Raw genomic sequence first — 72,089 nt, forward strand, 5'->3', positions numbered from 1 at the left:
ATGTGGACTAAGAGTTTTTCATGTATAGCCTTTATTATCATTCTGTATAACACTCCTATAACTTCAGAATTTTATAAAGAAGGTTTGTAGAATTTAGGAAATGTTTTTGCATCTATTGAGATGATCGTATGATTATAATCCTTTATTCTGTTGATACAATGAAGTATGCTCATGGATTGGCATATGTTGAACTATCCTTGCATCTCCATAGAATTAAGTTCCTAAAAGGTGGTCCATTCCTGTAGTAGTTCTCTGTGGTTGCTATTAAAAATTATCATAAATTCAGTAACTGTTAGTCTTTTAAATTACAAATTCAACAAAGGTGTCACTGGGCTAAAATTAAGATGCAAGTAGGCCAAGACCTAGTTTTATAGCAGCTGAAGGAAGGACTCTAGTTATTTGTCTTCCGGTTTTCAGAAGAAATTCACATGCCTTGTGCTGTGGTTCTGCCCTGTTCAGAGCCAGGGACATTGTACAGCTTTGACTCATTTTCTGTAGTTACATTTCACTCTGATTTCAGAAAAACAAACCAAAAAAACATATATATATATATATATAGATAGATAGATAGATAGATAGATAGATAGATAGATAGATATATTCCCTGTACTAAGGACTGCTATAATTAGATTGCATGTATTTAAGTAATCCATAGTAATTTGGTAATTTGTCTATCTCAAGGTCATTAATTCCAATCACATTTTCAATGTCCATTTTTCTACCAAAGATAACATATTTACATGGTCTGGGTGTTAGGGAATGAAGATATTTGGGGATCTTTTCTTGGGTACATCACAATCTCCATGAAAGAGGTTAAGGCTTATGGTTTTTCAGCTCTTCTTATTTCACAATGATGAGATCATGAAAGACAATAAACCCTAACCACTATTGACGTGAATAGATGTCATTGAAGAAAATTTTGTCCATGATAAAAAATATGATATCTATTGAATAATTTTCTAATCTCACACACATTTCTTAAGTTCCCAAGACTTTTCTTTCTTATCTAGAACTATATAGTATCATTCCATTACTATAGAGTAGGCTTTTTCAAAGAATATAAGTGTTGATATTTGTTGTAATATTCAAATATGGTATTAAGGTATATTTTGTACGGTACATTTATCAGTGGACCTATTAATAGCAATCATCAAATAGCAGTAGTTTTATTTTTCTCTATTTGTTGATTCTTAACTTGCTTTGAGAACTGCAAGTGTAACCTGGAAGCAATAAAGAATTAATAAACAGTATTTTTTCTTTTGTTATTTTTAAGACTATAGTTGTACCATCATAAGACCTGAAAGTAGTGAAAAGTAAAAGAACACAATGTTTGAGTATTCTAAAATACTAACCTTGATTAATTTATAGAAAGAAGTGAAAGACTTTAATAAAAATCATATCACAGAGTTTTATTGCATAGGATAGCTATTACTGGTGATAAAGATAGTTAAAAATGTCCAACAAATCAAGTTTATTCTCTGTATTATAATTATTGAGTACAAGGTAAGGAGATGGCTTTTAGACTAATGACATTATTAAATGTTGATTTCATAATTTTTAAGATTTATGACCTTAAATGCCATTCCATAATTGCCTTATAAAAAAGGCACTGTCAAGTCTTTATTTCATATTACTAGATAAGTGCTTTGCATATGCTATATCAATAGCTAAACCCTAGCTAAACTGGTACTAATTTTGATGAGTCCATAAAATATCATGCCTTTGGGATATTTGTGTTGATATATAAAAAAGTTAGTACTGTACATATATTAATTGAACATTTGAACAATATCGTTATTTTGTATCATACGTTATGGTATCTGATAAAAGTGTAGCATATATTTGGATTTTTTAGTTGTATTTACAGTTATCTAAAATATTGTAAAAGATTTTATGTCCATATGCTTTCCATTATATAATGTTGCTTATAATTCCTACCTCAAATTATGCAAAATATTTTACTTCTTTAGTCTCAATTCCCAAATCAAAATACAAATACTTTTTTATTTCATTCAGTTTATTGGTACATTTTATGTAAACAATACTGGAAACAAAGTCTTTGTAAATAGGGAAAATACAAATACTTCTGAAGATGAAATGTGAAAAGTCAATCACATCCACAATGTACTAATTTTGTTGCTTTTCATTATTAAAATTTAGCCCAAGGTTAATAAAATTATATTTATGTCTACACATTTCAAAATCTAATGTAAAACTCACATATATATATGGCAAATATTCAAATAATATGAAATAGTTTGTATTTCTTTTTAAAAGTATATTCTCTAATTGCCGTGATTGGTTTGCTAACTGCAACCATACTTTAAACTTAACAAAAAATTATTAAAATATTTTTAATAAAAATAAAAGTGCAATTTTCAAGTTGTCATGAGTTGAGTCAATTTATGCAATATTTTACCCTTTCCTCTCTTTTTACCTACATAGCAATATAAGTTGGAAAATATTTCTTACAGGGTGGACATATAGTTAATATTTTATAATTTATTTATCCTAAAACTTTTATAATATCCCTTCTAATTCTGCCTTTCAAGAAACTGGTTTCCTTCCCCCTGATGAAATACTAAAAAGAAATATGCCACAATTTGTTACCATAACACAACCTCATACAATCCCAGTGTCATTCAGCATTAATATAATTTACCATACATTCTACTGTTTTTAAAAATTTTATTTATTTATTTCATTTATAATGTTTTCTTATGGTTAATAGATATATTTTTTATGAAACCATTTTTAAAAGTTATAAAGATACTTTAAAATGCAAAATAGCTAAACTTTATCCATCTTTTTATAAATTTCTAAAGTTATCTATATGTACTATCCTATGTGTTCTTATCTGTAAAATAGTGTTAACAATAGTAACTGTAACTGCAACTGGTTAATAATAGCACCTGATCTCATATGGTTATATTCAGATTTAATTGAGAACTTGTAAAATTCTTATTAAAGAGAACTTTAAACATATGTAGTAAATGAAATATCCCTTAATATTTTCTAAAATGATTATGACACATCTATATTAATATGATGAGTCAATATATATTTTTACTATTATTGTCATTCTGAAGAAAAAAATTAAAAAATAAATTTCTATTGGACTCTAACAGACCACACTATCTTAACATGAAACATTCAAAAGTTTCAACCTTCTCATACTTTTATTTTAAGTCTTTTAAAAGGATATGAGATAAAAATATGTCAGGAAATCCCACTATTTATATTATCCTTATAAAATATTTTTATAAAATTTGGATGTATGTTGTTATGGTTTGGGTCTGGATGTCCCCCCAAACCCTCATGCAGTCAGAGGTGGCTGAATCTATAGTGTGTGATGCTGGGATTAAGGGAGTGTGATTACTAAACTACTACACCTGAGTGATTGGTTTGGCACGCCTTAATTTTGGTAGTTTGGATAAGATAAAAGGGACAGAAAGAAGCTGTTAAGGTCTCTTGTTGCTTTTGCTGTCTTCCACTGCCATGAACTGTTGTCCCTCTGCCTTGTGCTACTCTGCCTTGGAGCCAGCTGATTATGGACTGAAACCTCTACAGACTGTGTCCTAAATAAACCCTTTCCTCTTTAACTTTGGGTATGAGTATTTTATCTCAGCAATGAGTGAAAAGTAACTAACACACAGGTTAAAAGACAAAACTGATAAATTAAAACTCCATGGGTTCTATAGAGGAACTTTCTGTACTTCAATAATTTGTATTACTTGAATTACACCTTGGATAGTTTTTGAAAGGAGATTAAGAATGTTAAAGAGAAGTAGGAATAAATCAACTCCTGATGAATATTGTCAGTGTATGATAAGAACTTTATCCTGTGAATATGTATATATACTTATATTTATACATAAATGTACATACCTGCATGTATAAATGTGCACGTGTATATAGTATGTATGTGTACACAAGCACAGTTTTTTTCATTATTACATTTAAATAGTTTGTCTAGACCTAATTCTCTCAATACTGATTTCAGATATCATAAAATAACAATAATAATAGCCCAAACTGGTACATATTTTTAAACCCATGAATCAAAATCTTATAATCAAACTACTAAAGGCATTGATAAATCTATGACATATCTTTTCTGTATTTATTTTATAATTTTTGAATTTATAGACTATTTATGAGCTGTTTATTTTCTACTCTAAATCCCTTTATTATTTATTAAGAAATATATAAAAGCTTTGTAAAGTGGAGTTCATACAGAAATAGAGAATCCTAGAGCTTTCAAATTATTAATAAAGTTGTATTGGTTAACTACCAAGATAACAGTTTTATGCCCATATTATTTCTTGTTAACACAAAAACTTAGTTGCGGTAAATGGTTTAGGGTACACTTCAGCTACCATTTCAATAAGCACTACTTTATCAATTTAGATAAATTTCAAGCAAATATAAAAATAGGAAATTTATATATTTTAAAGATGCATTTTAATTGACCAATAATATTGATTTATTTTTTCTTAAAAAATTATGTTTGTTGAAAAATGGCTAATTAAATAAAATCTGCAACTGGTTTAAAGAAAAAACAACACATTTTAGAGTATATGCTTAATGCTTTAGAGAAGAGAAATGTTTAATAATTTCTCCTTAGTCATTTTGCACTTAGTCATGTTTTTAGTTATTTTTTTCTTCTATACATACTACAGAAGTTACTGAGTCAGGACTTGAAAATTAGGGGTGCAGAAATAAAAGAAATAGTGTTTGACAATAAAATAAAGGGACAAAAATGAAAGAAAATTATTGTATCCCTGGATTAATAAACCACAAAAAAATTTCTCATCTACATGTTTCCATTTACTCAGTGTCCATAAATATTGGAGGGACAAGTGTGTATCATCTACTTTAGGCTACTCCAAGACACGAGGTATCATATGATCACATTCTTATTGTCCCTGTCCAGTGAATTTCTTTCTCTAAATTTTTTTAATGAAGAATTATTGTGCTGTTCATCATTCTTAATGGTTTATTGAATCCCAGTGAATTTTAAGTCATTCTTACCCTCCCAGGATTCTCTCCACAGTATGTCAGGGCAGTTAAGATCTTCCAGTCCTTTTCAGGACAATGTAGTTCATGACCAAGCAAGTGGTTTAGATCAGGTCATGGCTTTGGCCTTTCTGTCTGTCTCAGGGAAACTAGACCTTTACTTCAGCTAGTTATTTATTCATTACCTCATTCAAAATTTATTCACTGCTTACTGGAGATGGCACAGGATAACATAAAGTGCTTATATTTTACACTATAGGGAGAAATTGACTGAAATCTTGGCTCTGCCATCAACTAGCTATTTGACTTAATAAAACCCATATATGATTGCACTCACCTGTTTCCCATCTTGTAGTAATATGTCCTAACCTGACCTCATTTATTTTCATTAGGATTAAATGAAAATCTGTACAAGAATAAACACAGTGTTTGGACTAATACAAATAGATGCATAGTATGTGCCAGTATTATGGTCATTTCAAAACTGTGGGATAAGTTATTGCTTCGTGGCTTTTTTGTCCATGCCATCTTTATTTATTGACTTCATTTCTTGAGAGAATAATGATTTTCCCTCTGAGAATTATGTTTCCCTCACCCTGAGCTCACACTTTAGGTTAGATCCTGGCTCTAGTTAAAAATTGTTTCCCTAAATATGGTCAATCCGCACCCCAAATATTTACTGTTGTGGTGACTCCTCCAAGGGTGGACATATGGCCCATTCTTCTCTAAAAACAAATGCCTAGGACTCATGGAGAAACTTTCAAGAGCTGTAGCAGTCTTATTGATCCCGGAGGAGAAGTTTTATCCAGATACAATGCCCTCTCCAGGAAGACAGGAGTAGAGGTCTTCTCATGAATTTCCTACCCTTGTATGAAACCATTCCAGTAGAATATATATCAATTTTTCCTTTAAAACTGTTTGAATTGAGTTTTCTGAAAATTATGTGCAGAGGTGCTCTGAAGCAAGCTGCAGGAATAATTTATATTTACTTTCAATTTTTAAACAAGAAAATTTCAACCTATTACATAATGCACTTCAAACATTATATATATATATACATAATTACTATATATGAAATTTTGGGGGGGGTACAGGGGATTGAACTCGGGTCCTTGAGCTTGCACAGCAGGCTGTGAAACCACTGAGCTAAATCCCTGGCCCAAAAATATTTTTATATTACTAGACATAATATATGCTAGATTTATGTACTACTGAATAGATCTTATCTTCCATGTTAGCATCAAATGAAATTCTTTATATATTTATATATGTTGTCTTGCTAATCCTGAACATTTTTCACAATAATCTTTTCAACAATTATTCCAAAAATATTTTTATCATTTTATATATTCTCCCAACTACTTATCAAGTACCTCTTTACAATAATTTCCAGTGAAGAGAGAAAAATCACTTAAATTACATACTAAATGTTTTATATTTCATATTCTAGTTTTTACATCTGTCCAATTCAATAAGACAGATTGTTGTATATGTCCTATTGAAACCAAAGATAACTCTACCTTACTAATGAATTACTACTAATGAGAAACAACAAAATATATGGAAAAACTCACTGCATAATCTGATGTCATTTTTAAAAAGAAAAATAAATCACTTGTAGTTGTCAGTATCAATCAAATTTCCCTTCTCAACTGGTCTAGTGTACAGTTTGAATTATTTCCATTATTAAGGTGACTGTCTGACAGCAATAGGATATTTTTGTGGAAAGTTTATCTTTATTTCTTAATACGAAAACCAAATGATGTTTGCTTTTTAATAGTAACATTAAAATAAAAAAGTATCAAAATAATTTGGCCACTTCATAATAGGACACATGGGGCCCTTGACTTACAAACTCAATTCATTTGTGAGGGCTGGTTATGAACTGAAGTTAGCTGTAAGTCAAGACTACTTTTCCCACAATAAATAATGGAAATACCCATAATTTCTTCTGAACCTCCCAAAGCACCTCCTAACTAACCTTTTCATAATAAAAAAGGGTTGTGGAATGTGTGTAATTTACCAAAAACACCAATTATTTTCCTAGTATATTCACCAAAAAGTTATAAAATGTGCCTAGTTTACCAGAAACAACAATTTCATACTGTACTCACCATTCAAGTTGACATTTCTGGCTTACAGGAAAGGAGAATAAAATGGAAGGTGGTTATTGTTTGGAAGGAGAATCCTCTTCCATAAGAACATCCGGGATCTGGCTCTCTGGTGTCCTTTATCTCCTTGGGAGAGTCTGTAGCCCACTAGGACCTGCTTCTGGATCACTAGGTCTCAACCTTCTCAGAAGTAAAAATTGGTCTAAGGTTGTCTGTTTCTGTCTTTTCTTTAACACTATTCTGTAGTATCACATGACATTGTCATTAAGCAAATGAATGCAAGGAATGGCTTCTCTGTCTGAGTAGGTCTTCAATACAAATGTTTGCAGCTCTGTCCATTTTTTCAGAATTTACTTTATTTCAGAAGAAGAACTTTGCTGCACTGATTGTTGATATTCCCCCTCCTCTTCAGAAAGCTCCACAGCTGCCATTCACTGCTGCTTAGCCAAAAGTCACTGAAGTTTCTTTTTAGACAATTCCTCTGAGTGTTCCTCCACCAGTTCCCAAACACCACCATTGTGTATCTGCAAGCCTATGGACTCTGCTATAGTGACAATGTCATCAACCACAGGGTTAACGGAAGGCTCAGGCTCCTCTACACAGCCTCCAAAGCGTCTCTCCTATATAATTTTAGGCCACACTTTCCTAGAGGCAGATCTCTGTCTCCTTAGAGAGACATTGCCTAAGGATTTATCAATTAACCCCATAGAGGAAAGACTGGCATTCAGGTCATAACTGAAGACTTTGGTCATAAGTTAAAAATAAAATGCTGGTCATAACCAAAGTTGTTCATATGTGAAGACAGTTGTAACTTGAGGGTCCACTGTATTTCTCAAGAAATTCTACTGGCAATTTCACTGAACTTTTCTCCCAGGGCTGACAAGGAATATATTTTTATATTTATCTAAAAATTATTTACAACTGGTCATATTTTTCTTGTATAGGATGAGAGGGTGATCAAAACTGTTTCAATTACAACATTTGTGACTTGTTGCACTTTGTTATATTTAGTAAATTTAAGTTTACTTAAAGCAAAAAAATCTAGTTATTTTTGCATGAAATTTCTCTTTGTAATCTCCTCAGATTATAGTCATAAAACAGAAGCATAAAATTTTAAAAAAGACTTCTCAGGTGTTTAACTTGTCTTTGTTTGTGTGATACTGTCAGGCTTTTTTCTGCCTGTCACCAGATCTTGGGACTTGTCACCACATCTGTCACCATTTGCTGATATAAAACAAGATCAGAACAATCGTTAGTTGCCCAAGGTCATATAACTTGTGTAACTGGAATTCCTAACAAGAAACGACTTATGGGCTATAATTTTAATGCAACTGCGTACTATGTAAAGTATGTTGCCTTCAAAACCGCTCAGTGGGTTAGCCTGCCTTGGCAATGCATTCTTTCTTCATTTAGTGTTTCAATTTCTTTCCTAGCTCTCAAGATCTTGAATCTTTATCATTTGACTGTTTATGTAGGAAAAGAAGAGAAAAATTCTGTGTGACAAAATTCTTTCTTGCATGATAATTTCTGGGGCTGATAGTCTCACTACCTGAATTCAGTCGGCATTTAAGATCACTTTTACTTTCATGGGAGTTTTGAGGATCTCTTCCTGTCCAGACAGCTGGGAATTCTCATTCCCTATGATGGTCTTGAGTTGGTTGCAGCCGTATCTTTGGATTGTGTCTCACTCCTCCTTGGCCCTGAGAAACCATCTTTTGCAAATGACATATACCAATATAACACTCTCTGGCCCACCAAAACACTTGTTTTATTTTCTGAAAGGAATCTGGAAGTGTGGTCACATCCTAAATATCAGCCTTCTATTTTGAGCATCATGCTGATTCTTCCAGCTTCTCTCCTGTCTAGATACCACAGGTGTAACTCAGAGTTTACTCCTTTACTTCCTTCTAGTTTCAATGATGTATATTAAGTTCTCCAAGTTATTATTGAATTCCTTTCTCTAACTTGAAATAAGAAATAGTTATCCCACCTTTTTTCTTGGAGCAATTGATGAGATGTAAGACAGAGAGTCCAAAAGCTCTCTGCAAAAATTATTCTCTAAATAAAAGATTCCTCTAATCTCAAACGTGACTCTTTTATTCCCTCAATGTCTATGAGGTTTTAAAAATTCTAAAGATAAACTTATTTACATCCTTTACTAAAACCTAATAAGAGGGCTGCATTACAACTCTTTTAAAATTTATTTTTGGCATGTTTTAACCTAAATTCTAGATTTAAAAACCCTGTTACACAGGGTAAATAAATGGCAAATGATATTTAAACTGATGATCAATATTGAACTGTCTCACTATATATTTATAATAGTCAGCACCAAAATACGAAATGACTAAAATGTACTAAATCATACAACTCTTTAAAATAAATTTTGTTTCTTCAAAATAAACTTAAAGTAATATTAGAACAATATATGTAATGTATATTCTTTTGAATATGACAATCACATAAAAAGCAACTAAAAGGAAACACGGGCACTCCTGAGATATCAGTCATTCCCAGCTTCTCCATAGGGTTATATTCTTATGTACAGGAACACAAAGAAGCACCACCATTTGTATTTATGGAATATAGCTTTGGAGGAACTATATGTCATGTTATTGATTATTTAATTAAATATGTATTAATCATCTAGAATATTCGTGCTATGCCAGGTACTATTATAATGAAACTGCTATTTAATTTTAGGTCAGGGCTGAGAGGAAATTACAATTTAGCTGAACCTTTTCGTTAGACTATTCACAGCATTAAACAGATGTTGTTAAACTACCAATGAGAATAATGTCAAATCAACAAAACAATGTTTATTATAGATTAAATCCAGTGCACTCTTTTGCGTATAAACCTATGATCATGCATTTCAAAATCCTTGAACATTTTATCTGCCCTTAAGAAAAGCTAGGTTTTGATGAGTTGATAAAACTGTCTCACATAAAACAATATCTATCTAACATCCAAACAATTAGAACTGTCCCTAGCTAATCAGACTCTCATTTTCTTTGTGCCCCATTCTGTAACTATATTTAGTCAGAAGGAAGGGATAAAATACTATGACAAATATGAACTATTAAAGGGATAGACATCACAGGACAGAAAGACGTATGGGCAATGTGAAGGAGGAAGGAGATTGTGACAAAGAAATAAATGACACATGTAGCTGAGATACCTGAATGGGGACAGTTTCTATGAAGATGAAAGACAGGGAAATTAAAACTGAAAAGAAAGAAAAAAAAGATCACTGGAAATTGATATAGACCTCCTAGGCATGGTTTTAAAAGCTCACTGAGATAAGAAAAGCCTTTAAAAGGATAGATCATTAATCACTGGTATTTCAATTAGCGAATATTGACTGGGATGGCAATTATGGCATTGATAAGAGAGGGCTTCTTTCCTGCAGGTAACACAGACTTTTTCCTGACATATTTTCTGAACAATTCATGAGGAGTCTAGGCTATTACATACTTAGTCCTAATGTGGTTGGAAAATGAGACAAGGATGAAAAATAAGACTGTGATGCAGAGTCATTGAGTATCGGGATCACAATGTCATCAGAAGGCCAGTGCCCTTGAGCTTAGATGTGAAGGTAACAGCAAAAGCGCTGGACATGGGTAAATAAATGTAGAAAATAAACTGGGAAATGTAGAATGATCTTTTAAAAATTGCTTAAGATCAATTTTTTATTTCAGTAAATTTATGAAAAAAATAATTTTTTATTAGCAAATGGTAAATTGGCTTTCTTAATATAGAACATTCTTCTATTCTTTTCTCTGAAAGCCAATGTTGTGGCTAGATTTTCTAAGTAATTTTTTTTGGCTTTTGGAGAAAAAAGCAGCCGCTTAAGGGGCCACCCTATAGGATGTCTATTTGCATCTCGGATTTAAAAATGTCCTTTGAAAGTCTCATGTATGCACACAGAGTCACTCCTGGGGTGTGTGAACTGGGGTGATTAGGATGCTCAGGGACACCTTGCTTAGAAGTGACTTTGGATTTGCAAAAATGACTTCCTGCCCCTTTTAGGTGGCCATTGTGCCCTCAGGGGGCTTAATCCCATAAGACATTTATGGAGGAAGGAGATTTAGGAAAGAGAAGATAGTTTTTTGTTCTAGACAGAGAGGGCCTGTGTCTTTGGGTCTGAGACCTAATAAGTGATTGTATATGTATTATTCTTTGAAGTTTGATTCTTTACTTAACTCTGACTGAGGAAGTATGGTATTCTGGTCACCCCCACCCCACCCCCTTGCTCCCTAAGCTGCTAATATCCAAGTATCTGCCTGATTACTGTTCATCTAAGCCTGCAAGACTGATTCTTCTTCCACCTCTTCATGCCTTTCTCCACCCAGAGAGCATGGAAACAAAGCAATTCTTCACTGAGCAACTTTCCTCAGCCAAGCTCTTCCTCCATGCCATTTCTGTCTTGGAGGCTGTGGATAATGGACTGAAATCTCTGCAGATTGAAGCTGTGGATGTCAGGTATGTTGTTCTAGGGATCCAAAGATAACTAATACACTGTTTATCATACCTATTATCAAGTATTCAAGAGTAAGTCTTTATTTATTTATTTACTTACTTATTTTAATACCAGTGGGGATATTTGATTATTTATTTAAGCAAGGACTCTGCTGAAATGATTTTTGATTAAACCTTCCTTTAATACATATCACAACCATAGAAGTTAGACATTGTCATTCTCGTTAGGTTTACCTGCTTTTACTGTCATCTCCATACCACCTTGATGTCTCATCTTGCTTTCTTGATTTTCTCATTCTTTTTGTTGTTTTTGTTGATGATGAATATGTCATATTTGGGGAGGGTTTTTTGGTGACCTCACCCATACTGACTTTCTGTTATCCAACGTCATTCTGTCAAGGAATCCCTCCCTTATTCCCCTGACATTTGTCATCCAAAGCTGATTGACCTGGATTTTGTTGCGGAATTGTCATATTAGTGACTGCAGACACTCTTTACTACTCTCCTCCCTTAACTTTTGTGATGTTCATCACCCTACTCTCATTTTTTAATATAACTAATTCTTATCAGATCTCTGATACATTTTCTTGGGAGTTATATTGTTTACGTTCAAATGTCTTAGCCTTCATTTCTCAATTTCCTTCTTCTCTTAGTGGCTTTGAGATCTCTATTTTTGTTCAAATCACAGACTGTTATTTACTAGATGTGTGAAATTTAGGATGTTATCAGATGTTTCTTTGTCTTAGTTTTCTTATGAGAAATGAACTAAAACAAAATAATAATATCAATCTGTGTCAGTATGAGTCCAAGGAAAAATAACTGCACAGTGGTCTAAAAGGAAATATTTATATAAAGAACTACCAAATTATTACAAAAGATTAACAGTAAGAAAGGAAATTATGCCCTATGAGTTGGGAAAAGTACTCAAATCAAGACACACTTGGAAGAGTTTAAGACCTCCTTGAAATCCAAAAGACTGTAGAAAGTTCTGGTTTGGCCAAGCAGGAGTTCTTTTGTAGTCATTGGAAGACAGCAACCCTCCAAAATGCAGGCAACTTCTGCTCCAAGCATGTAGAGGGACTGGATGGTTAGTACAAAAGACCTGGAATTCAAAGGACTGCAGGGGGAAGTACTATACGACACTCCAGGGTCAGATGGAGTGTCCTTGTAGCTTCAAAGGAAATATGTGCAACAGAGTCAGTTGTATGTGGACATATCCTGTATATTTTGTAAAATTTACTGAAACTTAGTTGGAATTTTCTAAGCTTCCTTATTTGTATCTTAGTCATCATTGGTTAATACACCAAAATATTCTCTTTTTTTAATATTAAATTCTTTTATTGGTACATTGTAGGTATACAACACAATTGCATTTCTCATTGGGAATTGTACCTTTACATAATGCATCTTGGTTCTTATTTTTTCCCCATTCTTAGCCCTCCCTTCATGCCCTCCACCCTTCCCTATTTACAAAGACTTTATTTCCATTTTTTCCATTTCTCATCATTTTTCCTTTCCCTTCTTTCCTTTCCCCTGCCCCTCCTACTACCCCTACCCCTTTGGACCTTTCCTTCCTATTTTACATTATCAATTATTCATTCTAATCATTGGTACATTTTAAGTATACAATGTAATGACATTCATCATTGGAAATTTGCACCTTTACATAGTCTCCCTTGGTTCTTATTTTTCACCCTTGCCCAGCCCTCCCTTCAACCCCTCCACTCCTCCCTGTTTACAAAGATTTTGTTCCTATTTTTCCATTTTCTCATATTAATCCCATTCCCTTCTATCCTTTCCTGTAGCCCTCCCACTTCCTTCCCCTTTGCCCCTTTTCTTCCTATTTCACCTTACCTATTATACATTTAGTCCTTATTTACACTTTCAGTTTCTCACACCAGAGAAACTATTTGGAATTTATTCATGTGTGTCCTATTTATTTCACTTAAGAGTATCGCCTCAATGTGCATCCACTTAGCTATAAATGTCTCTAATTTCTCATTTTTTATGGCTGAGTAGTGCTCCATTTTCTTTATCCAGTCTCCAGTTGATGGGCATTTGGGCTGTTTCCAAGTTTTATCCATCCCTCTATCTTTGATAACTATAATAGTGCATTCACACAAGTTCATCTTGAATAAAAACTGGTTGAATGAAAAGTTGAACTATTGAATGAGGTTTTTGTTTCCAAATTGCACAATTCTTGAATAAATGGTTGCAACTATGTGATCTTTTTTGAATGAATAAGCTCATGATTCACCTAACTTCTCTCACCCATTTCCTCTACTCCCACCAAAGATTTAGTACTATTACACTTTCAAAGACTGGGCAAAGATTTTTCATGTTTTATCCTAACAGAAAAAAAATGCTGTGTAACAATCACTAAACTTCCTTATTCTTTCCCTTCAAATGTTTATATAAATGTACTTTCCATTCATTTTGTTAGAATAATGTGAAAAGCTTTGAATTATCAGACAGTCATAGGAATAATACCAATAAACAATACCTGCATGATTCAGAAAGAATGATAACACTATTTGTCATAATTTTAGTAAGGATACAGAGGAAATGCAATGTTGAATAATAAAAAAAGTTTTAGTACATTGTGCTTTTGAAAATATTAGCATATTTTCCCCCACTAGTCAAAGTGATTTTGTGATTCTCCTTGACTGCTTAGTTTCTCAGGTAGAAATATGACTAGAAATCTAATTGAGAAAAGGAGTAAGGCATATGTCACATAGAGTCTGATCTGTTTTAACTGTTTTATTCTGATAAGTACTGGGGCTATTTCCTTTTATGTTTTAAAAAATGACAATCTTAGAATATACTTTCAGGTTCAGAAATAATAAGCATGATGAGAAGCAACAAAAAGAGTACTTTCACCTTGATCACAAAACCTCAAACTGAGTCTTTGTGATTTTCCCAAAGCAGTGTATGAATCAAATAGTTTTTGCTATATACCTCAATTATATATTTTTGTGCCCTTTTTATCAGTTGCTTTTTTGTAAACAGTTTCTCAAAATCACTCAGCTCCCTAAAAACTTCCAGAGATTAATTTTGTTCCCTAAAACTTCAAATAGATATCAATATAGTCTGTCATTATAAACCCCTAAGCAAAAAGAAAATTGTAAAATTGAAATATATGTCTCAAATTGATGAGAAAAAAACTGAATAAGCATAATTTAAAAAGTACTGATAGCTAATATCTGTGCAAAGATAGGAAAATAAATCATTAACTTGCTTTGCTAGAGGAGTGAAATGTAAATCCAGGAAGGCAGGATTTTTATCACTATGAAGAGACTTTGTTTGGATTTCACCTAGAGTACTTTCTGCAAAACTGTTCACCACAGACCAGTAATTACCCTTGAGGGCCTTTGGTGAGGATTGAATTTTCATTCAATAAGACTGACACTGGGTCTGGAGGGTAAGGGAGTCAGGCTAGCTGTTTGCAAATTAAATTATGAGGGTAAGATAAAGATGCTGGGCTTGTCACTCTGTCAGTTGGATAGGATATTATTGAAGCATTTGGATACATGATGACAATAACAGCTGTTTATTCTTCCTCTTTTGACTTGTTGGATATACTGAACGGATGTCAAGATGCAGGAAAATTTAAATCTGCGTTAAGACTTATTTTGCTAAACAAAAGAATTTAAGTATATTCAGCCACACCCATAATCTTCATTGATATGTGATCCAAACCATCTTTGAAAATACTCAGTTGGCAAATAAGTATGTACAATAAAAAATAAAATTGTTTCTCATTTCAGTAGTAATTCAACAGTATTAATTTTATGTTTTATTCAATAAAATCAATATTTCCATTTATATATGTGAATTCAAATATATGTGTACAATATGTCTATGTACAAACATTTATATACATATACAAACATATATATTCCTGGCCAAAATGACAAATGCAGTGAAAGTGAGAAATATAATTTTTTTCTTCTCTCAACTGACATCTAAATGGACATTGATCATTTGAGGGATATTAGCAAGTATAACATGTATACAGTGGAAAAAAGACATGAGCATATATTTACTGAAGCGGTCATTCATAGGTTGAGTCAGAAAATTCATTTCTAGTCCTGCTATTTGTTGTAGTGATTTAAGTGATCTTAATGCAAAAGAGGGAACTTCTGAACTCTGTACAAAGTCATATCAGATGGCTCTTCTGGTAATTCATGTCGTAGACTATCTGGAGAAGTGACACCATTTGTAGCAGACTTAAATATATAAACCTAACCTTCGTTAAGGATTTGAATGTTATATATTTTAATGCATGGTCATTAACATACAGGAGATGAAATATGAAAATATCTCCCAAACTGTTCATTGTCTGATACACTGAGTTCGAGTTCTCTAAAAATTGAAGAATGAATTCTAGGAACAAGGGAGGTTAAGAATAAGAAAATGTTTCTTAAGAGGATGGCTCCTGAGAGGCAAGAGGGAGCCTGAATGGGTAGCCAGAGACCCTACTTCACAGGTAAGTTTTATAGAGCAAAATGCTTGTGGGTACAATTTGGTTTACAGCTATGTTTAACCAATAAAGTTACAAGTACAGTCGCACAGGTTATAGTGATCCGGTGAGGGTACAAGTCATGTAACAAGGGTGCATGGAAAGAACTAAGATTTTCCTTGGAAATGATAGGTGCAGAGATCTTTGGTCATGCACTGTGGTGACTGACCAAAGACTGTATTAGCCCCAGCGTTTGTCTTTTGAGGAGGTATGCAGGCATGGTCATATCATCCTTATCTTGAGGCCTGGTCTCTAATAGATGTGTCTCTGGCCACAGTTGTGAAGTGTTTCACTTTTGTCCTGACTCTCTCCAGGGCCTGGCCATATCTGACTTCCTTGAATATTTCTATCTAACTTAGCTATGGAAAATAATTCGATGGAAAATTTGATTTTTTTTTCTTTGAAGGTGCTATGTGAAATAAATTAACATAGGAATATAGATTCAGAATTTAAAGAAAATAATGAGTATCATCAAATGAGAGCTTTCCTTATCAAGGCACCTTTCTTAAGGCCCTGATCACCTCCAGATTGTGATTGGTAATCATGAGGCTCTTATCTATACCAGCTCTTTTCACTTCCTGCACACCATCTTCCCCTTTTCCTACAGACCCAATCAATCTCTCCTGAGTTATTCCCTCTCTCCTGAGTCAAATCATTCTCATGTTAGCTGTAGCATTCCATATGCTTACCTATAGCTTTTATTTTTTGCTGTATGATGAACAACAGCAACAAAATAATAAACAAGAACAATGTAAACAATTCCCATCTTAACCACACTTTTTTTCACTTCCTGCTCCATTTCTTTAAACACTTTAGATAGAACCTACTGAGAACTTTATTTTACTCACTGACTTTTCTCCCAGTCTTTTAAACTCAGTCTGATCTGATTTTCACTCAGTGGTATGCTGGTAAACGTTTAACAACAGCTTCTCAAAGAGCAAAGCTCTGATTTGAAGTGTTTTCTGAGATTCATGAAATAAATATGCTCTTCTACCAAGGCCCACTTTAAGCATTCCAGGACCATTTTAAATTACCCAGTGCAGTTTTTGAAAGGGATGTGCTTTACTAGCATTTGTAATCTGGCTTTGTTTTCCCCCCTTCCTCTTCTGGTGCCAGTTCCAGCATTCCAGACTTTGCACCTGATCCCTCACTGAAATGGCTTTCTACTTTTCATACAGTCCCTTCTTTCCTTCGGGTTGCTTGCAAGGTCCAGAAATAGCTCTTTTAAGGTAACTAGTGATCTCAAATTGCTAAACTCGGTATCTTATTTTCAGTATCTTTGTGCTCCATTTACCAGCAGCATTCAATACAATTTAATACATCCTTGTCTGTTAAATACTTTCTTCACTTATCTTCCACAACTCCTCCCTTTTCTCTTTCGCTTCCTATTCCACTGGCTGGTCTTCTTTTGTCTTCTTTTCTAGATTCTCTTTTCTTCAATAGCTAACATTAGAGTGGCCCGTGGGTAGGATTTGGCATCTTCTCAAGACTTTCTGAAGTCACTTTTTTAGTGATCTCAGTTAACCTTCCAGCTTTGTATGCTGCTTACAGCATGAGAATATCCTAGGACCTGTGTATTTGTATGTATGCATGCAGATCGTTCTAGTCTTTAGCCAGGGAACACATCCCTGACTCCAAACATTGAAACTTGTACAACTGCTCCCTAAACAACTCTTGAGAGATTTAAAATTAAAAGCACTATTGGGGGCCGGGGATTTAGCTCAGTGGTTTCGCCGCCTGCTGCGCAAGCGCAAGGACCCAAGTTCGATCCCCGGTACAAAAAAAAAAAAAAAGCACTATAACTTCCAATCCCGAAATCTCTCCAGAGAAATAAGAGGAAGAAAAAAATTGATTACTGAATAATCATTTCAACAGCATCTGGAGACCACTACAGGCAATGCGCTAACTTTGCAAAATGGAAGCAATTCCTATTTTTTCTGCAGCGAACCAGACAGATCATGTTACATAGATGTTCTCAAGAACTCATAACACACATGTTCTGTCATAGCAATCTTTTATATGCTTTCGAGATTGAAAAAAAAGTAGCTCTCAAGTCAGAGGTATTGACACAATTTCACAGGAACAATTCTACTGCAACATCACTTGATTACTGGATGCTAATTGACTCTCCCCAGGGAAAAAAATACAATTCTTCTCTCTTAATGGCAAGTTAAATTACAAGTACAAGTGAAGAGGCTTTCAAAATTAGGCTCTTAGCTTCCCAGAAAAGTTGGAAGTTGGCTTACTTTTTTCCTTCATGATTATATCGCAGAGAGGTGGGAGCAGGTTCTTCGCAGGAGCTCTAGTGCCGAGTCTCACTTAGGTATTGAAAAGATTTACGTAGATTTAAAAGAGATGGAAAAAGTGCTTAAATTTCCCAACTAACTGCTCTAGAAACAAAAAAAAAAAAGGGAAGTCTTATTTCCAACAGGGAGAATCTTTCATGTTGATTTACCCTTACAATTTCCTGCACTTGTTGCTATAAAATAGAAAGTATTACAGTGTTTCTAATTACTTCAATTGCTATTTTACTTTCTTTGGTCAAATCGCAGCTGTCTAAATAGCCAATAAATCCAAAGAAAACTAAAATGTAAAGCAAAGCAAATCCCAGTAGCAGAATTTTAATAAGAGATTTACTGAATTTTAAAAAGTCAGCGCATTATTTGCTTTTGCAAAGTAATTGTTAACTGGATTATAATGATAAAAATTTTAATAAAATTCTTGATCAGCAATCCTCACAGATATTTCTTAGTCACATATTAATTTTACAAATTTTGATGATGTCATTATTGGTTTCATTTTGTAATATTTTAATATAATTTACTGTTTCTTTATGAAGACTTACCCATCTAAGCCTAAAGAGCAAATTAACAGTGGAGTCTGATTACTAAATTTTTAAATAACAATTTTCCTTGCAAGGTCCCATAATTTCTTTCACAGTTATCAATTTTTTTAACAAAGCTAGTGATAAATAACAAGGTGATCTTACAATTATAAGTTACGTAACTTTAACCAGCGAGGGAGAGAGAGAAAGAGAGAGACAGAGAGAGAGAGACAGAGAGAGAGAGAGAGAGAGAAAGTCCATTTTTAAGAGTAGTTTTAATTTCATGAAAAATTGTGTGGGACGTACAAAGTTCCTATTAGGCCCTATCCACATACAAGTATAGGCTAGTCCACTTTCAAAATGGAGTTTGTTACAATCCATGAAACTACATCATGAAACTACAACATGAAATCATCATCTCAATTTAATAGTGTAAGTCTCGTTCTTAGCATTATATATCCTCTATGATTAACAAGTATGCACAGTAATATGTATACACTCTTATAATACCCTACAGAATAGTTTCACTACCCTAAATCTCCTCCTTTGGTCCACTTATTCAACTCTCTTCCATTCTATCTGGGAACCACTAATAATTTTGGTCTTTTCGTAATTTTGGTCTTTTCATACTTGGAATTGTGCAGTATGTACCCATTTTCACATCAGCTTCCTTCATTTACAATAGAAATTTAGTTTTCTTCCATGTCTTTTTGTAGTGTGCTGGCTCATTTCTTTCTAGTATTGAATAATGCTTCATTGTCTGGATGTACCTGTCTTTTTAACCCATATATTTGTTGAAGGACATCTTGATTGCTTCTGAGCTTTGGCAATAAAGCTGCTATTGATATTTATGTGCAGGTTTTTGTGTAGCCATAAGTTTTGAACTTATTTGAGAAAAATACTAGGAACACCATTGCTGGGTCATATGGCGAGAATATGTTCAGGTTTTTAAAGAAACTGTCAAATGACTCTTCAAAGTGACTTTACATTCCCACTAGAGAATGGAAATTTCTGTTACCCCCTCCCACATTTGATCTTTTCTGGATTAGGAGTAGGGTCATTCATACAGATACTTAATGGCATCTCATTGTTCTTTCACATGGCAGTTTCCTAGTGACATACAATGAAGAGCAGATGCTTTCCTATGCTTTTGTGCCATCGGTGTATTTTCCCTAGTTAAATAACTTTTCGTGTCTTTTGCCTGCTTTTCAATTGAAGTATTTTTTAGTTTTTTAAATTTAATTTCAAGAGCTTCTTCTTAGTATCTTTTGGATAGCTATCCTTTACAAGGTATGACTTTGGAAAACACGCTGCCCCAGTCTGCTGCTTGTCTTCTCATGATCTTGCTAGTATATTTTTTCAATATGACAAGTTTTAATGTTAATGAATTCCAGTTTATCAATTATTTCATGACTTACCCCTTCGGTTTTGTATTTAACAAGTCTGTCATATCTAAAGTCATATGCTATGTTCTCTTACATTATTTTGTAGGGATATTATAATTTTGCATTTTTCATTATGTCTTTTACCCTTGATGTGGTAAAAGGCAAGAGGTCTGCATCTAGATTCATTTCTAAAGATATATATATCTAGTTGTTCTAGCAACATTTGTTGAAAAGATTAATTTTTTCTCTCAACAATGAGTTTTGTTTCATTTTCTTTACTTGTCTAGGCAATGGAGGCTTAGTGAAGTCTGAAAATACCTGTGGAATTCCTATGAAAAAGTAGAAATGAAATTATTTCCTCTATCCTAGCTATTGTTTTCTAGTATTCCAGAAGTAGTACTTATGTGTATTACAAGAGCCTTTACTACTGCCTAAAAATCTATTTTTAAGATGGAAAGACTTCAGGCCATTGGATATCATTCATAACATCATTAGACAAAATCTTTCACCCTTTACAAGCTATTTGTCCTATGAAATCAAACTATCACTGGAGTCCTGGTAGAGTAGTTCAGGGGAAACTCACTGTACTTAACTTTGGAATAGGGGGTAACGTCAAATACATGTGTACAAATAACATGACTCTTTCATATGTCTTCAATATTTTTGTTTTTTTATACCAGGAATCAAACTCAGGACCTCGTGCTTGCCAGGCAGGCACTGTGCCACTGAACTAAATCCAGAGCCCTCATTTTTTTCTTTTTAGTCATAATAACTATCTTATTTCTTTAAACTATTTCTTTTACTCAGATAGTGGTTTTTGCTGATAGCTATAAGAAGAAAGTAAATAGGAACTAGTGTATTGGAGTTAATTTAGGCAATTCCCATAGTATGGTGTAAATATTTTAGCCATTTTTATAATATACTTTTCATTTTCTTTTGTAAAGCATATTTTTGAAATGAACAGAAACACCTCATCATATTAAAAGTGTTGCTCCTAAGAGTGAAGTCTCCCACAGTTTAACAAAAATTTTGTAACTATATCAAACAGATTTGCCTTTGGAAACATTGTGCTTCTGCCTTGTATGAGCTCTTCAATGAGTTACTGGTATCTGAGCAGGCAGTTTAAAAACTTATGACAAGTGGCCTACCACTCTTTCATCAGATATCTTGGCTATCACTGGGTAAAAATAATCCTTTAAATAATGTCCTATTACATGGAGCACTGTGTGTGTGTGTGTGTGTGTGTGTGTGTAAAATCTAGAAACAAAAATTACATCTATAGTCATTAACTCATCTGTTTGTACAGGTTTAATTCAAGAAAACATAGAATCTTTCATGGTTTTATAACTAAGGACAGCATAGGAGGCCACTTGTGGACAACTTTTTGCTGAGTACCTGGCCCTTTAGTAAATGTTATCAAATGTGCAATATGAATAAGAATAACAGACAAATCAGATTGGATTTTTTGATACTGTGAATTTCCAAAAGTGAAAAAGAGGTTAATGAAAACTTCAGTTGTTCAAGAGCCTCCTTGGATTTAGGGGTTCAGACTATGGGATCTGGAGAGATATCATGCAATTGCTTTGTTGGAGGCTTTTTGCCAGTCAAAAAAGGTAGAATCCACTATTTATAATTCTGCCCAAGCCACAGTATTTTTCTTAATTTTTTAAATATAGGCCATTTTATCTGCAGAATGAGATGGCTACTAGATTGCAACCGTGTGCGACCTACATAGCCATATGGTGTTAGGGCTGACAACAGATGCACTGATACTTTTCCTCAGTTGGGAAGTATTGTCATTTGTCTAGAGAGGCTTTGTGACCCTGGGAATGAAAGAATCATAATGAATATGTGATTATTACTTTTGCATTCCTCTCTAGTCTTTGAGAATATCAGCAAATCATCCACATTTTATTACTACATCTACATTTTAAAATTATAAATTATTCTGGTGGGATAAATCTTTTCTTTTTTAATGACTAGAGTGATTGGTAAAATAGTCACAAAATCCTTGAGGAGTCTTTTACACTAAAGTTTAAACTTCACAAGTAAGTGAAAGCAGTACTTTGAAATGGTCTGCTAGAGACACAGAAAAAAATAAAATAAATAAATTATAAGCAAAATGTTGCAGGCAAAAATACGAAAGTCAGAGACCAGAATTGCTGGAGATCAGACGTTTATGTATATTTGTACAAATATATATATATATAACCTATATATTTAATTATTGAGCATCTTTATCAAATTTTCCTTTATTTTTATTAAAGTATGAGACTATTACAGCGCGAGTGATTCATTTATGAATTATTTCTTGTTTTCCTAGGTCTTTGTAACCGTTTTATCTAAAACTGAGCTTTTCATGAAGGCTATCACTTTACATATCCACACAGATTATTTTTCAAGTGTACTAGTCTACCAGTTCTATAAATCTACTTAAACAAATATGAGTTTCCTTGTATTAAGCAATGCCTAAATCTGTTTTAATAAGGTTATTTTTTCAGCACAATATGAGATTTTTATTCTCTGCCTTTTTTTTTTGTTTCCTTTCAGAAGGCAAATGAATTCTCCCCATCTCAAGTGCCTCTTCCCACAGGAGCTGCAACGATATTCCACATGCGCTATGGAACGCGGGTCTCTTCCAATTGATTTATGGGACCATCAAGGAACATAAATCAGCCGTTCCTCTGTCAGAAGCTTTAACATTATGAGATATGCAGAGAAAAAAGAATGCAAAGAAGAATGACCCAAGATATCAACCATTTATGTTGACCCATAGCCAAATAAAAAAGGAGGGATTTCTGAGGCAATCCTATCTTCACGGTAAACTTTGTAATTTGGAATGAGGAGCCTTTCAAAGATGGGCTCATATGTGCTCACACAAACTGAGATGTAGGAGAGCTACTTTCTTGATGATTACATTTTGGAGAGATTGTTCCCTGGTATTTAAGAAAGGAAATCTTACGTCCTGAATCTGGCAAGAGACCTCTTTAGCCTTTAAACAGATTCATGTGCATGTCTAAGAAACTATACAAGTTTCAAAAAGTGAATGCTCTAACATAATGGAGAAGAAAGGACCTAAGCAAGCATCTTAATTTTAATTTGTATTTGTCTTTAGAAAACTCAATGCTAATGGGTCCCAAGCTGAACTCCTTATCTTCTCTCTAAAATCTATAGTCTAGTTTTCCCATTTTCAACTAATGACAATTTTTTTTTCTTCCTGAAACAAAAAGATATTCAAAATATTTGCAAGATCTGTCTTTTTTAGTAAGTTTTACTTTCAAAATATATCCAGAATCTGACCACTTATAATCTCAACTGAAACACATGGTCTAAACCAGTGATGGTGAATCTTTTAGAGACCGAGTGCCAAACTGAAAGCCCAAACCCATCCATTTATTGCAAACTGCTAGCACTGCAATTAAACCTGAATGGTGGTTTAGTTTAGAGAAAACAACTCTCCATTAACATCTTTTGTCTTAAAAGAAAATCACAATAACACACATGCCTAGGTTCACCGCAAGTGGCCACATCTATCTTTCACTGAAATCATTTCTATTTTTAATCTTGATTCCAACCTTTCCTCACCTCAAACTGGAGCTACATTCTATTTTTAATAATGCAGTGAAAGTAGTCCTTTTAAGTTAAAAATCTCATCATTTTTGTGTACTTATAGCTTCATACAACTTCCCCAAGTCCTCCCAATAAGACCAAACACTTACAATTACCCATCTTCCTCCTCAAATCCTACACCTACTTCTGTACTTCTGTGTACCCTTATCTTTCTGGTTTTATTTCATAGTTCCTGAACCACTCATTCTGTTGACATATACTGACATCTTTGCCGATACTTTCTATGTTAGTCATTCCTGAGCTTTAATGGTGTTCAGTGCTTTTATTTCTGCTTGTAATGTTTACCAGTGGGGTAGCTGCATTTATCAGTCCTTTCCTCCAAAGTTACTTCTCCAGTGAGCACTTCTCTTACAAAGGGAAGCCCCTTTCACTTCCTATCCCCTTTGATTGCCATTTATTGTAGAATGTATTTTCTTTCTTTTACGATAGTGTATTTAAATTTCTTATTTTTTATCTCTCTCCACTCAAAACATAAACTCTGGGTGCAGGAAATGTTGCATATTCGCTCCCCAACTATATTTCTAACTCTTAGGCCAGCGCCAATATCCAGCTGACATTCAATATACAATTAGCAATTAACTAAATGAACAGTAGCTAACCGTTGCTATTTATTAGGCATCTAGCCTGTACTGTGCATATTTTACTTTGTTTTCACTTTAATAATGTCACTGTGAGGATATTTTAGGTACAATATCATATTAAAATTTGTTTCTGATGTCTCTAGCAAATGTATCTTATGGATGATGCTGGAGGTTGCACCCAGGGTCTTACCCATGTTTCCCAAACTCCCTACTATGGAGCCATATCCCAGCGAAATGTGCACCTTTATAATTAGCTGTTAAACCCATCTTATTTCCCATTCAAGCTTGAATAAAAGTTCTAGGCTCCTGAAGTCCTCCTCTCTCCAGAGTTCTTTTCCTTGTTCTTCTCTAAGTTCTCCCTAAGAGAGTTAATTTAGTCCTTTGTGCTCCTACAGTCTTTTAAAATGCATCTATAATTGTACCAACTCAATTATACTGTCCTTCAGAGCATTCTTACTGTCTGAATAGGAAGAGCTTCTTAAGCACAAGAAGAACTTTTCCACCTTTGCATTCCTAAATGTTTGCTGAATCAACAAACCTAGGAATGTCACGGATGTACCTAATTTGTAAAATGAAAATTTACGTTGGATTTCTACATGTTTTTCCTTTGGAAGACATGCACTCTCTACAGAAAAATTACAAAGCATTTATTGAATGTGATTTTTTTTTTTTGAGACAGGGTCTCTCTCTGTATTTCAGGCTGGCCTTGAACTATACAGTAATCCTCCTGCCTCAGCCTTTTGAGTGCTGGGACTACAAGCATGTACCAAGCATAAATTACTTTTTAATTTGTCTACATTGTGAACTAAAGTTGTAGCTATAAGTTACTCTTTAAATGATAAAATTCCAAAAAGACAGTTTAAAAAACTCTTTGATAGTTTGGCTGTTCACAAAACTCTCTAAATGTTAAAAATATTCAATTAATATCTTATATTTAATTAGACTTTCAATATATTTGCCTTTCATATCTTTTACTCAGATTTCTTATGCTTAAAGGAATTCATATTATTGATCAATTGAATGATTAGGTATGAATCCTATGAAAATGGTACAATTGTGAATGATTTCAAGTAAAGAAAATAAATACCATTCTTTAAATATTACCCTACTGCTTCTGTAAATACTGAGTCTCTTGGGACGTAAGGGTGGAATGTAAGGTTGAGAGATACAAAAGACTTAGTAGACAGCTCTTCAAAATGTAAACAGAAAATGTATTTACTATATATATATAAAATTGAAAATATAAATATTGTCAATGAGAATAGAGATATAGAAAGGCTACTTTAGCATCTTAGTGTTGTTATATTTATAGATACATGACTCTGTCTTGGAATTAGTATAAAGTACTAAATACAATACCATAGTACTATTAGTAATACTTTGTAAAAAGTGCTTTGCTATCCAGATTTGAATGTGAATTTTATATTTTCCTCATTAATTCAATTCCTATATTGCACATCAGTGTGACAGCTATTTGAACATGCATACAAATGCTTATAATTAAAATGACTATAATATGAAATTAGCAATTTTACTTAGATTAAAACATCATAAAACTTAACATAAGGATTCCAATTGGTGAAGCAGGGAATTTCATGAAATATATTTTATCAACAAATGATGATTCTAAATAGAATCAGCAAACCAAAATAAAAAGAACAAAATATGTACACTCAAAGTGTATGATATAAAATTAAATAGAAGGAATCTAACCACACGGAGTAGCTATGAATGAAGGCTTTTATTATGTTTCAAACTTCATCTCATTCTACAGTCTGCATATAAGAGAAAAATCCAAAGAAAGTAAATGTGAAGCAGAATTACTAAACTGAACACTGCTTCAGCAAATTAAACTTTGACTACTAGCACAGTAAGTTTCCATTCATTTATCATTGCATACTAATTTTACAAATTAACCTGGGGTGTTACAGAATATGGATTATCTCAATTACAGAAATGTGGTTTCCATTATCATTCCATTATTATTCTATTCTACTTATATCCATGTTAATAAGTCTCAAGAATAGTTTTGACTCATAATTCACTAAAAATTGCTCTAGCAAGAGCCCACTTATTAAGGATAATTATTCAAGAATCACATTTATCATTTTATTTAAATATAATTTCAAAGTCTCAAATTCTTATTACTCCAATATGAGGTGCAATACAGTGCAAATAATAATAAAATGAGTACATGCAAGATATTTAAGCATAACTTGTAATATCCACAGGTGTTTAGAGGGAGGCATGTAGGGACAGTATTTATAGGTGAGAACTTTAAAATTAGAACATTATCAGTCAGTGCTCTGTCACTCATTAGACATAGAAACTTTCTAAGCTTCAGCTATCTGTGTGTACTTTGTGGATTGAAGTGGAATTTGTCCGGATAAGAAAGAGTAAATATGAAAATTTACATAAAATACTTAGTTAAGATACCTTTTCCTCCCACATGCTAATTAAATGTTTGCAAATGAACCACAAAATGTATACTTTCCAATTCTGTTATTACTGTTTTTAAGTGGCAGTGTGCACTTAACCAGGTTCAGAAGTTTAAAATTCAATTGCATTGTCTTCTCATATCTTTAACTACCTGGTCAAAAGAGATTTTATGCTCCTAAAGATTATTCCCATTACCTCATATGCCATAAGACAATGCCAATTGCCAACAATGTTAAAGATCAACTTCTCAGTCTGGACCTCCACTCACCAAGCTAACATTTAGCTGCTTCTCCTGATGCCTAACATGTACAGCCTGCCTATTGCCAAAGTAAATAAACCTGTTAAGTTTTGCCTTTTCATATGCTGGTTCATTTCTCTGAAATGTGTTACCCTCCTTATTTACCAAGTCCCTAGGTCTATTTTAATGTGACATTATATTTTCTTGGCAACTATCATTTGACTTTCCCTTGCAGTAGAATAATTTGTTTTTATTTAATTCAAATATTTGATTATAGATTCCTTGAATATCAGTTCCATATCTTAATAATCATTTTATTTTATGCATTGAAAGCAGTGTAATGTAGCCCCACAGTTAATTGGGAATATTTTCTAATTTGAATACAGAACCTGCACTCTTGTTTCACACATACTGAAACAAATTGTATAAGGGGATACAGAATTTAGAAACTCATTTGTACTCATCCAGGATTGGTATTATTTTATGCTACTATAATAAGGAACAAAAATTGGAAAGTATATTTTAAATGAAGAAATATAAAATACTTAAAGTCAAAAATAGAACTTTCAAGGCTAGAAATGCAATGTCAAACCGCAAGCTGGAGGTACCTAAGTGGGGAAATAGATGGATATAGCTAAGAGTTTGCTCTTACAAGTCATGTGCAACATAACGCACCAATTCATTTTCATTATTTTAGTCTTATAAAATAAAATGAAAAATTACAGTAAACCAGAGTATTTGCCTTACCCAATGGCATGACTAAAGACCTAGAATATGACAAATCCTAAGACATTCAATGCCTACAGATTTGATATAAATTATATCAATATTATATCATAATGTGGTACTAGCCCAAAATAATTTAGATGAGCCTAGGTTTGAAAAAGAGATACCCAGGAAGTTGTAGGCAAACAAAATAAGAAGTAACTCAACAGGGTGCATGTGGTAGCTAACTGTTTATTAATTTGAGGAAGAAATGCCCAACTAAATTGGATCAGTATTGTTCTGGGTGTGGCCGAAGACTTTTACTGAAGATTTGCTGGGATTTACTGAGTGGAGTGACAACAATCAATAGGCTTGCCATGTGAATGAAATAAAAGGGAAATGAAGAAGGAAGGCTGCTTCTGTTTCTTCGGAGGAGCTCCAGTTCTCATCTCCAGCTTGGATTTCATCTCCTGGCTACCAGCACAGACTTTTCGGCCATTAGGCCCAGATCCCTCAGCCTCCATTGCAGACCCTTCGGGCTCATGATATGGAATTGCACAGTACACTATCATGAGTTCCAGCCCTTGGATCTCCAGTGCACCGACAGACTTTTTTCACTCTTCCTCACCTCATTCTCCAGATGGCCATTGTAAGCCAATCTTGTAAATTCTTATATATTTGTATATCCTGCATTAAGTTTGTTTCTCTAGTGAGCACTGACTGATACAATGGTAAGGAAAAAAGAAGTGAGAGGAAGATTTATAAAGTGAAATCGTAGACCCACATTGCAAAATTAAATATAATCTCAGGAAAGACAGCTACATTTATAATTAAAATTCCAAATAATTCTGTATTATATTAAATTAAGACAATTCAATAAACGATGTGAAATGGTAAATTAATAAATTTATGTAAAGAATCTTTTCAACTTTGTGTATTTAATGTGTTAATAAATATAAAATGTAGATATGTTTTTAAATTAGAAGAACTGCACTTTTATCAAATAATGACACCTGGAGATGTTTACTATATATTATAAATAACTCTAAATATCTTATAAAATATGAACATGAGAGGAAGACTTCAGAAATCATTATTAATGAAGAAGGAAGAAGAGACAAAAAAGGAGAAAAAGGAAATACAAGTAAAGGAGAATGATAAAAAAATAAAAAATTGCAATAATAAAAAGTATATGTAAATTTTTATGAAGATAAACCTTAATTAGAGGAAAGTATTCTTAATTATATTTAAAATCCTCTCATGTACTGCTTTTAAACAATACAACAGAAGAAACACAAACACATCCACACAGGTGAAAATTAAAAGGATCAGGACGATCAAACCGGCAAATGCTAACTAAAAGAGAAGCACATACTCACGTATACTCTCAATTGAACCAAATCTATCATGAAGGATAAAAAAGAGCACTGAATAGTAAATGAAGAAACACAGAGAAAACATTACAATGCTAAAAAAATTTGAACCTAATATTCTAACATGAAAATATACGGTACAAATTACTGGTATTAAAAAGGAAACAAAATTCCATCCATTAGATTATTTAAATATTGTTACTTAAACACAGACAAATCAAACAAACCAAGTTATTAGAAAGAATGGAAAAATTTAGAATCACCAAATTAGTCATGATGTCTCAATGATAAGGTGCTACATGAGGAAGGGTGTTAAAAAACGACAGAGTAAGCCATGTGGCAAAAAAGGGGATTGGTCCAACTATACTGAGGTAAACTATACTTAGTGTGTATTGGAATAAAAAAAGCAGCTAATGTGACTGGAAAGAGAACTCAGTGAGAGCAGAGAGGCAGAGGGTAGAAGGAAGAGGGAATTTGATGTCTGATTGAAAGGAATTCAAGAGAGATAAGAGCAAAATTAGAGACAATGATTATAGATAGATCTACCCAGAGATTTTACCATGAAGAGTAGCCAAAAATAGATCAGGAGATGAAAGAAAAAGTAGGTTATAATGTTTTTTTTCTCCTTAAATTATTTTATTGGTACATTTTAGGTATACAATACATTTACATTTCTCATTGGGAACTTGTACTTTTACATGATGTATCTTGGTTATTTTTTCCCCATTCCCTGTCCTCCCTCCCCCTCCCCCCACTTCCCTATTTACAAAGACTTTATTTCCATTTTTTCCTTTTCTCATAAGTTTTTCCTTTGTTGCCTTGCCCAGGAAAGGACAAGATACAATGGCCCAGAGAGTGGAGAGAATGGGGGGAGGGAGAAAGAGAGAGTCTTCTGGAAGAGTATCTTGGAGAAATGGACTTGAACATTCAAGATAACATTACCTTGTAGGAATAATAGTCAAGTCATCCATAGACATTTTCAAGGTTCTAGAAAATCAATTCCTTTCAGGTTATAAGGCAGGAGCAAGCGATGTTTCAAATCTGCTCACCTCAGGCAGTCAGGGAGCAGAGAGGGGAAGAGACCAGCCTCCCACAGTCCCTTGAGGGCAGCCTGCGTTGACTAAATACCTCCCATTTGGTTCCTCTCCTTAGGTTTCCCCAGTGCCCAATAGTACTAAGCAGAGGAGCAAGAGCTTAACGGGCATTTGAGGTACATTTCTGATCCTAACAGCATGGAGGCTGTGACAAAATCTTCTCAATTTGTTTTATGATGCCTTTAATCATCTTATAGAGCCTCTAATTATCAGTGGATTTTCAAATATATTAAAAATTTATTTGTAGTGACTTTAACCATTTTTCCCAGACAACTCCTACAATTAGACAAATATGAAAAATACTCAGGAAGGACCAGTAGATCTAATTTCAGACACACAAGGTATAGTCCAAGTGTAGTCTAGCACCCATTATTACACATACGTGGCTGATAAAATTGTCATGCTGATCTTTTATATCATTTCTAATAATTTGAAGGAGCAAGAGACGTGCCTAAAAAGTAAGTCCATCCTCAACTGAAAATATTATGAAGACAATTCTTCTCCAATACCAACATTTAACTTGATTTGAATTACTATTCCATTGGTTAATTTGCAAAGTTTCGCCAAGTAGCTATTGCTCACTTATCATACATGGCATGTGCCAATCCCACTTGGATGTCAATAACAGCATATAAATTATTGCCGCAGTCAGATTAAAGGTGTGTGGTGCTTGTTTTTGGTTCACATGTAGGGGTCAAGGACAGAGGTTGATTCCGTATTCAGGAGCTGCTACTCATGATGTTAAGCACATATGAATAGCTCAAGAGCACATATGTTCACATTGATTTTTCTGTTTTCATAGTATACAGATAGGCATAACAAACCCCATAGAAGGTCAGATTGTCAGCTTTACCTTCTGCTTTCATTAGGAACACTATATGATAGTTCTGCTAGGCTATCATGCGAGCTCTGTGCTATAAAGTAAAAATGTTTTGGACCCCGAACTCCACATATCCTGCTGTAATAGATTCTCTCACCAGGTGTCCAGATTCTTGCTGTATCTCAACACACACAAAATCAATGTATCTTTATACAATAGCTAGAATTTCACTTTTTTTCCTCTATCACTTCCTTTCCACCCAGAACATTTTGCCAGGAGGGTCAGGTTTGAGTGAGAGAGAGCAAAAATATAAAGTTTTCAGTGCCTCATTTTATGACTCACCTTAACTTGAACGGGCTGAAATGAGCTGTGTTATGACTTGTGTTTAGATGTTCCCCCAAGGCCTCATGCTTTTTCAGAGGTGGCTAAATCTAGACTGTGTGATTGATTGATGGTGGGGCTAGGTCCGAGGAACTAAGGGAGTGAGTACTATCACCCCGAGTAATCTGAATAAAATAATAGGGGAAGAAAGATGTTGTTAAGACCCCTTGTTCCTTTTGGTGTTTTCTGCTGCCATGAACTGTGGCCTCTCTGCCACTGTCTTAGAGCTAGCTGATTATGGACTGAAAACTCTATGAACTGTAAGACAAATAAAACTTTCCCCTTTAACTTTGGATGATGGGTATTTTGTCTCAGCAATGAGAGAAAAGTAACTAAGACAAGATATATACTCAACCATGATTTCACAATCAAGGTGTGTGCCAGTCCAATTAAAAAAAAATCTAACTGAAGAACATTGAGTTTGAATGCTCTCTACATCTCTTTGGGATTGACCCCAGGAAGTTGCACCAACCATGCTGCCTAGATTTGCAGGCTCATAGTCCCCAGGAATGGGCAGGGTGAAATGAGAAAATCTTAATATATGTCTACATAGTTTTGCACCCTTTTGGCCCTAAAAGTTTCACTTATCTGACATGTGAGTGAACCATGTCAAAGATTTAGGGGGATGTTTGTGAACCCGGAGCTCATGGAATAAGCAGCTTTGCTTCAGTGGTGAGTAGATTGTTAAGTGTTCTTTACAGGGATAAACTGTCACTTTCTCACCTGACATCATAACAGCCAGACTCTTACACATATCATTTGCATTAGGAAGAGTGAATCTACCTACTCCTTTCCCTTCTTAGTGATTGAGTCTAATTTGACAAACTCCAAAATGAGGATTTCAGGCTATAAAATCACATGCCTCCATGAGTTAGGTATTCAATTCCACTAACAGCTTAGTAACCCTTAATTTTTAAATGTTTATAGTCAGAGGCATAAGACAAGTAGTGCTATTGTTTTGGGAAATGACATCTCTGAGTATTCTACCTGAAATAATCTCTCCTTTGCCTATTTTTCTATTTTGCTTCTGTTGGACCTCATAGAAATAAGGAGAGTATTTCTTTATATGCAATAGTCACTGAATGGGAGAATGACCTCTGATACTCCAAATATTCACAGGAGTGTACAGTTTAAACATCAATAGCAATTATGCATTTGGGAGTGGAAGACACAAGAATACAATGAATTTTTCCAGACCGTCTCACAAACAGTCAAATTACCTTTCCTTTCCCACTGAGGACTCTGCATAAATCTGTTCAACTGACTTCAAGAGCTCCTTCCCTCACTAGGACAAAGAACAAAAGTAACTTGGCCCTTCAGTGTATGGAGTTCAAAAAAGGATAAGGCTGGAAGGTGTAGCATGGGAAGAGGGGTACACAATGAGGACTTTTCCCCCTTGGTCTCTAGTTACAGAGTCAGTGGCACAAAATTATGCGAAAGCTTTCTACCTAAACTGTCAAGTATCTGGCAAGTGTCTGCATGCAGAGAGCCCGATCTTTCTGCCATGTGCACATCTCTACAGTTTGCCTCACTGCAAATTTGCTTTTGAGTGTCTTCTTGCTTGCTACTCAACCAAACCTACCACTGATGTTTTTGGCTTATTCAAAGCTCTGTATTAATTAGCAAGGTCTTTGTTGCTGACACCACTTAGCCCAAATCCAGAGCTCCACAGGACAGGAACTCTGTTTTCCTGCTGTGGTCCTAGGGCTTCCTGGGGCATGGTGATCACAGCATGCTTTTTGTCCCCCTCACCCAGAAGAGAATAAATGAAAGCTAAAGCATCATTCATGGGTTTGTTTAGATTCCATCTTTCATAGTTCAGTTTTATTAATAGGCAGGATTCTGAGACATCCTCTTACCTAGCCCATCACCTACATAGAAGAGTTTACTACCCAATCCCAAGGAATGTACTTATATCCTCTAACCTTGTTTGTAAGACCTGTGAGAATCCCTCTATATGTAAGGAGATATATATCTATATCTATCTATATCTATCTGTCTATATATATGGAATGTAACCTCATTTCAATGAAGAACAAAAAATAGATCAAAAGAAGTAGAATATCATGCTATAAATATTTTATTTCTTCTAAATGTAATCTTTTAATCCAATGCAATTTTAATCACAATCACAACAGAATTTTCTCCAGAGTTTGACCTATGTATTCTAAGGTTCACCTGGAGTTATGACTTTGTGAGAATTGACATTCTGTGGCCCAGTGAAATTGACCTAGTTCCCTGAATATCAGAAAGTGAACATATAGATATGAATTTCAGGAAATAAAAACAGGTTATTTGAAATTCATGATTTCCTAAGAACAGTGACCCTTATCTGATTCCAGAGGTGAATCAGAATGAATTCTATTCCAGAATGAATACTTGTTTAGGCAAATGACAGAAGTGAACACCAGATTTGAGATTTTCTATCAAAGAATCCATTGTTTACATCTACACTTTGCCTCTCTTTTGTGAAGTTATATCAATATTTGAAAGTGGCCCTTTAAATAGTTTGATTGTATGATAAACAATAAATTGTAACATAGTTCACTTAAATTATAAGTTATCCAGATAACATTATATTTGCACTACTTGATTAGTATATTCATATTGTATAGAAGTCTAAACCTCTAAATGCCATTTTTCTGCTTCTCTGATCAGAAGAGAATGAAAAGAGCATAAAACTAAAGAAACAAGGGGTTTTTTTGAAAAATAAAAGGTTACATATGTATGAATGTAGGGTTGTTACTTGCTATAAAATGTCCAAATTGTGCAGTTTGTCAATAGAAATTAGCAAATGTTCTACTGAATGATTATTTAAAGCTGAAATATTTCTGTATGTATGTATGTGCCATGTATATCTGCATGTAAGGTGAATGAATTTTGTGAAGTGAATAAACATTTAATTAAAAATAAAATTATAATCTGAATTTGACCAGTGAAAAATAAAAATGACATATTTAGTATAAACATAATTCAGAAAAATATTTAATGAAACATCGGCAAATATTTTCATATTGAGAAATAAATGTCTACTTAAACATTATATTCAATGTAGAAGAAGCACTCAAAGAGATAGCTATATATAATTCTAACTATAGTCTAAAACACTACAAATAAGTGAGGCAAGTGATTCACAAAAGAAAAATAGGTGTAATATATATGATTTTAAGTATCAAATATATATGCTTTTTAACAAATCATTAAGATAGCATCTAACGTCTTCAAAACCTGAGAAAAATAATAGAAATGTAATTTGCAGAAGTAGAATATCAACAAATGTAATGAACATTTTCATGTGTGTAAAAATTACTTTTAAAAATAATAATTAAAGACAAGAAGTCTCTTTTACTTTTGCTCAGCAAAGTAGTTTAAAAAAAATAAATAGCAATCACTGTGGGTGAGTGTGATATCCTAGAATTATATTTTGGGTTTATCTTATATACACTGTCAAAATGTGTGGAAGTCAGTGTGAAAACACACTGGTAAAGTCTTGAAACAGACATTGGTTTCTATTGCAATTCATACTTAGTTTCACTTTCTTTTATTTCCCCCTCCCCTTTCTTCTTTCTTTGCATGAGAGGTCATTTTTAATTATCACTTTTAATTATCATTTTTAATTTTTAATCTATCTTTTATATTCATTTTTCCATTAGAGATTTATAATTTTCACCAAATTTTAGACATTACATTAAACATATCTACTTATTAAGTATAAAGTAAAATATAATACTTTATCTTCTATCTTGTTTTTAAATTGCATCAAATCCTAGATGCCCATTTCTGAGTTGTCTTTCCATATTATAATTTATAATTAAATTTATGCATTTATTCTTTTTTGCTAGGTAAGAGATAGAATACTTCCATAATGTAACTAATCAAGGCAAAAATAGTTTAAAATGCCTGGGATAATTGGTTATTTTAGATATTATGACACAAATAAATGAATAAATATATATGTGAATACAATGACTAAATAGGAAGGTACAATTTAAAATACGTGGGCTAAGATATCCTTACATACTATGAGAGCAACTATATTATTAGAAGGAATCCATTACTATTCACATTTTGGAAATATATTTACCATGAAACTGATGAGATTAAACTCCAGTGTCCCCCATCTGCAGAAGCCCCACTCAGGTGCCTATTCTCACATTTCAATTTATCTAATTTTTCTTAAATAATTTTCCTGCCAAATTCTGAATTTACATAAATTTTAATCCTTTCCCCCTGTTCATTTTGGGCTCCTTATCCCTCTAACTAAACAAGCTAAAAAAGGAGCAATGGTTCGGCAGGGATGATTGATTCAGTCTAGCAAGGGGATGTTGGGCTACTTCCACAATGGAGGAAAGAATGAATACACATGGAGTGCAAAAGATCCTTTAAGGCACCTTCTAGTGTTACTATGCCCTGTTATTAAGGTCAGTGGGAAACTACAATCCCCCCAATCCAGGCCAGATAAAGGAGCCAAACACCCTCACTGGAGGAAAGAGAGCCTCTTTAATAAATGGTGCTGGAAAAATTGAGTTTCAACTTGCCAAAGATTAAAACTAGACCCAGATCTTTTGCCATGCACTAAACTAAAATCAAAATGGATTAAAGATCTAAATATTAAAATAAAAATGCTGAACCGGCTGGAACAGAGGTTAGGTAGAACTCTTGAAGACATCGGTGTAGGAAAAGATTTTATGAACAAAACCTCAGTTGCCTGTGAACTAGCACAAACAATCAACAAGAGGGATCTCTTCTTATTAAAAAGCTTCTGCACAGCAAGAGAAACCTCCAGCAGGGTGAAGAGACAACCCACAATGTGGGAAAAAATCTTCACCTGCTGTTCCTCAGACAAATGTCTACTATCTCGAATCTATAAAGAATTTAGAAAGATCAGACTTCCCAAATTTAAAGACCCAATCCCAAAATGGGCATCTGAAATCAATAGACATTTCTCAGACAAAGAAGTACAAATAGCAAATAAATACATGAAAAAAAAATGTTCAACATCACTAGTCGTTCGAGAGATGCAAATGAAAACAACACTGAGATTCAACCTCACTCCAGAAAGAATGGCTGCTATCATGAAATCAAGCAATAGAAAATGCTGGCAGGGCTGTGGGGAAAGAGGAACCCTGCTCCACTACGGGTGGGAGTGTAGACTGGTGCAATCACTGTGGAAATCAGTATGGAGATACCTCAAAGTCCCATTTAACCCAGCTATTCCCCTGCTGGGTGTATTCCCCCCAAAATTAAAAGAATCATACCACAGTGATATATTTGCACCCATGGTTATAGCAGCACAGTTCGTAATAGCTAAAATTTGGAAACAGCCCAAATGCCCATCAGCTGGAGACTAGATAAAGAAAATGTGTTTTTTAATAAAATAGAGTACTACTCAGCCATCAAAAATGAGAAATTAGAGACATTTATAGCTAAATGTATGTGCACTGAGGCAATACTCTTAAGTGAAATAAATAGGACACACATGTGTAAATACTGAATAGTTTCTGCAGTGTGAGAAACTGAAAGTGTAAATAAGGACTAAAAGGTATAATAGATAATGTGAAATAGGAAGAAAAGGGGCAAAAGGGGAAGGGGAACTATGAGGGGTAGGAGAAAGGAAAGAAGGGAATGGAATTAATATGAGAAAGTGGAAAAATAGAAACAAAGTCTTTGTAAATAGGAAGGGATGGAGGGGTTGAAGGAAGAGCAGGGGAAGGGGGAAAAATAAGAACCAAGAGAGATTATGTAAAAGTGAAAATTTCCAATGATGAATGTCATCATATTGTGTATCTAAAATGTACCAATGATTAGAATGAATAATTGATAATGCAAAATAGGAAGAAAAGGTCCAAAGGGGTAGGGGAAGTGTGAGGGGCAGGGGAAAGGAAAGAAGGGAAAGGAAAAATTATGAGAAATGGAAATATTGAAAACAAAGTCTTTGTAAATAGGGAAGGGTGAAGGGGGTGAAGGAAGGGCCGGGAATGGGTAAAAATAAGAACCAAGATGCATTATGTAAAGGTACAATTCCCAATGAGAAATGTCAATGTATTGTATACCTACAATGTACCAATAAAAGAATAAAAAAAAAAAGAATTAAGGTCTTGGTCACTCTGTCAGGAAAGCAAGACCTGGTACAAGCCTTGGTGCTTATGGAACTAAAACGTATAGGGAAGCAGAGCATCAGGTTGCAGGAATAGGAATGAAAATTTTTCCTAGTGAATCAGTAGGAGAAATAGTGAGTGGTACCATTCCCACTTCTAATGCTTGATTTCTGGACTCATGAATTCTGGCTATGGAAGACAAAATATCACATCATGGCTGCTTATTCAAAGCATATTCAACCTTTTGAAGAACCTTGTCCCAGCCCTGCAAGGTATTGCCACCTAGCTGGTACTATAACTACTTCTTCAAAAGGCCATTCCATGCTTTTATCAAAGCAGCTGCTTCTGGATGGTGGTAAACATAGCAAGACCAGTGAATTCCATGAGCATGAGCCCATTGCCTCATTTCTTTGGGTGTGAACTGTGCTACCTGGTCAAAAACAATGGTGTGTGAAATATCATGATGGTGGATAAGGCATTCTAAAAGTCCATGAGTGATAATTTTGGCAGAAGCATTAAATGACAAAAAGGGGAAACCATATCCAGAATAAAAGTCTCTATCAATAAGGAGAAAGTACTGCTTTTTCCATGATGGAAGCAGTCCAATATAATCAATGTGCCACCAGGTAACAGGCTGATCACCCCAAGGAATGGTGCCATATTGGGGACTCAGTGTCGGTCTATCCTGTTGACATAGTGAGCATTCGGCAGTGGATATAGTCAGATAATTCTGTTTTTTGGTACCAGGGATTGAACTCGGGACCTTGCGCTTGCAAGACAGGTGCCAGAACCACTGAGCTAAATCCCCAGCCCCCTAGCCAGATAATTCTGGATGAACGAAAGTTTATATTGATCTGCCATGCTTGGCCTCCACCCCTGACACCATGGCCACTTTGTTCATGAGCCCACTGGGCAATTACAGAGGTGACTGAAGAAAAAGTTTGACTGCTATCCACAGAATGGGTTATCACATCCACTTGATTATTCAAGTGCTTTTCTGCTGATGAAAAGAGAAGCATTCACATGGGACACAAACATCTTTACATACTTTGGCCATATGGAGAGGTCTATCTACATAATTCTTCCCCAAATGTCTTATATTTTCCAGGCATATTTTTTCCAAGTCCCTGACCACCTGATCAGATAATTTACTATGGCCAGTCAATCAGTATAGAGTCAGACATCTGACTATTTTTTCTTCCAGGTGAAAAGTTCTACCAGGTACAGTGCCTGAAGCTGTAACAATTGTGAAAATTTCCCTTCACCACTGTCCTTCAGAGATGTACCAGAAAGAAGCTATACTTTTGCACCTGTCCACTTCCAGGTGGTGCCTGCATAACATGCAGAACCATCTTTAAACCAGGACTTAGCCTTTTCTTCATCTCTCACTGATCATGTAATGCACCTCACGAGGCCATGAGTGGATGTTGGAAGACAGAAGGCAGAATAGCAGGAGTAGGAACTAAGGACATTTGGGTAACTTCTTCATGTAACTTATTTGTGCCCTCTGGACCTGTTCAGGCTCAGTCATGCATACACTATTTCCATTTAGTGGTAGACTGCTGTTGTGCATATCTAACTTTATGACTTGTTGAACCAGATAATCCCCAGTTTATGATGAGCAGCTCAGGTTTCACAATAACCTGGTGTTCATGGTCAAGTGTTCAGTTTCCTCTAAGGCCTTGTAGTAGGATGGGAATCTACCTTTCAAAAGAAGAGCAGTTGTCTGCAGATGATAGTAGATCATTGACCCAAAATCCTAAAATCCTCTGCTGTTACTCACCTATAGGGGCCTGCCAGAGACTCCAATATCATCTCAATTTGCCATTGGCTTCAAGTGTTATGGGATCTGCTGGATCACGCCCCCAGGAGCAAGGCAGCCTACACAGCAGCCTTGAAATTTTTCAGAGCCTTCTCTTGTTCTGGGCCCCACTCAAGACTAGCAGCTTTCTGAGTCACTCAAAAAATGGACTAGAGTAAAACACCTAAATGAAGACTGTATTGCTCCAAAGTCCAAATAGGCCTACTCATCATTGTAATTCTTTTTTTGGTTGAAGGTAGAGCCAGATGCAACAATTTGGCTTTCACCTTAGAAGGGATATATGTGCATTCCCCACATTGGTGGACTCCTAGAAATTTCACTGAGATAGAAGACCTCACATTTTATTTAGATTTATTTCCCGGGCTTACTAACAAGTCCAGAGTGGTTGTCATCTCCTACTCATTAGGGCCAATCAGCATAATATATTATCAGTGTAATGGACCAGGATCATACCTTGTGGAAGAGAAAGATCATAAAGTTCCCTGAGAAATACATTGTGGAACAGGGTTAGAGCATTAATATAATGCTGAAGTAGGACAGTGACCTTGCTGACCTTGCTAGCTGAAAGCAAATTGGAATTTTGGAGCCTTCTGGATAGGTATGGAGAAGAAGGTATTTGCCCAATCATGTTCCAGAAGATGTTAATCTGCTCAAGCAAGGAAACCACATCTGGTACAGCTGCTGCAATTGGAGTCAGCACTTGATTCAATTTATGGAAATTCTCCATCATTCTTCAAGACTCTTCTGTTTTCTTCACAGACCAAATAGAAGAACTGAAAGGGGATTTGGTGGGAGCCAACAGCCCTACAACTTTTGAGTCCTTGATAGTGACACTAAACTCTGCAATTCCTTCAGGGGTACAATATTGTCTTTGGTTTACTACTTCCCCAAATAAAGACTTACTAATATCTTCCATTTGACCTTTCTAACTATAATAGCCTTCACACTACAGGCGAGGGTATCAATGTGAGGATTCTTTATCTATCCCAATTATGCATCATAGAAGTGGGAAAATAACTACAGGTTGGATTTGGGGGACTAATGGACCCACTGTGAGTCAGACCTTGGTTAGTTCTCCACGGATTACCTGACCTTCCTAAGCTCCTACACTTACTAGAGGGCCACAGTGATATTTTGGATCCTCTGGGTCCAACATACAGTTACTCTGGTAAAAGGCTTTAGGTTCCTTTGGGGAAAAAGATAGGAGAAATATTGACCATGTAAATGTCTGGATGTGTTCCAGGGTTCTTCCTCAAGAGTACCTGGCCATTTTACTATGTTGATTCTTCCTACCCAGGAGCAAGGGATGTCTTTCCATTTTCTGATAACCTCTTCAATCTCTCTCTCTTTTTTTAATTTCTGGAATGGCTGGTAATTTTTATTTAATTTTAAAAGCCTAAGGTAAAAAGCATAGGCAGTAACTTTACTAGTCCATAAAAAGCAATTCTACCATTCACTGGTAATTAATATACTAAGCGTAGTTGGAAACCATTTTACTGAAAGCAAAATATTTAGAGAAAATAGATATTTAAACAAAATTATAAAATGCTCATAATCAGAGTAAGTGCATTTCAAGGAAAGCACAAACTCATTTTAATATAGAGCCAGTTTTCTGATAAAGCTCTCTATTCAACCTATCAGTAAAACTCTGTATTAGTGTTTCCTCCTGCCACTATCACACTGCCATAGAGACAGGGTCTAATATCACTATCACACATTCCAATGCTTGTAGTGACAAAACGACTGACTCCCAATATTGTATTTCCTGATAACCCCTTTACATTGGAAGGGTCAAATGACCCTTCAGGGATTTTTAGCCATTCTGCACCAAAATCACAGTTGTAGCCATTAGGAAATTCATAATGAACAATTAGCATTTGTGCAGCTACTTGTTCATTGTAAGTTGAATCTGACACTTAAAGTACTGAAGCTTGAAAATCTTGGATAACACAGTTACATATGTAATTGTGCCAAGATCTTGTAACCTGTGGCAACTTCGCTTTCTTTTTCCAGTTTGCTGGAGATCCTTCACGAACAGCTTCTTTTGATGCAATCATAAATAGAGGAGTCAGTTCTATGTTCATTTCTTGGAAGAGTTCTCCCCATTGCATAGATATAAAATCTCCAGCAAGAGGGGATTTCACAATGCCTTGCTGAAGGACGTAACCATCGTGGACTGGAATTGCAGTGGTATGAGTCGCCCCACTGTTCAAAATTAGCCCCGTAGAATGACCGTTAGCAAATCCTGTCAAAGCTGCAGTTTTGCACAGGAAGAAAGCAGGGATGTTGTAGTGTTTAAACATTAACTCTGTCAGTTTCTCTCTTTTTGCTCTAGTATTCCACGGCGCCTTTGACACGAGAACGGGATGCAGGCTGGCTTCTGCTTTAATGTGCATTTTATAGGTGTGATCCAAAATAGCTTGAAAACTATCCCAGTCTTCAACCATGCCATTTTTTAGTGGTGAAATGGCCTCCATATTCTCCCTCAGAACACGCAGGGCGTTGGTGTCCATGTAGTAGGTGGGACCGCCTGGTTTGCCTTTATTGCTATCTATTTCCATCAGGGTGCTTCCATAATCTCTTTCTAGCGCCATTCCAGCAGCTGTGGGGAAATCCACCTTGGGGCAGGCCTCACCAGCATAACCAGCTCTCACAGTATAGGATCCAATGGCAGAAACCAGGGCTCCAACTTCATATCGCAAGTGTCCCTACATTACTTGCAGACAGCCCTCCCCACGAGGAAGTCTCTGAAAGGCGGGCGGGTGGAGAGGAGCTGGCACCCGTGCTGCTACCTGAGGGACCTGGCTCGTGAGTCTGACCACACAGCCCTGACACCCAGAGATCTGGGGACGCCTGGAAGGACTGGGCCAGGGGCCGGGAGGTCGGTGAGTCCGGAACCCGCTCCAGGCACCTCGGCAGGAAGCTTCAGTCTCTCTTTTCAGAGTGCTATAGTTTTCAGAGAAGAGGTCTTTGATTTCTTTTGTTAGGTTGATTCCTAGGTATTTCAATTTCTTGGATGCTATTATGAAAGGAATCGATTGCCCCATTTCTCTCTCAGTGAGTCTGTTTCTTGTGTACAGAAAAGCTGTTGATTTTTGTGTGTTGACCTTGTGTCCAGCTACTTTACTGAAATTGGTTATTAAGTCCAGAAGACTTTCAGTGGAGTTCTTAGGGTCCCCATGTTCATAGCAGCACAATTCGCAATAGTTAAAACTTGGAAACAAACCAGTTGACAATCAACTGGAGTCTGGATAAAGAAAGTGGGTTTTTGGGGTTTTTTTTTATGAAATGGAGTATTACTCAGCCATAAAGAATAAGAAACTAGAGACATTTATAGCTAAATGGATACACATTGAGGTGATACTCTTAAGTGAAATAAGTAGGACACACTTGTGTAAATATCGAATACTTTCTCTAGTGTGAGAAACTGAAAGTGTAAATAAGAACTAAAAGGTATAAAAGATACTGTGAAATAGGAAGAAAAGGTGCAAAGGGGAAGGGGAAATGGGAGGGGTAGGGGAAAAAGAAAGAAGGAAATGGAATTAATATGAAAAAAAGAAAAATGGAAACCAAGACTTTGTAGATAGGGAGGGGTGGAGGGGTGGAAGGGAAGGCAGGGAAATGGGGAAAAAATAAGAACCAAGATGGATTATGTAAAGATGCAAATTTCCAATGATGAATGCCGTTATATTGTTTACCTTAAATGTGCCAATATAATTAATTAAAAAAAAAAGAGTACCTGGCCACCCCTTCATTCATGGGGTTCTGTGCCTGTGAACTAGCTCAAATCTGGAAATTGGTTTAGGGGTTGTGATTCTGTTACTGCAATTTGAGGTAGGCTTCTGTTTATTTGCCCTTAAATTTTTCTGATTGTATAAAAACCTAGTAAAATTTTAGCAGGATTCCTGTCTATTTCACTTTTGGTAACATCATCACTAATTAGCCAACACCATAGATCTACATGTGTTAGACCCTCCTGATCATTGTTCAGCTTCTGGTGTCCATTATATGGCCCTTATTTTTGGCCTTTAAATGCTGCCACTTGATCCCTGACTCTCAGGGATTCAATTCAACCCATTCCCCTTAAATGTCCTAGTTGAATGAGTTTAGTCTCTACTCTAAGATCTGGCATACAGAGAAGAACAATAATAGGGTTCTTTGGGGATTCTGGTAGTTCTGTCATAGTGAAGTGTACATTTTCTGGATCATTGCAGTGGAAAAGATTAGGTTCAACATGGCAAATCCACTCTAGCATTCCCATTTTCTGAGCCTTTAAATCCCTTCATCAACAGTAAACCAAGAAATTTCAGGCATCTTTAACTCATTCATGGTGGGGTATCTTTTGACCTTTACTTCTGCTAATCAGCCAAATAAACTATAAACACCTTTTTTTAGCTCTCTGAGCCAAAACATTAAATTCAGAATCTCCACTTAATGGGACCATATAGACGAACTCTGATCCGAATCTGTTTTTGTCACCATTATCCCATACTATTAAAATCTATTCCCATACTTGTTCATCAGGTTTCTGCTTATATGAGGTAGAAAATTCAAGAAGTCCTTTGGGAGTATAGCAGACCTCCTCATGGGCCACACTCACCTTTTGGAGTCTCCTGGGATTTGAGCATAGTTATAGGCCTAGAGGCTAAAGTGAGTTGTGAGGGTGGATCCTGTGGAGTTTCAGCATTATCATGCCTGCTAACTGCATGGGGAAATGGAGGATTGGTTTCCCCAGGCATAAGTGGAAAGGTAAATACCACAGGGGTGAGGTAGGGATCTCTTCCTCTGACAAAATAGTCTCATTAGGAGCTGAATATCAGGATCTTCTCAAACATCTCTATCCCAAATTGTGGAATTCCATTCTTTTCTGATGAGTGCCCTCACTTTTGCTTAAGGTACACTTTGAAGCTGAATGTTAAATGTATGTTGTATTTCAGCCAATAAAATTATAAGGTCTTGTTTTCGGGTTTCTGCAATCTTAGCCCAGTGGCTGGAGAAGAGAAGATTCTCTTTCAGGTTGCACTTGGAAATTTTCAGATTATTTGTGTGTGTCTGAAGATGGAAATTTAAGTCTTTGAGCTCCTTATTTTCATTTATTAATTTGTCTTCACACTTAGAAGATTTTAGATATTTTATGCTTAGGTATCTTATGTACTTTTGGACAAACTTTTCAGTAGTTTGTCCTGAAAGGCCAACCAGCTAGCATCATTATATTTCCACTCCAGAAAAAATATTCAAAAGTGTTATGTGGGAGCCACTGAATTCCTTGCATCTCATATTTGGTAATTAAGATAACCAAATGAATCTACATTGCTTATTACTTTAAACAGTTAAAGCCACAGATTATCAGTATTCTACATATTCAGAATGAGAGACCGTAGGAGCTTTAGGTCTCATAAAATTAGAGAACCAATTCCAAGAACCACTAAAACCATTAAAGAAATGTATCTTTCTAATTCTCTTTCTCGAAAGCCATTCCTGGTACCAAAATTTGTATTAGTTACTGTTCCCTAGAATATATATATATATATATATACATATATAATTACAAACTAGGCTCACAATGGCTGTCTGGAGAGTCAAGTGGGAGAGTGCAAAGGGGCTATCTTTGGACAGGAGATTCAAAGCATCCAGTCAAAAGTTGAAGGCCTGGACCTCACTGGAGGGTCCTGTGTAACTCCATATCAAAAGGTTAGAGAATCTGAGCTGGAAGGCTGAGGAGTCTCCTCTGGAAGCATAGAGACAGAGTTCCAAGGGCAATGGCAAAGCCTGGAGTCCAAACAAACAGAAGTGAGATTTGCTTCTTCTTTCCCCTTTTATTGCATCCACCCTTAAAGCCTGCTATTTGTTCCACCCACACCCATACTGGGTCTTCCTTTTTCAAGAAGTCCATCATCCAGACATACCCAGAACTATGCTAAAGCACTCCACTCACCATTTCTTATTCAAGTTGACACGACAACGAACTATCACAAATGGGTTAGTACGCATTCTTCAATTTAGCCATAATAACAAAAACCTTGCAAAAATAATTTCATAAAATATGCCAAACAAGATGAATATTTATGTTGCTTTCTTGTAAACTTTCAAATATACATTCTAATGTTAAAAATACAATTTTTCTATCCAAATATTTTACTATGTAATATCTAAGCCTATAAGCCAGTATAGCAGCATCCATACCACACATAGTTTGTAGATAAAGAGATTAGGAAGAAGGATCAAAAATGGCTTAACTGTTTTCAAACAATGGTTGAAACTTCCACAAAACCCTTTGTTCTAGTAACGCACTGATACTTGCTGCAAAGGAGATTTTGAAAGTTATTCACTATTAATAAGGAATCAGATAACCTTTTAAAATGTTTATTGGTATTGAAGAAGCTCAAATGGATTAGAGACATGTCTTCTTAATCTCTACCAAAATGTCTTTCAACCTTCTGTGTTTTTATATCCTGTCATACTGTACTTGTGAAAGGATCTTCAAACTTAAGTCTGAGTGAAAGCCTTCCTGACCCCACAAGTCTTGCATTCTTCATGTCCCTAAAATCAGCCCCACATGGATAATGCCAAGGTCTGTGCCTCCAGCAGTAGCCAGTGTCCCTTAAATTGCACTTGCAGAAGCCTCCGAGTGCCTGGATGGTTGAGTGCTGTGAATAGAATCCCAGACACCAACTTCTTTTTGCAAAAAGAGATGTGCGTTGAGTCTTTGGCGAGCCCTTTCTCCTCCTCCTTGCTTGATAGCTACTGCTTCCTGCTGACCCTACCATGGACTGTCTGTCCTCTGCCATGCCACCTTATGTTAGAAATAGCTGACTATGGACTGAGACCTCTACAAACTATGAGCTAAAATAATCTTTCATCCTTTAACTTGTGGGTGTCAGGTATCTTTTCCCAGCAATGAGAAAGTAAATAAGATCAGTGATAATTTTTCACATGTTAATCATTTTAATTTTGTTAGTCAAATAGTTTATCCATTTATGTATTATTGGTATTAATAGTATTTGGTGCAATCTGAATTCATTTTCTACTAGGTTTTCTTTTCACCTTATTTTATGTATGTGCTACAAATATTTTTATTCTATTACTTGACTTTTATGTGTGGAAGATCAATTTTCCCCCCTCAGGAAATTTCTTCAATACAAATTGGAGAAATAAATGTTGTATGAAAAGCGAAAAAAAAAAACTTAAATCTGAGACCAATTAACAGATCGCTCTAGGTACAAATAATTAAATTTAGGTTATTTTTAAAGACCGATATAGCTAATTAGCTCTAGAATTCTATGTAAGACTATTTACTCAAAAAAAAAAAAAAAAAACTGGTATCCAGAAGTAAAGTTAATATTTTTATTTTAGGTTTTCTGCAGTGCTTGACATAGAATCCAGGTCCTCTAGCATGCTAGGCAAATCCCCTACCACTGAGTTATACCCTCAGTCTTCTTATTTAGTTTTAAGCAATCACACCAGTAAGCACATTGAAGTCATTATTTTTAAACACTACATCTTATTAAATGTGAGATGAATAGTTAAACACTTGGAAATATTTATTTAAACCTTACTCTGTGTATTTAAGTGTCAGAACATCAACAGGTACCCTATGAATATATATAATATGATTTCTTATACATCAGTTAAAAGAAATTTAAATAAAAATAATAATTGTCTTAAATGAATCACAAGACACTGAAAATTTTCATTTAAGGAAAATATTAAGACAAATGAAAGAACCTATGTTAAAAACATATTAATATTAACCACAATTAATTTTAAAAAGACAGAGGTATAAAATAAGTAGAAAGAATTTAATTCAGTCAATGAAGCGTATTTACACCACACATTGCCATTTTATTTTATTGGATTTTATACTAATTTTAGCAAAAATACATTAGAAATATAATGTTTTTTGAAACATAAGTTAATTATAGGTATTTACCTTATCTACCTTCAATCAATTAGGATATACAGAAACTAGAACAGAATAACCTCACCTAAGGTTTGAATTTGTCTGTAGTTTTATTTTTTTCTTTGCAATTTCTGTCCTTCTAGCTAACCTTCACTCTGTTACTCCCTTCTTCCATACCTATAATCACTTTAACTAATCACTATAAAGGGAAGCTGATTTTCAAAAAATTCATAACTCCATTGATGTTTTTGTCTGTTAAGAGGAAGCATTTTGTTAAAAAATATTTTAGCCCTATTTTCATTTATCCATTTGTTAAAAATAAGTGCAGATTTCAAATAGCTATTCTACTTGTAGAAAGAATAACTTTAAGGGATTTGACATGAGTAGAGTAAAGAAACTATTGTAGCTTTGGCTGCAGATAATTTCCACTGAGTGTTTGAAGGACTGAGTTTCAAGGATATACTCTTTTGTGGAAGCAAATTTGTATTACCTTTATAGCAACCAATTAACATATTGACTTTAGCATCTTCTCCGAGTGTATGTGACAAAGCTCAGCAGAATTATCTGGGCCATTCTTTCACATGGTAATATCACTCATCCTTGATTTTCCAAAGTTTCTATATGTTTGATTATAAGCCCTTAACTAAATCTTCATGAGAATTTGTCAAACGTCTCAAATCAGCATGCCCGTCATAATCTCCTTACAACTCTTTCAACATGGATAACTCTCAAACTCAGAGGGGTAGCTCAACAATATCTCTTCTGATATGCTCTGCATTTGTATAATTAGCTGAGCTATTTAAACAAACTTTACAAAGTTCTGCAGTTGAGTCTTAATGTAGTCACTTTACCCTTGTTATTTTACCACACAGAGAATAATGTGTATTTCTTTTTTGATAAATATTAACTATTTTTCAAAAGAAATCATTCAGCAAAATTTACTGAAAATTAAAAACCTCAAACTACTGTTATCGATATTTTGATGTGGCTCCTTTGTATTTTCTCTGTTTTTATTTTCATTATGAAAAAATAAGTAGATGGTGAATAAAAGTTCAGACTTGTAATTGAGTGTAGACTGTGGTAATACAGTTTGGGGTTCAGGTACTGTCTTTTCTTACTACGTGAACTGTGCAGTAATAGTTATCATGTGTGTATCAGCAGCAGGATGAGAATGCCTTCAGGACCATGCACTAGGATATTCACTGGAAAGTAATATATTTCTATCTAGTTCTAGAATTTTAAATAATAAATTCTAAAAATAATTTTTATTTTATCTAATTGGTGTTAATCATTGAGAAATGATAAAGGTTGAAGAAATGTATAAGTAACACAAAGGAATAACTTGCTTGAATTCTAGCAAAATATATGCTTTCAGTTTTGTGAAGAAATACATATAAATTAATTCTTCTAAAAATCCAGGGTAATATATTTGTTCTTAGAGATGACAAGTTCCCAAGTAACATTTGTTACATATTCATTACTTGCTTTGTAACATATATCTTTATGTCTATGCCAAACAATTTTATAAGTAACCATTGCAGTTGAAAATGACATTTAGATTATATATTGAGGCTTCCAACTGTGGCTATCTATCTTTACATCAATGAGTGTCTCTTTAATAATACTTTAATATAAGTTATTTTAACAGATATGTAAGGTTATGAAAATTATACATATTTATGTTTCCATGTGACACTCTGATACATGAATAAATCGTGTAATATTTAACTCTAGATATGTCTATATCTTAAGCATTTACTGTTCCTTGTCAGAAGAACATTCAAAATCTTCATTTTGAAATACCCAATACAATGTTATTATCTATAGTCACACTGACTCACAATAACACAGCAGAACATCTTGCTCCTAATGACAACTCAGTACACATTAATCAGCCTGTCACAACTATCTCTCTCTTCCCATTACCCCCTTGTACCCACCACTCTATTCTCAGCTTCTGAGAGATTACCCTTTTTTTTTATGTCCAATACATGAGTGAGATCATACAGTAATTGTCTTTTTGTGCCTGGTTTATTTAATTTAACATAATGAGCTCCAGTTCCATCCACATTTTCATAAACAATAGTATTATATCATTTTTATGGCTGAATAGTATTCTACCATGTATACACATGCAATTTTCATGATTCATTCATTGACAATTTGGTTGTTTCCAATTCTTGACTGATGTGCATAATGGTGCTAGTAACAAGGGGGTGCAGGTGTCTCTTAAACAGGTTATTTTATTTTATCTGACTATAGACCCAAAAGATGGATTGTTGAGTTATAAGATAGTTGTAGTTTTAATTTTTTGAAGAGTCCCATATTGTTTTCCACAGTAGCTGTATTAATTTACATTCCTACTAACTTTGATTGAAGGTTTTCTTTTCTCCATGTTTTGGTCAACATTTACTAATAGTGAAATGTGTAATAGGCAAACTCATTGAAATGATGTGTTATTTTATTGTGGTTCTGATTTGCATTATTATTCTGATGACTGAGGGTATTGAACCTTTTCTTATATACCCTTTGGACATTTGTATATCTTCAGTGAGAAATGTCTACAAAAGTCTATTGCCCATTTTTAATTGAATTGGTTTTGTTTTTTACTATTGCCTTTTTGGAGTAACTTGTTTATTTTGGATATTAACCTCGTGTCAAATGTATAGTCTGCAAATAGTTCCACTTTTGTAGGTTGTCTTCTTATTCTTTTGACTGCTTCTTTTGCTGTGTAGCTTTTTAGTTTAAAGTAATCCCATTTGTCAAATTTTACTTAGGTTTCCTGTGCAAATGGGGTCAATAAAAATAAAACTTAGCCCAGGCTAATACAAATATTTTCTATTTTTCTTCTTGTAGTCCGTAGTTTCAGGTCTTACATTCAATTTGTGCCCTAAGTGATTCTCTACAAAAAAATTCTTTTGAAACTCTTTTCCTAATTTAGATTAATATTTTATAATATCAAACCTAATGATATTATTGTTTCATAAGTAAACATTTCCATTTCACATATCCCTAAGAGTTTCATCGTATTAGATTATCCATTGAATCACAGTCCATTAAGATTTCAAAATATGAATTCCAAGCTTGTAATAATTTTTCAACATCTTCCAGCAACTTAAAATAAATTCTATATCCCTAGTGCCTTTATTTTGATGAATAGTGGAGCATATTTTCTACTTTCAACCTCTTAACAGCTGTCTGGTGTTCTTTCCATCTACACTTTAAGTTAAAACAGAGTTATAAATCCTTTTAATGGGTATACTGTAGCCTTGATTTTACATTCTACCCAAGATGTTTTATGGCATGTCTGGGAATATACACCTTTCCAAATTCCTTGCCAAATATTAATTAGTAATTTTATAGCAGGGTTTCAAGGACCAAGGGAATGCACTTTATAAAAGGAATGTTAAGGGGGCCCTGTCATCATATTTTGAGTTTTAACTACAGAAATAGTGCTAAAATGAGCATTACATTTTTAGCTATCAGGAAGGAAAGAATACGTTGCACTTCAGGCAAGATTTTAGCAATAGTCTTTCCATTTGAATTTCCTTTACACATTTATCAAATGTTCTCCTGTTTCCTTGTCCTGTGAAACTACATTCAAGCACTTTACCACCTACCTTCAATGTAGACTACTTTAGCCAAACTGATTACGTGCTACTAAAACATACCTTATTCAGTATCCAGAAATTCTGCTTTATATTCAAAATTTTCTAATTCTGTGAGACGCAAAAATTCATTTTTTTTTCTTGCATGAAAACCTCCCACATATTTTGTTTTCTCTTTCTCCTCCTCATGTGAACTATTTATTGCCAAGTTTTGCTTCACATTTTTTTCAGGGAGGCCTGTCATTTCACCCAGGGAAAAGTCCTGCTATTGCTTTCTACATAGTTAAAAATATTTTCATTAATAATGTAACAAATATTTGTCCTTAGCACTACATTCTAAGGTGCAAAAATGACTCTTCATCAATTTCTCTATGTAACCCATACCAGGCACATTTATGGAGTGAATAAGTTACTTCAATTATTATTGCACAACAAAGAATGCTTTTATTGGCATCTTCCTGTCTTTTTAGTCAAATGTCAGCTCAGCCTTATCTGCATTTAGAATGATTCCTTAATTCTACATTTCTAATAATTTCTTTAAAAGACTATGATAATAGATGTCTGTCAAATTTTCCATAAATTTTGAATCCATTGTTTAATTCACTAGGATTGATAACTGGTATTCTAACACACTAAATTGAAAACTATGCCTGATTCCTTTTTATATCATCTAAAACCCATTCCTTCCATCAAATTCCCCACTTAAGTACCATATGTAATTTTTCTCATCACCCAATTATCCTGCTTGGAAATGCTGGAAGTTATGACAAGGAAGGTGGATTGCTAACTTGATTGGCTCAAGCCTCCCAGGTAATTCATAAAGTGCATTCCTGGGTGTGTTCACATACATGGAGTTGTGACCTTGGATACTCTTATCCCTGGACCTTTTATTTCTGTTGTGTTCTTCTGCTCTGTTTCCCAGGAACCATGAACTGAGGAGCTTTGCTCTGCCACCCCGTCTTGTTCCTGTTTTGGAGTCAGTCCACCATGAGCTGAAACCTCTGAAACCATGAACCAAACCAAATCTGGCCTTTAGATTCAGGCGTTGGGTGTTTTGTCCCAGAAACAGGAAAGCTGACCAACACACCAGCTTAACTCATGATCTTCTTCCCATACTTCACATACAACCATTACGATCCAGGTAGCTCAATCTGAAAATATAGCCCAAATATGAAGTGTTTTTCTGCTTTTATCTCTATCACTAATAACCTAGTGCAAAAAATATGTCTCCCCTGGAGAACACTTTAGCTTCCTAACTTATTGTGTAATTCAAATTATTACACCACTGATTTCTGATAGTTGATTCTCCCACAGCATCTAGAGTGAACATTTTAAAACCTAAACCTGTATTCCCCCAAACTCTCAATGCAAATAAAGCAAAATACAGCCTTTGGCTTAAACATTTATGGATGGTCTTATGCATAGGCTGAAAACACTGATCATTATTGTTTTATTAGTTTTATTTTGCCGAGAATTTATTGTGATGTGCTTATATGCTTGATGTAGCAAACATGATTGCTGTATTCAATATGATGTGTATGGTCTTACTTTGTGTTTGTATTTTCTCCTCTAGCCTCATCGGTATATCCATTTGCATATTTTTATGTTTTGAGAATGGTGTAAATCAAGAAATTAAAAGCATATGAAAAATATTACAGTACTTTATTTTTGAGAAAGCCCATGGAAACTTTAGAGATTAATTCCTAGTATTTTGTTTTTGGATTTTTGGTATCAAGGACAGAACCCAGGACCTTGTGTTTGCAAGGCAGGCAGCAGCACCACTGAACTAAATCTCCGGCCCTTTCTAGTGTTAACCTATGTATTGGACTACCTGGAATTTTTCTTAATCATATAGGATTGCTTTTGCATGAATTGTATATGGCTGGTCTTAAAGTGGTCTATTTTCATAAAATTCTATTATGTTCAGCAGATCCTTTCCTAAGTACCATGATTCAGGAAAAAAAACCTTGGGAATTGCATGCTCCTATTTCTCATGTTACTCATAGCATGAGTCCTAAGGAAACAAAAAAAATGTTATATTGGGAAATTATTTTGGTGTACATTACATTAAACAAAGTTAAATAGATCATTTTTCTTAGGAAGTTTCTTTAATATATTAATATGCCAAGAATATTTCATGGTACAGTGGACCCTTGAGTTATGACCAGCCTGACCCCTGACATACAAAAACCTTTGGTTATGACCAGAATTTTAGTTTTAACTTATGGCCAAAGTCTTGAGTTATGACCCAAATGCTGGCTGCTAATGCTTCAAGATGGTCTCAGATATGGATTTAACCCTTAAAATGTTCTGGAAGGAACATTACAATGCCCTTTCCTGTGTGAGGTTAATTGAGAAATCCTGGGCCACTGTCTCCCTAAGGACCCTGAGATCTGCCTGTATATAGCAGAAAGAATTTGAAGGCTGTATAGAAGAACCTGAGCTTTCAGTCAACCAACTTGAGATACAACCAACCTTTGGGAAGTAAATGAGTTCATAAGTCAAGGATCTACCATATTTTTAAAAATTTGTCTCACACCTTAGTAGAATTTTATCCTTCCAGATATACTTCTTATTTTAAATAGAAATATTGCCAAAATATTACAAATGAGTTAAAAACTCAGAATTAGGGAAAGAAAGCAAAAAGAAAAAAAGTAGAGAGAAAGAAAAAATAACAATACCTCTGAAAGACAGCGGATAAGGTATTGAACAGTGTTTGATGAGCTTATCATAGAGAGGCCCTGGAATAACTGCTTGTTTCATGTACTATCAGATCATGCTCTTTGATTTCTAGTTTTACATAATATATTTGAAACTTTAGCTGTATTAGCTATTATTAAAAATCTAGTTTTGTGGAGCATAAAATTGGGTTAAAAACAATGACTAAACTTTACAATATCTACACTAATTGTATTGATATTTCTAAAACTAATTAATAATGTTAATGCTAGGAACAACAATATTCTGTGAGCATTAGTAATATGGAAGTGTTATACATAAAATATAAAAATTATTATAACTGAGTACCATTATTTGGATAACCACCACAAAAGAAAACTAACAAACAAGAAAAGATCAGTATTTCCAATGAAAGTTATTAAATATTCTAAGTATTAATTGAAATAAATAAAAAGATATGCAAGGTGAAACAAACAATTTCCAAAAAGTTGTGGACTAGATGAGTTGAAAGGAAATCTTACATCCTTTCCTTGAACATACATTTATTGATCTACCGCTGTACAGACAGTGTGTAACAGGGACTGGCAGTGCTATAATAAAAAGGTACAACTATGTGAAAAGTATTTAAATAACTGCTTAAGCCTAGAAGCATGAAATGCAAAAATGTACAAATGTGACTTTCAATTATGTCAAGCTTACATATGGGTTTTTAAACATTTATATAGTAATTGTAAAAATTTTTCTTAATATAGTGTGATGTCATGATTATGTATGACTTCAGGAATATTGAATGCTTTATTGAAATATTTTAGATTTCCTAGTGATATTTGTGATCAAACTCTTCTACTTTGGTATTAAATGTAGTTTTTATAGGGGGTTTATGAAGTTTATGTTTTTAGTTCCCTCACATATTAAGGTATTTCTCCATTTAACAAAACTCTATGTTTGCTGTTGAGATACTTATCATTTTTATATATCCAAACAGAAAGTGAGATATGACATTGTTTTTATATTTTACACATTTTTAAACTTTCCACAGCAAACTACCATGTGTGCTATAAAATGTATGTAAAGATACAACTTTTAAAACATTCTAAAATTAAAACTAATTTCATTAGATTTTCATTTTCCTCTAATATTAAATAGATACTTGTTTTAATTGTCACATGATCCTATAGTAATACTTCACTTTCTCATATAACTGCATGGAAAAATATCGAGTAACGTATTATGAATTGAACTGTATTTTCCAACATTTACCTTGAAGTCCTAACCCCCAAGATGCCTGCATTTGGAAGAGGTGTTTCAGTGATTCATAAGGAGGTGGGTCTAAAACAAAGGGGCTGCTACAAGAAGAGGAGGAGAAACCAAAGATGTCTCAGTATTTCTCTGCATCTTGTGAAACTAGTTCCAGAGGCAAAACCAGTTCCAAAGCAGTGAGAGCAGAGGGGAAGTGCACAAGAATGCAGAGAAGGCAGCTGTTCCCCATCCAGCAAGAAGGAATTTTCTGGCATCTTGGTCTGTGACTTCTAGTTTCTAGAAATGTGAAAAAGGAAGAACCTAATGACTGGCTTGTTAATCCACCCAATTTACAGTATATTTCTATGGTAGTGTTAGCTAACTAGTATATTAAATCACACATTTATCTTTAATATTAGATTAGGATATAAAATATTGGTACTTTTGGATGTATAAATGTATCCTACTAAATTTTTCCTTTTTTTTCTTGTCAAAATATACCTAAATTACACATACAGGTTGAGGTATACCAGCACAAGTTATATGTACAATTAAGTACAGGTACCACATTACATATACAGGTACATGTTCCTTTATTGCACAAATAATAATTCTCCTTAAAATGATTATAAGCTACTCTCAAGTGCTGGAAGTTGAAGAGTAGTGTACTTCTTTTTAAATTTTACTGATGCTATAATGAGAAAATATTAATATATTGAAGAGTTTTAATCATTTACTATGACCAAAATAATGTGATTTTAAATATACTTATTCAGGAGCAACTAATAACTAATAATTAAAAAATCACATGCAACTCTTGAAACAGTTTCTTAATTGCAAATCATTAAACTAAATTGCAGCATATTATCTCTATTATAATACCAAAATAGAATTTATAATGGTCTTTCTGTCACTCTTCCATGTGTTTTAACATTCATTTATATTAGCTGATAAAAGAGACTCTTATATAATGAGGTTGTCTTTATGTTAGATGTTATACAACATAAATTGTTTTTAAATCTTGTAAATTATTGGAAGAAAAAATGTTAAATTTTCCGTCAATTTTTAATAGATCACTAAAGGTTATTAGAGAAAAAGTACATGAGTACAGTTCCTATCATTGCGTAGGCTCTTTAAAATCAACATTTATGCTTGTAATAATTGAAGATACAGTATTTAATATGTAGTATGGCTAATAATAAAAGTAGCATGGCTAACAATAAACATTAAAAATTAAGGGCTGGGGATTTAGCTCAGTGGTTTTGCCACCTGCTGTGCAAGCGCAAGGACCTGAGTTTGATCCCCTGTTCCAAAAAAAAATTAAAAATTAAAATCCTATCCTACAATGAGTCCATATCTCTTATGAGTAAATTGTATTGTCAGATACTTAAATATAATTCACAAATATTATGACATAATGTTATTTTATAAATTGGCTAGAGTACTCTAAGACTTGTAAGCATATATTGAATTTAATATTTATTTTAAATACCCACAAAATTATCCAGTGAATGTGGTAATTATACATGCACATTTGCATATAGAACCATCATTTCTTATTGAGTTTATATGTGTAATGACTATGAAAAGCCACTGCTTACTTTTGAAAAGAAAGAATAGAGTTTATCAAATAAAGAATCTGAAAATATTTTAATAAGTACTGTGCCAAAATAACTGATACACACAATAGTAGGCTTGCCCCATACTTTCTCCCTGCTTCCCATTCCACCAAGATATTGATCATATATTTTAGTTTGTTTGTGATTTGGTGTTTTATAAATATATTTTTGAAAATTTTAACATAAGACAGCTGAACTATCTTTAATGTTCAGTTAAATAATTTTGAAAAATGCACTGCCAAGCTACAGCATGATATCTCCATTTCATAATGTTTTTCCTTTTCAATTTTGTCTTCTATTTTTCAAAGAAAATTGATGAATTTGGTATGATCTCTTTCATGTAACAGACCTTCACGTCTCCATACATATGTAATCAAAACTAAACTTTATTAGAGAGAATTTCTTGTGGAGATTTATGCTCCTTTCTCTTCACCCCATCCTTTTACAGTTCTGTGTATTCTGAATTTTTTCTACCACAAGCCTGGCTAACTACTGGAGGTCAGTGCTGTACTCGGCAGAATTTTACTTTCTAGATTTCCTTTATTGTGTGGTACATTAGATCAATTCTCTAATATAATTCCTGAATTTGAATCTCTGTTTCATGAAAACCTGAATTAAAGCACATATTGGAAGGTGATACTTCACCCCAAATTCTGTCATACTCTTCTTCATTTTTCTTAACATTTCAAGAATATTTTCATTTGTATTTGCTTCTACCTGGAAGATGCTTCTTTCTCTTTTTGTTATATAGGTCACAGCTCCAGTGCCCCCTTGACAGAGACTCCTAGGAATAAACTCATCCTTTCATTTTTTCATTATTTTTTCATTTATTTCAATGCATAATCCACTATCTGAATTCATACTGATTTGTTCTTTGTGTATTGCTGTTTTTACTTTCTCCATTACTAAAAGAATATAAGCTACCAGAGGGAATTGTTCAATACTGAATTTAGCATAGGGCAAGCATATGGTCAACATTTACTAACTGCATATTCATGAAAATAATAAATGAATATTGAAACCCGTAGGTCATCCTAAAATGTCAGTTTCACATTTTCAGACATATAGAAGTTCCCAATAAATTCTCAATTCATAATGCTAAAAACTGAGTGAGTTAATTTGTATATTCTCAATCAAATATTTTAATTTCATGAGTTACTGACTTTCTCATTTCAAATCATTCAATTACTTGAAAACCAAATTTTGAGTCATTTTTCTCAAGGAATTATACTACTCATTTGAATCCCTCTTTCTATCTTATCAATTGAATGTTACAAACTGGACTTCAAATATCATGAAATCTGTCACCCCATTACCATTAAATTCTACCGACATTATTTGTTATCCTGATAAAGTATTAAATCAGGCTTTATCATCTCTAAAATGAAATATTGTAGTAGCTTCATAATTTTTATTCCACTTATTTTCTATTTTGGTTAATCAATAACCTTCTTAAACTGTTTTAGTGAGTTATTATTAACAATAGAATAAAATAGTTTTAAATAACCAATTGTCTCATGAATAGTGTTGAATATTTAGGTTTCTCTCTATAAGTAAATATTTCATCTTTCTTCTTCTGCACTTTCATCTTGAGATCTTCTTCTCAATAATTGTCATGCACACTCACCTATTGGTTATTAAAGGTATTATAGAATACCTTTTCTCCTCATCAACTGGGAAATTCATAAGCTTTTGTTAAATTACTTCTCCTTTGAGAACATTTCCTAATTTTTCCAGATGTAGAACTTCTTTTCTCTGTGATGTAATAGCTTGTACACATGCTCTTCTCCCAATGAAGTTTAACTTACTTTTACTTGTTTCCTCACAAGCCTATCTCCTTGGGAGGCATATACACACTAAAGTAAGAAGTATGCCCTCATCTCTGTTTTACAAGTGCCCAGGACTGTGTTCAGCATTTACACTGCACTTATAAATCTCACAAGATAAACGAGTGTGTGATGAATAAGGAGTGTGGCAGGTCAGAGGATCAAAGTGATGAGACAGCTTGATAAGATACATTTTATTCCCAGGAGGCTATAAAATATATTGAGGGGATACAGAAAATGAATTATGAGCAAATAAAAAGTAATATAGCTATTTGGGTTGAAGTGTGGGTCAAAAGATTAGTGTTTGATTTAAACTTCCTCAACTAAGTGAATAAGTATGGGATGATGTTTAAAGTTTTCTTTGTCAAGAGCTTTGAAGTCAGCATTCTTGAAAAGCTTTCACAATTAAAAACAAATTAGATATTCAAAATTAATAAAATGCAAAGATATAGTGGAATGATAAATACCGAGAGAACAAATTGCCATATTAAATGTCATTTTCTAAATATGATTGGTATGTCTGAAAAGTCTAGTAGTCACATTATGATCTTCATTTTACATGTCAGAAAAGTTGAGTAATTAATATATCAAAAGATATTTTCAATATCAATGCACCTTTATACCTCAAATTTGGCCTGCTCATCAATTGAGGCATAACTAAATTCATGGTATCTCTCTAATGATGTAATCACTCTAAAGTAGTAGATCTCATGTCATAGTTATTGAGATGAAAAAACAATTTCAGTAGGTTGATCATTCAATAAAACAAAATGTGAAAATGGTATTGTTGAATATTTAGCCACTTTGCTGATAAAAATGAATATTTCAGGCACATAAAGTGAATAAAATATATTTAGACATTAATTTGTTCTGTACATGTTTTTCAAAAGCATATATAAAAATTTAAAAAAGCATGCATGCATGTACTTTAAAAGGATAAATTAATATATATATAGCTAGTTCTCAAAATTAGAACATGAAAATATTAATTTAAGAATATGTATCAGGGCCGGGGATTTAGCTTAGTGGCACCGCTCCTGCCTTGCAAGCTCAAGTTCCTGAGTTCAACCCCCAGTACCAAAAAAAAAAAAAAAAGAGTTATGTATCAAACACACAGAATATCTGAGTCTAATGATTTCAAATAAACTGCTTGTATATTTTTTCAGCTTTGTAACTTTGTTACATCACTTCTACTAGGTTCTGTTGTCTTTTGGAGAAGATCCCGGAAGTAATAGTGGATAAGTGAGATGGATGTGAACATAAGAGTGATGTTAATATATGCAAGATGCTTATCTTGATGCCTAGTTCATAATTACACTTGTTAAATTATGACTTCGTGTATAGTACATAGAAGAAACTCACCTCTAATAATTCAGCTTTGCTGAACTGTGATTTACTTATTTAAATTAAGGAGTAAAAGTGGATATTTTGACCAAGCAAATCCATCTGAAGTAATCATTTTGATTGTAATCGCTATAAATGAATATAATTTTTGAACCCACCAATTTACACATAACTCAATTGCTTTGGATTTAGTAAATTCTAAATAACATAGTAATTATATATAATCATGTCAATAATTTTAGATGTTCTGAAATTTTATTTGTGAACAATAAACTATAATATATCAACCATGTTTTCAGGCCAAAATTTAATGAAAGTGCAGGCACTATACTGTGAGAGCAAATATATTTGATAAATGAAAGAAAATGATCTTTCAGAAAACTCTGCGAAGCAACACCTGGAATAAAAAGGTTTAGCATTTATCATTTTAAGATATAATGCTACAATTATTCCCTTTTACAGTGCTTCAAAGGAATTGTTTCAAGCATATTATCACAGATGATCTAGAATAATTTCTTCTATTTTTTCAAGGATGATGGCCATGAAGTTCCAGTCTACAGGAAGAACTGTTTTATAAAGGACAAATTTGTTTGGAAATTAACTGGAAATCAGCACATGATGTATATATAACAGTGGACTGAAAAGCCCAAGGAGAAGTTAAAACCATTAGAATGAGAGATAAATAAGAAAGGCTGAATCAATTGAATAAACATGGGTCAATACTGACATTATTAAATTATTTTTTTCTATACCTCAAAATAAATTAAAATGTTCAGGAAGTTATTTCTCCTTCATTGGATATAAACCTGATTTCCAACATTTACAAAAAGCATCCCCAGAAAAAAGAGCAGTTGTTCATACTCTAAGTTGCAAAGACTTGCTTCCACAGGGGAAGGAAAGGTGACCCGAAGGGGAGGCAAGTGGTGCAATATTCTGCTGCTTATAACCAGGTTCAACACTACACACTAAAATTGAAAATCTGATCAACCAGATCTGGGAATGCTGACCTCTCCACCCACTTCCATCCAGCCATCCAGGGAAGAGAATCGAAAACAAAAGAAGCAACACAACTACAAAAAAGCAATTTAAGAAATCAATTTCCAGCTTCCACCTAATAATAGAGAAGTTTGAGTTCATACAAGTTTCCCTTCTATATACATGCAATGGTTTTAATTTCAAGCTGAAATAGTTCCCAGATACCACAAAGCTAAGATGAAAGAATTTCAATCCTATAAAATGTGATAGGCTTAAATTCCTATATACCCTCATAAATTTCTCATGAAGAAAGTTTATTTTTATTATCTGTCATTTAATCTTCTTGTTTATATCTAAGTTTTATTTCAGGTGAAGTTTTAAAATCCCAAGAACTTCCCTTTGCATATTTTTTATTGTTTGTATTGATTCTAATCATTTAGAGTTCAATTTGTTTTATTTAACTTTCTATCCATTAAGCAATAATCCATTGTTCTGACAGCTTTAAAAATTTTTATCATATATAGCAGAACATAGTGATGAATAGTGAATAGTTAAAATGAATAAAGCATGTATTTTCTGACATAAGCATTTTAAAAATGTGCATGTAAAGCATCTCTGAAAACTCTTAGTGCTCTTCTTTTATGGACATCAACTAATTGCTATACAGATCATAGTACAGAGAGATGCTTTAGGAAAAATGATCCCCATTTTAATTTTTCTGTATGGTAAGTATCATTATTCTTACCCCTACATTACTCCAAAATGTGCACTTGACAAGAAATCATATCTTGTGACATCGAATCCAGGGATCTTGAGCTCCCCAGGTTAGTTTTATATGCAAATTATAGTGGTGACAATGATGATGATGATGATTTAAAATCACGGGGTACAAGAAACTAATATTTAAAATAGTATAATTTGACATTTGATATTAAAATTATTTAGTGTGACATAAGACTAAAATAATTGTAAAAAGCAAAGATGGGAAGGAACAGACTCCAAATAAATTTTCCTAGTTCAAGTATGCATAGTAATATATTTGTAGATTTATTCAAATATAATTTTACTGTCAGTACACAAGTAGCACAGATTTGGATATCATAAAAATTTTATATCACTCTTGTCACATATGCTACGAATTTCTAGTTTCTATTCAGGTACATCAAGGATTAGTGTCTACAGTTACAGAATTCATTCATTATATTTATTATACTTTGCCTTGTTGAAAAATGAACGTTCATTCATTTTGTTTATAGAGTGTCAACATCACATTACACTCTTATTGATTTGTCGAAATTGTCTAATTATTTTATCCATGCTGAGATCAGGATCATTTGAAAAATGTTTACACAAGAACATTTTCAACTCTAACTTGAGAGAATACCTTATAAAATAGCTTCAACACAAGTAATTTGTATCCTTAGGTCAGAACTGTGGCAGTCTTGGCTGTGCTACATTGAATATCTTACTTTTGCTTTTTATGTGTCTATAATTTGATTATCATTAAATGAACCAGAAAAGAAATTTGCTTCTACAATAAAACCCACAGGCTTTTATGTCAGCCTTTTACCAAGATTTATTCTTTACTAGATAAGTATGCTATACAAGAAAATATCTAATAAAAGGCAAAATAAAGATTCTCATTACATAGCTTTAGGCCACAGATTGAAATTTGGAGAGAAATAATACATTCAGTCCCATTGACTCAAATCTGCAGTTTTATAGTAGCAGTGTATAGCTAGCCAAACTCTGGAAATCACTTCAGAACACATGGAAATCCCCCCTACAGTGACAACAAAATCAGTGGTCTCAGCTCCACCAGTCCTATGTCCAGTATCTTCAGTTTCCCAGAGAGTCACGTGAGTCAGTGATCAGTGATAATCTCTCCTTGTTGTTAATTACACCATTGCTCTGTTCCCAGGTATTTGTAACTCTGGTATTGACAGATTCTGCTCTTTGCTAGGCACAAGTTTCTTGTCTCCAAGCTACACTTGCTTTTATCTTGTGCTGCTCTCCAGTGCTTTTCTATGTTTATTTCTATAACTGTTTCCTTCTACTTGTAGCAGCTGTTGTCTCCTGCACAGCCCCACTATATATTTAGAGCAGATATTGAGCTTCTGTTGGAATTGAGAAAATGCTCTCTCACCACTGTGACCACTGGGCAGAAATAGAATGGGGTGCCTACCCCAAAATTGTTTTGAGTATTAAGAGTGATGACATCCATGTGCATCAGGAGGATATGAATGCATTTATTTTTTTCACATAATGAGGCTTTCTGAGAAGTGTACCTAATACCCGTGCAGGACTCCAAGTGGGTTGAGAAAGCTAGGAGATGAGGTTGGCAAGTGGACTGACATGTAAGTTTATGGAAATTGGAGTGTGGGATTGGAGGGCAGGTTCTCTATAGCAGGGGGCCTTGCGGTTTCACACTGCCACTGGTAAAGGAGGAATGCCTAGGATTTGTTATTGGCTTTCCCACACGCGAGGCAGAGGGAAAAGGAGTCAAATGTGATTAAAAGTTGTTACAAATACAACATCCAAAACTTCATCTGTCACCCCTTATAAATGAAAAATGAAAAAAGAATGCCTTCCTCCAGGAATACGGCTTGGGCAGGAGAACTGATTGGACCTTACTCCCTAAAGCCTCTACCTTGCTCTGTGATTCTAGGCAGGATACAGCCTGCACACCGTGTCCAAAATGCACAGAGAGAATGCTATAAAAATCTGACTTTCACAGAGAGGAAGGATGAAGGCTCCATGGCCCTAGTAATGAGATGTGAGAGAATTCCACTAAAATGAGTAGCAAGGTGTTAAGTTACATATTGTATGGTGTTATATTGTATATTTACAAATTTGCATTTGACCAGGCCATAAATGATTCTCTACTTTGCTGAACATGAATGAGGATTCAGAGGTGGTTCCAAAGAGAGTACTGTGATACACATTTAAAGACAGATGCACAGTTATGAATATTACCAGACCTGCTCCAGCTGTGACCACCTCTTTGCCAATCTGTGTCCTCCTCAGATTGACCCTATTATAATAATTAATACTCTGATATGACACGAACATGCAAAATGTTCCATCCATTTTAGATCTAGCTACAGAGACTTAAACTGAGCATTTCTTAAAGGAGAGACATTTGGAACTATTGTGGGGAGGAAACAGGAAAATCATTGGAATGTTTACTGGATTACTTTGAAGGAGCCTTAGAGAAAATTGTCTATTAAGAAAGAAAACAAAAGAATGAAGGGCAGGATCGGTGGGATCTTACACCTCAGCCCCCCGCCCCCATCAGCTCATCACACATGTTAAGATCCTTCAAACATGACAGCTAGAGTTTTTGTCACTATTTTCTTTTATCACTTTTCATTTTATTTATTTATTTTTCTGTGGTGCTGAGGAATGAAACCAGGACCTATGCATTAGACATAAACCCAACACTAAAATACACCCCCATTTTCTACTGTTCATAATGTTGTTTCTAGCAGGCCTTGATTATGAGAACGAATGTTGTCTCTTTCCGGAAGATGTCCTTTGTTAAATAAAGCCCAGATAAAGCACTGACTTATATTTGAACTTTTACTCTTTGAGATTGAATTTAAAATGCTAATGAATGAAAATGCTAATAATCTGGAAACTAAGCTCATCAAAAGAAATTGAGAAATGTCTGGAAAAATTGTTATACAACTGTAAAACATTTTTGATCTTTTGTTTAAAAGGTGAAATTTTATTGAGAATGAGTAGAAGATATTTCAGAATAAGGCAGATTCTTTAAATATAGAAGAAATAGAAAGAAAAGAGAGATATCAATTCAACTATTCTGTACAGAATAGCCAATGAAAAAGAACATTTTGCCCCAAATATGATGGTTGCAACTCCACTGTAGAGAATGTTTTCACGTACAATTCTATTTTGAACATTCCCCAGAATTCAGGAGTGTCTCACTGGCTTCCGAGGGCTGTGAACTATTCCGATCCATCTCACAAGTTCTCCAGTACACACTCCTGAACTGTAAAGCACCTAAACTCCCCTGCAATTTGCCATGATGGGTGGCCACAAATTTAATATGAGGGTTTCTACTCTCTATGTCCAAAACTTTCACACTATATACAGATGAAATAATTTTGACTTGCAAAATCTAATCCAGAGGCTCCACAGCATAAACAGAATGTCTTAATTATTACAGGTTTAAAATACTTTTTAAAATCAGGTCATATGAGTTCTCAAATTTTGTTAATCTTTTCAAAACTTTTCAACTATGTTGCCTTTTTTATATCTACTAAAATTTAGAGGTAGCTTTCCTACCAAAGTCTTGATGCCACATTAAAAGGAATTGTGTTGATTCATAAATTAATTTAGAGAAGAATTAGAATCTTAACAGTAGTAATCTAATCAATGAATGTGAATTTATTTTAAAAAGTCATTTGTTTCTCTTGATTTCTAATTATCACGTAGACTCTTCATTCCTGTTTTACTCCTTTACCCTCTTCTTTTTTTGTTTCCTTGCTTTTTAATTTTAGTATGTCTATGATACATTTTTGCCTTGTGGTTACCATGTAGCTTGTGAAAAACATAGTTAGATCAAATTATTTTAAGTAAATATTAACCATTATCATAGTAAAAAGAAAAATAACTGTACACTCCAACTCCATCCCCATATTTTGAATTTTATAGCTACATTTAGATCATTTAATATTGCCTGTGCATTAAAAACTTTGCAGTTTTACATTATTTTTATTTTTTGTTTTTTATTCTCCCAATGTGGAATGTAAGTCATTTATTCCCCACAAATATATTGGACATTTGTTTCTTATTTTGCATAGGTCTGTACTTTTATCAGTACTTTTTATATTATCACATATTTTTGTGTAGCATATTAGTGGGTTTTTTCTTTCAGTTTTAAGCCCCTTAAGTATTTCTTGTAAAATAGGTCCAGTATTAATGAATTCCTTCAAATTTTGTTTTTCTGGCAAAGTCTTTATCTCTTTTTCAATTTAAAGGATATTTTTCTCAGGTACAGGGTTCTTGTTTTTTATATATTTTTTCTTTCAGCACTTCACATATACACTTGTATTATCTGATTCTCTTTTGGTCTACTGATTTTCTGCTGAGATGTCAGCTTTTAGTCCTATTGGAAGTCCATTTACTCTGATGAATGCCTTATCTTTTTCTGCTCTTCTATATTATCTCTACCTTTGGTTTTTGGACAAAATAATATAATGCAAAAATTATTTTATAGTGAACTGTTACTATATATATATATATATATGATGGCATTTTATAAACATGGAAAAATAAAACATGCATTCCTTAGCTAGAAACTGGTATAGTAATACATTTCCCTGGGCTAATAGAGTTGAGAGTCAACTTATATGTGTATTTATATATTAAAGGAGTCAATTAAGATTTAATGTATGTATTATATAGTTATTAGTACCAGATAAACTGGCACTATTCTTTATAAATGTGCTTCTCAATTTCCAGAATTATTTATTCTGATTCAATGCCCCTTGAAGTCAGGTTCATGCATATATCCATAGACAGTGAATATATTTAACCTACATTCAAATTATAAAGAGTAAGCAATGAGAAAAGTTAATGAAGTACATACTTGGAAGCATATAATTTATTCTATTCTGACCTTCAAATCACAGTCTGTTCAAGATGTTTAGGAAGAATTTCTTCTCTCTGGATTTTTATAATTGTGTTTCAACTTCTTCATAAAAATAACATTTGTGCAATAAAAATAAAATATTTTAGCTGTCCAAGTTACATATATTCAGAACTCCATACTTACTTAATCTCCCTCTCCTCAACTCTCTTCCTCTTCTCGGCTCCAGCCCTAGCATGTGAAGATAGCAGTATTTTCCACTTCTCAAAATAAAGAACTTTGAAGACTCATTGTAAAGTGCCATAAGTATAATCTCTGTCAATGATTCCAAGTCTGCTTTCTAGCAGTTAATTAAATCAGTTAAAGCAACACTCCAAATTTTGCACAGATGTAGACAACTAACTAGGGTGGTCAATTCTTCTTTAGCAGCAACTTTTCTTGGAACATGTTACTAATTTCAAAATTTCAATAAAATAACATCAATGTCATGAGAGAAAGAAGAAAGCAGCTGTGACTCGATTAAAGACTAAACTCCCACAACTGTTATCCTTACCAGCAACTATTATAATCATAAAACATAATACTTTATTTTCAGTCCATACTGGACTTTGCAAGACAGGTAACATTCTCATAGAAAGCTTTTGGATAGCCGGAATCCAAATTTAAGAATTTATATTTCTCTCTCTTTCTCTCTTTGAAATGTTTCCTCTGTCTTAGGCTCTTTTCTTTCTTTTATGTCTCCTTTTTTTCTTACCAGAAAAATGTATATTTACATACCAAATTACTGCATGACCTTATCCTTCAAAAATCTTATATGTCCTTGCTAACCCTGATAATAACTATATTTTCAATATTATACCTTTGTTGATGCAGATTCAATACTATTATATATATATATATATATACCCGTGAAAATTATTTATCAAAATACACAAATTTACCAAATTTGCCTTTCTGATTTCTTAAACACTCTATGTAAATGGCGATCTCTGTTAACAATTCTTACTTCGAAGATGACTCAGTGATATCTTGGGGTTACCAAATAGTACCGAACGAGGTTGTTTTCTGTATGTATGTGAAAAAACTTAATAGATTTAAATATTAGAAGCCTTTCTGGTATATTGTGATTTTAGTAAAATATAAAAGCTATTCTGAGTACAGCTTGGAAATAATATTATCCAATAGATGGCACTGTATTGTTACAGACTACAGAAATTGTCAAGATAGTTTCAAGTGAATATATCCCCCCTTTTTTTCTATTAAATGACAGATTTAAAAAGCTGTATTTTTAGGTTTTCAAAACGAAAATGTTGTCTTACTGGAAACATAAAAGAATGAGTTATTTCTAATAAGGCTTTGGTCTGTTCTGCTTAAAAGAATCATCGATTTAATTAATAGAATTAGAGCTATTATCACTAATTATTCTTAAGATATAAAATGAGAACACAGATTCTCATTTCAAAGAAAGTATTTTGTGAAAAAGAGATAGGGAATTTTTTTTTTTTGTAAGCACTGGGTATTGAACTCAGGGACTTCACATTGAGCTACATCCTCATTCCACTTTTTATTTTTTTTATTTTGAGCCAGAGACTCGAAGTTGCCCAGGCTGAGATCGGAATTGTTGTCCATCACTCCTCAGCCTCCCAGAATGCTGGGATTATAGATATGAGCCACCACACCCAGCTGAAAAAAATCTTAGGATCAGTATATTATGCACTAACAGTAGAAGCATCATGTTTTGGTACATATAAAATGTAAATTAAGAGAAAACTTAAATATAAGAATATATTAAAGATAGAAAAAATGACTTATTTTCATTTTTTAAACTTGTGTAATGTTTAAATCATATGTTTGAGGTATATGACTTTATCATGATTATTTCCTCTGGCCCAGACATTAAATTTATTGAGTTTATTATGTATATTCAGAAAAACAGGAACATGAATAAAAAATAGTTTGTTCTTTACTTAGTGACTTGAATATAAGCTTAATATTATCTTTCTAAATCATATTAGAACAATAATTTAAAACAGAGCTGGTAATGTAAAATACTGAGATTGAATTTTCATTGAAAAATTTTCCCATAATTTGACATCTGTGTTGTATTTGAAGTTAGAAAGTATATTCAACATATGAAAACAATTATAAATTTCAAACAATTTTCCCTTCATACTCCAGATTTTAGCATTCAAATGTTTTCATATTATATATATTTTGCCACTTCTCTTGATTTTCCAGACGAGGTAGACTAAAATTTAAGTTCATTCTGTAATTTCTTAGTAAATTTTTGTGATTGTTACCTAAAATTAATATAAAAATACAGTACAATTTACAGGATTCAACATTTTTGGCATATAAAATAGTTCAGGGTATTATGGAAGCAGAATGTTTACAACTATACAAAATATCATTTATCCCTCAAAAAGCAAAAATGAAAACAAACAAAAGCAACAGAAATACTTAAATTGCATAACCTTTACTATAACTCAACTGAAAACTATAAGAGAGCTTGTTTTAAACAATCAAAAAATAATTCCAAATGAAGACCACAAAATGATGAAGGAAAAAGAACACAGTAAACAATGAAAATCATTGACACTTGCAATATAAATATAGCTAAAGCTATAAAGATAACTGTAACTGTTGGAAAATACAATACAATTGATAAATAAGGACTCCTTTAAATGGTATAAAGCACAAGATAAATTTTATTAATCACTTAAAAGTACAAATATTAAATAATCTCACTCAGGGAGATGGTAGTTAAATAAGAAATTAAGGATGCCTTAACCTCTTTTAGGGAATAAAGAGAAGAAAAAGAGCAAAAATCAGTTTATGAAAGTATCATTGTAGTAGAATAGATGATGCCATGGAAAGATGACTATAATGGTGGCTGATATAAGTGGTATTTTTTTTGGAGTAATAAGGAAGTACTATCAATCTATTATAAATATGTCAATAGAAGATAAGCATCAATTAAATGGAAAACATACAGGTTTTATTATCAAATGAATTAGGATGAATAATAGCATTTGGAAAAATGAAAAAATTAGGAAATAAAAATATAACTATATGATAAGAAGAACATAGTTATGTACATCAATTATATTAATTATGAGTAGGCAAATTTCCTCAAAAGGATTAAAAAAGCAGATATTTTCTTACAGAAGTGAATTTAAAATGAAAAGTTTTGATAAAAAAGGAAAAGAAATACTAGACAAGCAACAAAGAAAAGAAATAGGCCCGGTAATACTGAAAGAATTTTTCTGGTAAGAAGAACCATTTCTAATTAACACACACATACACACATAAACCTGAGAAACAAACATGATTAATAAAATTCTAGCCTCAGAACAAAAGAGGAAAATAGTCGTACAACAATACAAACTTCACATACTATGAATAAAATGTGTTTAGTAGAAGTAGTATAGTTATTATGTTATTCTCAAAGAACATTTGAAAGTGTTTAGTGACAAGCAAAATCTGAACAACCTGAATAAAAATGATTGCATTATATTTAATATTTTAACAATGTAACTCAATAAGAATGAAAGTAAAAGCAAATTTTTGATTGTACACATTTTGGCTGAATATAAAATATGAATGTTTAGTAATGTTTCTATGAAAGAATATATCAAAATGGTAATTATAAACTACATAGATGAGTAAGAAAAGAAAATATAGCAAAAGTTCAGCTGAAAATAAAATAGAAAAAACAAATAACAATACAACCTTCAGTAATTCAAACAATGCATACAAACAAGAAAGAATTTAGGATTAATTGCAAGAAATTATAAACAGCATCAAATTAAACTAGAAATAATTGATAAAATATAAATAAAAAATAAAACATAAATAGAAAAAAATGACTTTTTTTGAAAATAGAGAAAAGAATACATATTCAAAAGGTTGTTTCTTCATAAAGACAAAATGGTAGCTAATTTTACATAACAATTTGACTATTCATTGTGCCCCGACATTTGGTCAATTAGTATTCTGATAATGTAGAGTGATGATTCTGTAAAGGTATCATCTCAGATGAAATGAATAGGAAAATCAGTAAGCAAAACTTCTGTATTTAATGGAGGGACTCAGAATTATGTTACTTGGTTAGTTGGTTCCTTGGCTGGTGGTTGGTAAGTTGAAAATCCCATAAAAGATATCAAAGGTATATGAACTTGAAATGTTAGATATTTATTTGTATATTTCGGATGAAGATATTCAAAGAAACAGCTTATTGAAATAAAGTTCATTTGTCATTTAAGACTTACCCACAATCAGAGGATCTAGGGAATCCATTCCCTGTTATTAATCAATTTAAAGACTTAAAACTCCTTAAAGGAGAGGACAGGTATTTCTTAAATAAGTGCTAAAATGTATAGAGTTAGGCATTCTTCCAGTCTTTTCTTCAAAGGAACCTATGATATTTTTGGGAATTAAATGATACTTGCTCTGAACTGACCTCTCCATAAGGCACAAAACATCATTTGGGACCCTCGAGTTAAGGGTAAAAGGATATAGAGGTCAGGTAATCAATAAATTTTAGATCATAGCTTTCTCACAATGGGGTGAGTGGGTCCTTGCGCCTATCTTGTGATTACTTAAATTACAAAATACACAATTATAATAGACGTTCTTAGCGGCTAGCAGAAATACAGATCGGTTCACTGAGCTGTGGAATGAGGGCTATTTCAGTGATAAAGGTGGTTTGCAAGCCAGTGGAATTGTCTTCACCTAGGAAAATAGTAAATCAGAAACTTACTGCATCTCTGGAAAGATAACCAGAAATTAAAGCTATCATTAACAAATTTATGGTCCCATCAACCTTTTTGTAGGGCCTTAGCAGCAGACAGAGAGCTTCAGGAATGACAGTGGAGGGCTGGGGATTTAGCTCGGTGGTTCCACCACCTGCCTCGCAAGCAGAAGGACCCGAGTTCGATCTCTGGTACCAAAAAACAAAACAAAACAAAGAATGACAGTGGATTAGTTTACATTAAGTTATATAGTCTCCAATTGCAGCTGCAACAGATGTGATTTCATTGCTTGAGTAAATCAACATATTCTGTCACCTATTAGTGAAAATTGATTTGGAAAATATATATATATATATATATCATAAGACCTAGAGGAAACAGCCCTCTTTCATTTGCAAAGTCATTACTACCCTCTTATCTTCCTACATCAAGGGTTTATAAAATATGCAGTCCTATATCATAATTTGGATTATATGAATCTTGATCACATTTCCTTTCTAAAAGATAAAACACTGGTCCATTATATTGATGCATGATTCTGCTTCATTCTAGTAAGCAAGATGCTTTGACAATTCTAAATATACTGGTAAGACATTTGAATGTTTGCAGGAAGGAAAAAATATCTGACAAAAACTCAAGGGTCTTCTACCTCAAAAAAATTTTTATTGGTCCAATTGTGTTGAGCATTTGCTGAGTATCTTTTCTAATATAAATCCTTGCATATGTCCCTTTCTACAACCAAGAAAGAAGAACACCATGAAGTGGTGTCTTTGAATTGTTGAGGTAATGTATCATTCATCTGCACACAGTATCCCATTTATTAAGCTACCCCACATTCTAGTAATTTTGAGTGGGACCAAGAAAAAGAGAAGGCACTGTAACAAGTCCCATCTTCTGTGGAAGTTGCTATGCTGCTTGGGCCATATAATGCAATCGATACAATGAAGCTTGAAATGCAACTTACACTGCACTGAATGCTTGGATGTTATCTGGAGTTCTCAGCAAAC

General features: G+C 33.7%; 1 pseudogene; it reads right to left on the reverse strand.

Moving 5' to 3' along the window:
• Nucleotides 1-41,112: 41,112 nt before the first annotated feature.
• LOC101724816 (actin-like protein 6A pseudogene) lies at nucleotides 41,113-42,133 on the reverse strand (annotated as a pseudogene).
• Nucleotides 42,134-72,089: the final 29,956 nt, after the last annotated feature.

The sequence above is a fragment of the Heterocephalus glaber genome, unplaced genomic scaffold, assembly GCF_053883595.1.
Source record: "Heterocephalus glaber isolate CG9 unplaced genomic scaffold, H.glaber_assembly_v1.0 deba00001586, whole genome shotgun sequence".
Classification (NCBI taxonomy): Eukaryota; Metazoa; Chordata; class Mammalia; order Rodentia; family Bathyergidae; genus Heterocephalus; species Heterocephalus glaber.